Raw genomic sequence first — 60,948 nt, 5'->3', positions numbered from 1 at the left:
TGGACCAACTCCTCTCTCCCGTAGAAACGTGTACAAGTCTTAACACATCATGCATGAGATTGTGTGACGTTTCCTTATGTCACTAGTTCAACACATGTATGTCGTTTATTCGACATAATTATGTCGTTTATTCGACATAGTAATGCAGGGCTCACACTGGACCAAAATTTTGTGTCGCAACCTAACGCGCGTGCATCGACTCATACACGTTTACTGTAGATCTATATTTCATGTATATTATTCAAGAGGCATATACAACATATCATATCTCTGATTATTCTTACACAATGTATACAACATAGCTTTGTTTAGCTTTTATCACAAATCACTATAATTATTAGGATATTGTGAAAATCGATTGTATTTCAGCAGATTGCTTTTTAGTCAGTCTGATGACATTGCAGCACTATCATGGTTTTATTTCTAAATATTGTTTTTGGCTAAGTTGACTCAATTCTATTTCATACCAGAAAAAAATAGGAGTATTTCATAGCATATAAACTGGCTATATTAAATAAAGACAAGAAATGAGTTTCTAAATGTTTATTAATCATTTTAGTAGTGTAAATGACATATATTACTCATTAAATTTGCAGTCTAGAAAAAGTCACTGATGACAAAGTTACTGAAAATTAATTACTGTAATATATAACACATGATCATAGTTTCACATCACATTTTCACTGAAGAATCTTGTTTTCATCTTGAAATCCAGAATGACAAAGTGGTCCTTTGGTGAATCTCATCATGTAGAGGAGAAGGGACTTTATGAAGTCTGAAACAAATTTTAAATGGCTTAAGATGATGTGAAGTCAAAAGATGACAGGATAGCAATTTCAGAAGAACCTACTGTTTTGCGTTCCCTCATGGCCATTTTCTAAATAGATCAAACTAAAGACCTAAAGAATAATGCAATTTCCCAACATTCCTCTATTTATACACTGTACTAACGTCAAATGGATTAGAAAATATAGCTGAACATTCTAGTTTACCTTTCTAGATGAAATCGCTTTTGTACTGTGATGAACCGACAAATTAAATTTTATATATTTTTATTAACACGGAAGTATCTTCCATTGACTAGCTTATGTGCACAATCACACGCTTTTTATTCCATCTAGTACAAAACAGGTAGCTCCCCAGTAATGACTCGGGTATCTCTATATTTACGATATGTACTGTAGGCAACTGGCACGCGCAAAGTTCATTTCATTCACACCTACCTGCACATAGAGGATCAACCCTTTGTTTTGTGTAAACTGCTAAATAAACAAGACGCCCCTAAGTCTTATTGTTCCCATGCGACAGGGTATCCACATTTTGCACAGGTAAAACAGCCCTGAGGCTGTTTGGATGCCAACAGCTGAAATTCAAAATTGCGCGCGAATACTAAAATACGAAATGTCCGTGTCGGATTTCCGGAATTTCTGTCGCATTTTTTTCTGAAAAATCGCAAAATGCGACAAATGCGATGGACGAGTCGTTTATTCGACATATTATTTTTTATTAACTTGACCCTTATAGGCTTCCGTAGAAAGAGTACCGTGCAACTAATCAGGAATGAAAAATCAATAGTAATGAACAAGTTTATTTCAAGTTTAGATATAAGATAGAATAAAAATCAACAAAAATAAGCAGCTATTAAAAATTTAACGGTGAGCAGAGTCCGTGATTGGCTGACTCTGTTATTGTACGACTTCTCTAGTACCCGTTAAAACGGAAGTCAGAATTTAATCTCGACGAAACCGCGTGAAAATGAAATAGGTTTGAAAAGAATGTTTGATTTTAGAGTGATTTTAACAGTACCATTCCTTTTTATTGCAGTGATAATCGATCTTATAAGCTTCAAGACATTTATTGTTATATCGTTGTTAATTTTATGTGCGCTTGAATTGTTCAGAAGATGGTCTTCTAGTGGTCGTGTTCGCGCTAACGAGAGACAACACAAGGGAAGAAAGAACAGTGAAAAGGAGCGTGTGTCAGCCACAAATGGTTTTTTTATAAACATGTTTTTAAACAAATCATTCCAAGAGAAATCAAAAACTAACAAAAGGAGTGTTTTATCGCCATGGATGTTTGGATCATCCTCACCTCCGGTGACAACGGTCGGTCGAGTTCGAAATCGTAACGTTTCATTAAGGAACAATTCTTTTGCTGGTAGAAGATCCGATTTCAATGTTTCTAGAACTACAGACAGTAACCTGCGGTCTATTCCTTTTCTCCCGACTGTTAGACGAGCACTTGGTCTGGAAAATGCATTAAGAAGGTACATAGTTCAGGGCTTGAAACTAACTTTTTATGTCACCAGTCCAGCCGGACTGATGGTGTATAATTTCAACCAGTCCGCAGGAAAATTTACCAGTCCAACAGAGTTTTCCAGAAATAATTAAAAATATTTCGTTAGTGTTATTAAAATGAAATTAAATTCAATATGCCTCAGATAATATTGTAACACTTAAATGTGGGATTTATATTTACGAATCAGATTCATCTGATATCTACAGATCGAAGCATGCCAAATGTGTGTATAAAATTTCATAAGTATATTTTCCAAAATGATGCTGAATTTAGAAAATTAACCAGTCCCATTGGACTGACTAAAACAAATGTCAGTCAGTCCGCCAGACTTTTAACCAGTCACAGACTTACGGACATATGTTAATTTCGAGCCCTGTAGTTGATATAATCCAGGATTCCTCTGGACTCTCGTCCCCGCTTTTATATCGTGCCACCCGGGGGAGGGGTGCATATTGAAAAGTGGAACTCAGTGACACCATCTAGTTTTCTACTAGCCAACCTTTTGCATTTTTATTTTGCAGTTCTAGCTTCTAAGACATGAGGATTCTGTAATCGAATGGTCATTCTACAAGTAGCAATGGGCGCCGTCGGTAGGTGGCGCTGGCAGCAACATTTCCCGCAATCACAAAATGTTGACCTCACTGCGCTAGGCACTTTTCACCGTTTTATATGATCAAGCCCGAGGTTTAAATACGAAAGTATTAACGTGAAACGAAAGTAAGGAGTTCAAAGTTTACATATATACAATGGTGATATAGAAAGCACGTGGTACGAAATGACATTTTGTCAGTATTTTGAAGTGAGAAGATAAGTAGCAAGACCAGAAATCAGCCTTATACGCAGATTTTACAGTGATATTTAAATAATTCGAACTTCCTTTTTCTTTAAACAACACTGAGGTAATTCGTATATGTCCGGGGAATGTGGTAAGATAATTTTTTCAACCTGTTGGGTAGAATTTACAAGAACAATAACTCAAATATTTGTAAACGAAAACAATGGGAAAATAAATCATGTGTACTTCATTGTCCGCAATAAATTGCCGATATATGTGATTCAATGAAGTTTCCTGTTATCAAATTGTCATGTTTATTTTAAAAAATATATAATTATCCTAGATTTTGTACTTCACCTTGCAAACTGATACTGTACCGTCAGTAGGTGGCGCTCGCGGCATACACAGAAGTTTTTAGGATGGCTGAGGCCACAAGCGGTGTCCAGGGCAGAGCCCTGGTGGGAGTGGAGGGTTTGGGGTAAATAACATAACAATTTAAAGCAATACAAGCTGTAACTGACGGTAAATAAATTGAAAAATAAAAGAACAAATATTTAACATATTTGTGATTACATACGTACAACTTTATGGAATCAGTGAATCTGAAGCAATAAACCCGTTCGATCAGCAGAAAATGTCGATTTTATGAATCATTGTCATCCTGTCAGTAATTCCTGCTCGTAATCTCCGATGTGCATTGACCTTGGAGGTCACCAGTTCAAAAAAAAAGCGAAAGGGGGGCACTGAGCACGTGTTAGATTTGTAAACAATTTAACATGCCAATTGTATAGAAAATCACAACCAAAATTTCATTTGAGTTGAACATTTGCGTAATTATTACTTTCTTACACTTATAGTACTTCTTGCCATTCATGAAACGATGGAATATTTTAAACAAACGAAACGTGTAGTTATTCGCGTCAGTTTCCATCTTTGTATATGACGTCAGTCTCAGCAACCCGATTATGTTCGGCAATCATCGTTCCCATGTCCGTGTATACGACGCAATGGCAGTTTAAACGAAATGCTCATTGTAAGTATGCTCTCAAACAATATTCCTTTCTTTATTTTGCTGAATTTTTCTTCAGATCTTGGTGATTATATCAGTTATGCCGGTAGGTGTTATTTGGTGAATAATTGGATAGTTGAAAAAATGCCGTCAATTACAGCTCTTATTGCTTTAAGACCGACCAGCCCATCTTTGTTCCAATTCTTAAGACGTCTCATTGCAGAAAATGATCTTTCGCAAGGCACAGAACCAAGTGGTGTGCTACTTTCCAGCATGTATAACTGCTTTGTTTTGCCCTCACTAGTGGTTTTGGTACAATATTATAATTTTTTCTATCAAGGATTTTGATAAAGAACAATTAAGATATACATATGTAATTGAAACAATGATATTTGTGTAGAATTTTATATAAAAATAGTATCATTTTCCTCGTCCGGTAGATAAAATGACTGAGGGTAGGTATGTTTATTAGCGTTTTGAAGCAATATTGATACTTATTTTCAATAAAATAACGTCATATTCACATTTTGCACACCCCAAAAAGGTAGATTAGGTATCAAGTTCATTTCTGTTTAATCTATTTTCATTAATATTACTTGAGGTCAAATATTTACACAAGTCAGAAAAATAACTTCATGCAAATATGTGAGGGTACTCGTGTTTGCCTGTCAATTGTGATGCAGGGAAAAGAGATATTTTAAAATACTTATTAATTTTAAAATTTGATCAAAATGTTGAAAATATATTGTTTTTAAAAATCTCCCCCTGTCGCTACTACAAGTTGATTATACTGCTTAATTTGTCTTTTGACCCCTATCAGAATTTTGTGTGCTGATGCAATGACAGATGCATAGGAGGCAACAACATCCAAAGTGATGCTTCATATGTCGGTGTTGGAGTCATTTATATGGTGATAGCATTGCATTTGTCATGATTAAGTAGTAAAATGATCATCCTTTTACTGAGTATTCTTGTCATGGAAGCTAGATCCACAAAACAAAAGGTAGGCAAAGTATCGACGCTAGCTGGTCACGAGTCACAATATAAAGGTGGGGATCTCAGATTGAAGGGTATAGTACTCTGTCGACTACTCTCAATTATCGGTATTGTGTGTTAGTTACAGACTCCAGTGATAAGTTGTAGATAAACAGTGTAGATGTTTTGATTATCATTATAGATATATTGATTACTTATAAATGTAAAAAATGTGGTTTGTACAATGTACATATTATCATCACTCTCTTATAGTTTTTATGATATGAATGATCGAATTGGAGATGTTTTTGTAGTATATATATTGGTGTTAAATCTAAAGCAAACTAGCACGGCGCCATGCCCTTTTTGGCTGGTGTCATGCCGTTTTTAATTGCGCCATGCCCTTTTTTCTCTATAAATTTTTAAAAATATTTGTTAATATAAACAATTGTTCTTTATTTCACAAGTTTGATTGAAAAGTTTAAAATCAAGGCAGCAGGTATTAACTTTTAAAGAGTCTAAATGATCATTCTATTACTATCATAGTATGATACAATGAAAGCATCTTGAAATTGTCTTGCTGTGACGAAAACTGCCCTTTTGAACATATGATATGTGTGCCCTCTCTAGATCCTTGATTTAACACTATATATATATATATATATATATATATATATATATGTCTCTTTTAGCCCACTTACAAAGACTTCAGAGGTTGCAGCAGCATATCCAGAGAGACCAATTGCTGGATTTCTACCTGCAGTCAGGCTGGGAAGAAGAGAAAGACCTTCATTTTCTCCAGTTTCCAGAGTCGTGGGAAGAAGTCCAAACACTGTGAAGATTGCTCCCCCTGATTCCAGGCAGATTCAAAACTCAAGGTGTGTTAATTTAATCTTTTAGTTGGGGGCGGTATCACAGGCCATGCTATGGAAGAGCGGAGAAATGCTATTATCAATGTGTTTGTTTTCCTGTACTCAACTTAAATCTTGCACACAACTTTTAAACTTAATGGAAAAGTTATTTTGAAGCTTTAGATGACACTTGTATACTTGCCATATTTTTATTGTGTTAATCTGGAATTTTGTTGAAAATTTTAAGGAACAACTATAATTTTATATGAGGGACAAGGATACTTCTCTTCATTCTTTACATTAACAAAAATTAATTTAAAAATAACAGAAAACAACTGGAGCTCAAAATGCTTTTGGATTTTATCAGAACCACACACCACATGGACCACATTTATCCATTCTTTAGAATAGTCCAGCAATTTTTACTCCATCTTGCAAGGATTTTGGAATTTTCTTTTCTTTGGATGTTTTTATTTATTTATTTTGTTTCTTTTATCATTTGTTTATGACATGTTTTCAACTTCCTATATAAACCACTACATGTTAATGTCGGGATTTTCCTTATCAACAGAATGCTTAAACATGATTGTTTAACTGCAATGATATAAATATTGAAAATGGCTGACTAAAATTTTTCAGAAAGGCCAACATTGCCTATGAAATTTCCATTTTTCTGTCAGTATGGCTGATCGTTTTTCAGTGTTTATCAGCCACAGGAAAATAACCGCTATCTGTCTTAGTTTGTCATAATACAAGTACTCAATCGATCGTTTGTAAAGAAGATTTTGATTGGTTTTCGAAAAACTCTCCGTCCAATCAAAATTAAATTGGTGCCCCAGTTGATGTCGCTTGTGTTTGTAACAATCATCGGAAAACCAGTTTTGAAAAAAAGTGGCTTCAAAGAAGAGAGTCTGATTTGATGATCATAATTGGCAACAAACCCTTTTAAACATCAGATTTTCCGGTTTGCGGTAGCTCAGTGCTTCGTAACTAGGAGGTCGTGACTTGGAGTCCCGCTCGTGACATAGCCGCATCAAACATAAGAAGTAAACATGGTTAGTGATTGCTCCTTCACCAAACGCTCGTCATTTGCTAGATTTAGAAGTGAGAATCACGGGTCTTTCGGATGCGACCTTAAAAACGGAGGTACTGTGTTGCGGCAGGTGTTGGTACGTTAAAGAACCCTCACTGCTATGGCCCTGAGCGCTTAGCATAGGTCTAAATTTGTGATACTTCCCCTACAACTGGTGACGTCTCAATTATCGACGGAATGAAAAACAATCAAACAATAACAGCAAACAACACATTGCAACACAGGAACGACCGCAAAGAATTCCGAAACAGTCGACTGCAGTCAAGATAATTAAACTGAAGAATTGAAAAATAAAAAGTCAGTTAAATTTTAAAGTTTTGAGTTTATTTTGCAGCATTCCTTCATATGTATTTAGGGCCTAAAGTTTTCATGAAGTTAGGCCAAAATGGTCTATAATTTTTGTATCATTTAGGCCCTCTGTCCTATCAAATTGCATTCCAATCTGAATCACTGAACTGTCTTTAATATCAATAAACCTGTATGTATCAGTGATTTCAATTGTAATCAGCTAGATTCTGAAATCTGAACCAAACTCTATATTTATTAGGTGGTACAGACTAGGAAGCTAAAATTTTAACAGTCCAAAATGTAGTCATTCTGTTCATTAGGTTATGAAAGAAGTAGGTACAGTTTCTAAAGTAATTTGGCCCAAAATATCGATGATTTCAGTTGGAGCTCAAACCCTGGCATTCAAATAAGGAATAGATTAGCAAACCCGAAATCCACTCAGTTTTATCTGCAAAATGATTTGTGTCATATGAGGAGAGCTAGAAGCAGTCTTCACGAAAACATTTAAAACTTGCTGGCCAGTCGGACCAGTGAACTGTCTGAATTTACTGGCCCCACAGTGAAATTTATTGGCCTCCCAAATTTTCGTAGTACATGTTTATCACATACATTATGGGATGCATTGTAAAACTGTACAATTAATTTCCTGAAACTATGCTTATTACTCATATTCATATCCACCCTAAGACATCCTTTCTGTTGATACCAGAGAAACAACACCATACACGGTATTCTCTCTCTCTCTCTCCCTCTCCGCCCGCAAACAACAATACTACAAATTCACTTATTTTTCACAAACATGAAAACAGCCCGAGTGCACCTTAGGAAGTAGCCTTCTCTACCAACATCAAATGTAAACGATTGATTAATTCTATAAACTATAGAAATTGCTTAAAATCAGAGATTGAAGTTCATTTTAATTTGACAATGCAATAAAGCAGCAGTTACCGGTGTGCAGTGCGATACAGAATGCAGCCATTTTTGTTGTCTCAATAAGTTGTTCGTTGAATATTCATGTAATCAACGTACAAGTTATCTGGACAATTACAAGTATAGACATAGTTATCGTTCTTCACTTTAAAGAAATAAACAAACCACGATGTCAAAACACTTACTTTATGTGCTATTTATTGATTTATTTTTATTTTGATGGTAATTTAAGTAAATAAGACGTTTAGAATATTTAAATCCAACATTATATTTAATGTGATTTACAAAAAGTCTACAAGCCCATCGGACTTCCTGATTTATTATTTTCACTGACCCAACCCTAAAATTCACTGGCCTCAGTCTTCGGACCACTGAGTTTTCATGAAGACTGTAGAAGTTGGCATAAAATTGCAAAAATGTCATAATTTATCCACAAATTCAGGTGGTTTTCCTTTCAGAAAACATACAGCACATGCATCGAGCAAATTCATATTAAATATGTTTTTTCATCTTAAAATAATACACAATATATATCATTTTTATTTTGCTCGACAAATGCGCACATCTTTTCCTGAGCAATAATCTGTATGACATTTGACAGTTTGCAGGCTTATTTTGAAAAAAAGGCAGGAAATGTCTTAATTCATGATGTCATAATGCTATCCAATTAAGAATATCATAATGATTTTGTTGACATAGTATACCTGGCATATATTTTACTTTCTTAAAACGCTGATTAAGGTCAATTCCAGACACATTTTATAGAGAGAAAATTTTTTGGCCTTTTTATGTATACAATCGTACCTTGTTCTTTAACTTTATGAATGTCAGATTTGTCCATTGCTATTTAAATGAAATGGAAATGTGTATTGTCTATTTGTAGAAATTTGATACCATATTTATTTTTCACATGGGACATGCTGCAATGACTGATATTTTACTACATACCTTAAGATAACAAGGCTACAATGTTACACAGTGTTCGAAATTAACCATAGACCGATAGATCAAGTCTTTGTCAAATGACACTGGTCTATGCCAATTGTAATTGAGATCTAGACCAAATTGTCTATGCTGATTTTCTATATTTAAAGCAATAAAGTTATTCCAAAGGACCCCTACATGGTCAGTTGATGTCTGATAAATGTTATGAGGAAGAAGGATATTATGGAAAGAAAATATGCCTTTTAAGTATATTATAAATAAATGAAAATGGTTTTTTTAGTGTGATATTTTTTGTCAATGTTGTAGTCTCTGCCAGTTCGATGAGGTCTTTGTCATCTTTTTTTGTCACAGACTCGTATCTAATTTTAAACCAATTTCTAACATTGGTGACATGTAACATTGTGTGAATTTCATGTTTAATTGCTATCAGTGGCACTTCATACATGGGTTTTCACTAGGATTTCTAAAAGTTGAGTCCCAGGACTCGTGGTTTTTGGAAAGGCCGAGTCCCAGAACAATTAGGCCAAGTCTTGATTTACTATTACAGTACACTCAGCTGGATTGGTGCACCATGACCTGCTTTAGGGGTAAAAGTGAACAGGGTTGTCACTAGAAATTATTGAAGACAAGTCCTGGACTTGTGGTTTATAAACAGCTTGAGTCCCACGAAAATTTGATGAGTCCCATGGATATCTAATGAGTCTTTTTTATATAAGATTATTAAAATGGCAGCAGTACAAAACATGTTGATTTTAAGATTTATTTTTAATCATTCGCGACTTGGCCTCGGACGACTAATTGTCAACGCCAACAGAATTATTTCTCCGACTCTCCTATCATAACAACACAATATTAAATAGCATTTTAATCAAATTATTATTGTGATAAAATAGATGCATACTAGTTTTGTTTGCCGACGATCTGAAAAACCTTCCAAAGATTACAAACTACTGTTACTACGCTACTTTCGATTCCAATAAAAATGGCTACCGAAAGACAAACATTTATATCTAAATATAGATCCCGATTTGTAAAACAAACAAATAAATAAAGTACTAAGAGTAAATAACTGCCAGTGGCAAAATGTTCTTGATTTTGCATGTTATCTAAATATCTTTTGAATATCATATTGTAATTTGCACTTGATTGACTGACGCTAAACAAACAAGTCGGATTGGGACACTGAACTCGGTGGTATTATTTCGGTTCACTAGAGTGTAACATTTTACCTAGATTTATTCCTACACAATATCAGGGCTTCTAAAAAAAATTATGATTTTTACTTGGAGTCTGTGACCGTCACTGACGCGTCCGCGGGACTCGCCATATCAGACAAACTTGCGTCCCAAATGAATTTTCTGCGTCAAGGACTTTACTTTGCTTCTGTAAACAAGGATCTGTAGCCGTTTTTTGTCCATTATTACTTGTAAACAAATACTACATGTTTTAGCTGTCGGTGCAGACATTAAAATATCGGAAATCTGTTATTTTGACTGTGATTGGTCAAAAAATTATGGTGTGATTTCATAAATATTCATGAAAATCGAGGGTTTCGCTGATGATGCAGTCACATTTTGAGGTAGGGTAGGTACTACCGGACTCAGTAACTGTGGTTAGTGATGATGGCCACAATAGGACTTAGCCATGATATGTTACTTTTGACATTCTCCACATGCATACCAGTTTGGATGTGAACATTGCTTTGTAACATAATGATGATTGACATTTCAGATTATTCCAAGTGAAAAACTCTCAGAAAGATGAAAAAACAAAAACTACACCAAACACCCAGGCTGTGTTGTGTGCTTTAAAAGAGAAAAGGTAGGACACTACAGCATTGTTCTAAATAGCTACATGTATGATAGGTGGTATGATTCAGCCCATAAAATATGTGAACTTTCAAAGATTTTTTTAACTTCAATTATTGTGTGACAAATATTTGATGATATTTACGACCAGCAAACTTTATCATGACCATGTTGTGAAAACCAGGAAAGTTCCTATACCGGATGAAATACATTTCAGGCATGCAGACAAACTGGAATTTCATACACAAACTACTGATACTATTTACACAATTAATTGAAAGCAGATACCAAGATGTACATATATAAACTTGTCAGCTGAGCAGATTTTTTTTATGCTTTCCAAAAATTTTCTGAGGAGCATATAGTCGCTGTCATGTCTGTCTTTCCTTCCTTCCATCCGAGCTCATATCTCCTAAACCTTTTATCAGAAATTGATGGAACTGATCACAAATGTTCCTTGAGACAAAGACTTTTGATATAGAATTTCCCATCATCTAAACCTTTCATCAGAAATTTATCATAATAAATCACAAATATTCCTTGAGAAAGGGACTTTTTGAACAGGTATTGATCTTATCACTCATTTTATGAAGGTCAACATCGCACAACATATATCTTATATTTGAAAAAAAAAAAACCCCACCTTCATTTCAACAATATTTTAACAGTTATTGATCATTGTGCAAGTGATTCTTTAAATACGAAGTAGTTTATTGGTGAGATGTATTTCGGAGAGCATCCATTAGTTTTATTCATCTTTTTTTGTAATATTGGTCATTATGCTACTATTTTACAAATTTTGAATTAGTTTTAGTAGAAAAAGAAGCATGACAGGAATGGATGTCACCATCTCAGATGTACAGGAGCAGATGGCTAAACGAAGGTAGGAAAGTGACCACATGTTGTCTAGCAATTTTGATTAATTGGCAGAATTTTAATTATGATGAGACTCATTATCATCTCTCTTCATCCTCCATGGGAGACATTTTGTTTTAGTCTGATTTCTTAAATATGTTTGAATAATAGGTGAATATCAGTATCTCAGGGCTCAACATTTACATTTGTCGATGTCCAGTTTATTTTGTGATCAGACAAGTCAATCTCCATTAACACTTGTCCAATTGGACAAGGTACTTTTTTTTTCAGCTCACACGAATTGAAAGCTCAGGTGAGCTTTTCTGATCACATTTTGACCATCTGTCTGTACATAAACTTAACATTTTTGACTTCGTCAGAACTGCTGGCCCAATTTCAATCAAACTTACCATATTGAAAGCACCTTGGGTGAAGGGGATTAAAATTTGTTCAAATGAAGAGCCATTTTCCCTTCAAGGGGAAGATAATGAAGAAAAAGCAATATATGGTGGGGTCATTTAAAAATCTTCTTCGCAAGAATCACTGGGCCAATTTGACAAATCCCATGAAAATTTCATGAGCATTTGTATCAGATCTTTGAGAAAAGGAAATTAAGGAGTAATTTTTCTGCACCCCTATTCAAAATGAACACAAGCTGATACTTTCTTCTGTTCACTTTATTCTCAAACAATTGCAAATATTGTTATTAACTCTCATTACATATGCATAATTGTCATATGATTAAATGTAATAATTCGCTATTTGGCTTAGGATAAGGCAAAAGACAAAAATAGTTGGGTTTCCACTAACGCTCTAAAAAAAAAAAAAAGAGTAGGCAGGTAAGAAATAATTTGTTTTATGCCCCTGAGATCGAAGAGGGGGGGGGGTGGCATATTGTTTTTGCCCTGTTTGTAATTCTGTCAACCATGTTGTTAGTTACAAACATCAATGTTGTTTAAATGCTCGACACATTACCATGCAATTTTGTACTTTGTTAAAGCATTTGAATGACTTCATATCAATGTTTAACTAAAGAGAAAACCAAGAACCGGGAATTTTTTTTTCTGGAGAAATTACGATTTATTTTTTTTCAAAAAATCGAGAGAGAAAATTCTAGGGTCGGTCCAAATCGATTTTCATCGGTTTTGTCCGACGGTCCAGTGCTTTTGGGATAGACTGTAGAATATCTAAATCCAACATTATATTTAATGTGACTTACAAAAAGTCTACAAGCCCATCGGACTTCCTGATTTTTTATTTTCACTGACCCAACCCTAAAATTCACTGGCCTCGGTCTTCGGACTGTTGAGTTTTCATGAAGACTGTATTAGACAAAATACGGTATATTTATGAATAGTCCATGTTTTATTATTGTTGAACCAATATAGTCTGTTTGACACTGTCGGCTTTACTTTGTTGTCAAGTTTGATCACAACGAACGAAGATAGCGTGAAAAATCTGTTTCAAAGTATTGTTGTTGTTTGCAATAAATTTGTACACATTCAGTTTCCAAAAATCTGGTGCTCAAGAAAAAAAAGAATTTGCCTACCTACTGACCCGTATCCAATAATCATGAGTTGGGTTTGGGCAAACCAAAATATTTTCAATGATTGCCACACTGACTGCAATCATGGAGGATGTGAACCTGTAGATTTTACACAAAACACCCACACCCCTGGCCCTCCCCAGAAGTATAATAAGGCATTTAAACAAGTACGGAGGATATATTTGTATTGTAGGCGTCAAGAAAGTCAGCAATCCAATGCCTCCACCTCTTCCCTGCCATCTTTACCGGAAAATCTTCCTGACCTGTCCAGTAAGGGGTATAGCATCCCCCGTCTGAAGACCCCCAACCTGAAGCGCTCCATTAACATGACCAACCTCACAGACATGGATGGTCAGGACTGGGAGGAAGCAGATAGGGAACACAGTCAGAAGCGACCCAGGCGAGAGGCCCCATACAACTCCATTGCCAGTTCACTCAGTTCCAGTCGGAGAATGAAGGAGAGACAGGTAAGATTGACTTCTATAAGTAAAGTGAAGGGGAGATGGGTAGGATTGACTTCTGTGTGTAAAGTGAAGGGGAGATGGGTAGGATTGACTTCTGTGTGTAAAGTGAAGGGGAGATGGGTAGGATTGACTTCTGTGAGTAAAATGAAAGAGACAGGTAGAATTAGCGTAGAATGAAGGAAAGACAACTAGACATAACTTACATTGTAGCTTAATTAATGCATAGAATTGCCAAGCTGTTGTTGGTCCTACCTGGAAGAAATTTGCATGTAAAACACTATGTCCCTAGATGTAACATGGATGCAGTGTTTTTCATTGCTACTGATTTCTGCGCAAGTGCAGTTTCCATTTCAGCAGTTTTCCCTGAACTTTTTTGGAAAATATCTGTGATGTACTAAACTACTCTAGCCTCAGATATTAAGTTTGGTCCATGGGATTCGGATGTTGACCAGGTAATAGTGTTTTGAGTGAAATATAGTTTTTGGACTTGGTCACATTCCCAAGTAACTGATGCCCTACCTGGATCAAAATTGCATGAAAGTTATATTTAGAGATGTTATCCACCATGTTTGCTTCCAATTCAGTTTTTTATCTACATTTTCAAGACAATCTACCAGGTTGATGTATTTACAACAGGTTCAAGTTTATTTAGGATTTAGTTGCTTTCACTAATAAAATATGAGACTTTTATGGTACATCTAGGGCTGCAGACAACCAGATTTAGGATTTAGTTGCTTTCACTAGTAAAATATGAGACTTTTATGGTACATCTAGGACTGCAGACTACCAGATTTAGGATTTAGTTGCTTTCACTAGTAAAATATGAGACTTTTATGGTACATCTAGGACTGCAGACAACCAGATTTAGGATTTAGTTGCTTTCACTAGTAAAATATGAGACTTTTATAGTACATCTAGGGCTGCAGACTACCAGATTTGCTTTGCGTGCCGAGTGTGACCTGCATCTTCTCAGCAAAGATGTTTACAGATGAATCCTTTTTAAAATCTTGTCAAAAACACAAGGATTTAAAGTAAAATAGAATTCTGAAATTTCTCCACAGGTACTTGAAATATGGATAGTGTGTACAGATCTACCCAATGAAGGAATAAAGATAGAACCAATAATCTACCCAAGATATATCACTGTGGAATCATTAGAATTCGGGGGTATTCCTCAGCCACGAATTTACATCCTCAACGAATAAAGACAAAACAATCATTTTAGGGTTATCTTTCTTACAAATATATAAATCCACGAAATTACGTCCCCATGAACCCGTAAAAATTGAGCAAACCACGAAAATTGGCCCCTACGAATTTAAATGATTCTACAGTATTTCCCCACCAATCACTTTCGTAATTCATTCTGAATGGTCAGTTTCTACTTTCTGTAACCTTATGAAATGACCACTTGTGAGATACTAATATATGAAAAGAAAACTATATTATATAAAATTTGCAAGCTTGAGTATGGTATGGGTTCCTTGAATTTTTTCTGTCAAGTGGCCACATGACACCTATGAGTTTTTAACAATCCTGCATACCATATTATACCATATATACACGCCTATAAGTTGGATTTTGGGGAGTTAAAATTTGGTCCGACTTATAGGAGTGTCCTGAGAAGATTGGTATTTTTCTGGATTGCATAATGTATAGCCTAGTAGTTTCTAAACAACAAAAACATGGACGAAATAAACAAAATAGTAACTGTTTAATTTGCTGAGAATAAAAAATGAAATATCGATGTCGTATCCTAAAACATTGGAACAGGGATAAATACATAAGAGTATTGATATGAAATTGATTTGTTGGGGGAAAATACAAAATATTTGAAACGCAGGTAAAAAATTAGATCATTAATTTGAAATTGTCAACAGATTCTTGAAAAAAAGTTAGACTGACTTATAAATGGATCAGTGGCAATTCCCTTCAAAATAACCTAAAACAATACAACCGACTTATAGGCGAACCGACTTGCAGGCGAGTATATACGTTAATATATTGCATGATTGATATGCTGGTATCATAACATTGAATTATCAAATCTTCTTTTACATTGAAAAACGAAAATATTATCATGGTATGCATCATGTACTTTATTAAATATTTATTTGGTGAGTTTAAGTCCCATTTACTGATGGCCTTTGTTGAGGTAAGCTATCTGGGCTTTGTTCACCTTAGGTTTTTTTATACAATGTACTACAGTTTCTGGGGGAAAAAAAATTGATTGATCAAATGGTACTCGGCTTCAAAAGATAGAAATTTTCTTAGTCGGGGTCCACAATGTCTTGCATGGAAACTTAAAAAGTTGTTGAAATGAAGGTGAAAGAATTGTAAACAGTAATTCTAAATTTTCTACAGGCTGTCAGCAAAAGGAAGATGGAGTCCAAAGAGAACAGTTTTACGGAGGATGGGTCTGGTCGAAGTTCCCCTGTGACTAAGAAACCCTCATTACATAGGTAGGTAGATGGTGTATAGTCAAATAAAAGATCTAAATAAGGTTTTTATGGTGTCAAGCTAATGGATGAGATTCAAAATTCCTCCACAGTACAGTTTATTCCATACCTACAATGTACAGTGTCACCTCCGTATATCGCCAGCTTTTGTCCCAGCCTGTTTTGGCATTAAATATTGAGGATGGCATTTTAAAGAGTTCGACCATTTTAGTTCATTATTAAAGTTATTTGACATTTTTGTATGTGATAATGGTTGGCGGAAACGAATAAGTATAGTCAAGGACACAGATTTGGAAGTCATATCAGGGCAAAGAAGTCTGTTTCCCTTGCTTTAAATGACATTGAACTGTGTGTCTTGGATATATTACTAAGGTCAAGGTTACTTGGTGTTGTTATTATATGCACTGGTAGATTATATTGGAGTTTCTTTACAATATTGACAGCAATCACATAATATAGACTATTGTATTTAATTTGGTATTCACATAGAGGAAGGAGGGAGAAGTATATTTATGGTTTAGAATATTCACTTAAACCTTCCAGTTATATCTAATAAACGTGACCTGGAGGTTATTAAAAAAGTTTGAGCGCGTTTTCATACTCAAGACTGCTCTGAATTGTACTCATACTCAAAAGTGAAGGTTATAAAACTTTTTAAAAAATCATTCTCATACTCAAATGGAGTACATGGATTTGCTCAAGATTTTTCAAGTATGTTTCGAAGCTTGCTCAGAGTTGTACTCAAAACAATCATGGTTGAGTTTGAATATGAGTATGGTAAAAGTTTTATAACCTCTAGGCCAGGGGTGCGTTTTACAAAAGAACTTACAACTTATGACAAACTTTACATACTGGAATTTTCTTGTTTTTTGTTAGATCATTCACTCCAATGTAAAACAATAAAACATAATGCTCAAAATTAAGTCTTAGACACGTTTTAATTTATTCATTTTAGAAACTTATAACTGTGTAATACAATTTAAGACTTGCGACTTTGTCGTAAGTTGTTTTGTAAAACGGGGCCCTGTTCTCTGAATAGATACACTTTTCAGAATACAATGCTTTTTATAAACTGTAATATGTGTATTTGCTTGTTGAGCTGAAGCCTTTAATGAGTATCTCTTGACAATGCATAGTTTCATTGTAGCGAGTGAGAAGGTGATTTATGGTCCCAGGGTCTATTCTACAAGTAAACAGATGGTAGATAAGTCACCTGAAAGTTACTTATGTTATTACATAATTACCTTGTTTACAGTATGGACACCGTTCTGTTGATGGAGGACAAAGACACCCCAACCTCTGCAGATCAGAAAACAGACAATGCTTCAAAAAGTCAGCAGACTGATTTGGAAACATCAGTTGCAGAGTTTCTAAATAAGTCTGGGGTAAGGACTCTTAAGACTTTTGAATTATGATAATAATGCTATGTTTGTGATGCTTCAATATTTTGAGGCCCAAAAATTGTAGGTGCGTTTTCTGTTACTGATCAATCTCTATTAGGGTCCAGAAATTGGCAGGTGTCCTGTAGTGATTAGGCCATCATTAAAAAATTTTTTGTTTGATGTACTCAGACCCACATTTTTCAAGTCGGGTAGGTTTTTAAGAAAACATATATAACACAAATATTAAAGTAGGAAAAGGAATTAAGACTTGCATTACCAAACTCTTCATAAAATGAGAGAGAGAGAGAGAACTATTTAACATTACTGACTGCAAAAACGGTCACAGGTATGTGTATATCTGTTACATAACTGCTTCAACGCCCCAGACATCGATCAGCGCGCACGTTACCCGTGAAACAGTAAAAGTAACTTCACGAAAATTGATTATCCCTATCTTGTTTCTATTGTGTAATTCTGATGTTAGTACCGCCCATTTGATAACAAGGTGGGAGGAGCTCGTATTATCACATATGCAATAACAAGTCATGGCCCAGTGGGGCTAGGGGTGGGACCAAAGTATAGAGTCAAAGATTTTTGTGGGAATAAAGATCATAAAAAGTCTTATAGATATCTTCTGATGAAGAATACCAGGGCCAGTGTGACTCAGGTGACCATTGTGTTTGAATATTGTCATTATTGATTTGTACATTGTAGACACACAAGACAGTTCGAACACCTAAACGAGTTGCTCTGACAGAGAAAGTGTCGGCCAGAAGGCGAGATATGTCCCTGTATGCAGGGCTGAATAAATCGTACAAAAACGTAAGTCAAAATCAGATTCCTTATATTCCTATTTCACGGGTTCACAGCTGCTGTGTTTCATACTGTTGATAGGGTAATTACTGTATATCACAGGTTCACAGCTGCTGTGTTTCATACTGTTGATAGAGTAATTACTGTATATCACAGGTTCACAGCTGCTGTGTTTCATACTGTTGATAGGGTAATTACCGTATAAGATTTATTATGTTTTAAAGACATCCATCATTGCACAGTAATATTTGCATGAAATTCTGATTTATTTTTTCTGGGAGTTATAACCCTTTTGAACTAAGAAAGTTGGGCCTCCAACGTTCCTGTTCTTGTCAGCTCAACTCCTCGGAAACCACTTTAATAACAGAATTTCAAAAAACTTTGTCGTTAATAAGGACATATTGTGTAGGTATACATATTTGCAGGAAATCCTGATATGATTTTTTCCCCCTGTGAATTCTGCCCTTTTTGAACGTTTGGCCAAAATGAAATATCCAGTTTGCCAGCGTAACTTTTCTGAAACTTTTGAACAGAATATCATCTAACTTTGTGCTTAATATGGATATACTGTATAGATGTACATATTCACAGGAAATTTAGATTTGATTTTTTTTCAGGGAGTTATGCCCCTTTTGATCATAAAAGTCTGGCTCCTGTGTTAACCACATATATATTCAAAAAGAAAATATATTAATGTTTATTAGAGTAATGCGAGTTCCATATTCCCAGCAATTGAAATAAATATTTAAGATGGTAATTTGGTGTATTTTATGCATAGCATTGTTATTCATTAATATATATAGCATTGTCATTCATTGTAAGGTATGTGAGTTTGTTCACTTTTTTCTTTCATTCTTGTATATGTTGTATACCATGCAGATTCTTTAACAAATCTTGTTACATCTGTGTTGGTAGTAGTTTATATACATACATGTAGTAGATGATGATTTTAGTTATTTTTTACCAAATTGAACAGGTTCCACAAGCCAATGTTGTTGCAAAGATAGAAGATTATGATAAAGACAGGGAAGAAGAGGAAAAGCGAGTCCAGGATATGATGTCAGAGATTGGGGAACCAGAGAAAGAGGCAGCCACACCAGGTACAAGACTATGCTCATACATTGAATTTGTCAAAAGCGCAAACTGAAAATGTTGTCATGTAGATGAGTTAGAGTTCTTTTACATGTATAAGAAAGTGAGTTAGGGCCCTGCTGATGGGCAAGTGATGCCACAAAGTGAGACCCTTTTGTGACATCACAAGATAACTTGTCCTAGCTATTCAACTGAAATTTCAGACGTACAAGAAGTGAAAAGTCAGTGCTTTGTGATAGGTTAGGGTCAAGGTCAAAGATCAAGCATCATGCCATTAGACTTTGTCATTGATGGAGAGCACAGGGATTTGTAAACATGACCATTTTATCTTCCAGAAACGACCAGCGCTTCCACTGTTTCATCAACAGCTTCAGCATCAATAGCAGCTGTATCTCCACTGGCTACCAATGCCACATCTGTAACTCTTGGATCCACCACTCCTCTCTCTGTGACCAGTTCCAGTGCTTTACTCAACTCCACTCCTGCATCTACATCCACCCCGGGAATATTATCGATCAGCACTACCACATCTACAAATTCTACTTCCCCAACCACCAAACCTTTAGCTTCAGCTGGATTTTCTTTTGGTGGCTCCCCAAGTGGTATCAATGGGTCTAGTTCCATGGCCAGTCTATCCAGTAGTACAACCACAGTGACAAGCGCCCAAGGGACAATAGCCAGTGCTGCACCCTTCAGTTTGGGAACTACCTCAACATCAACGACAAACGCTAGCACAGTGAAAGGTAGGATGAATAAAGAGAATAATTATAAAGTACAGTGAAACTTCTCCAAACTGGCTCCTCAGAAAACCTGTCCTCCCTCAATATCAGCCAAATATTAAAGTCCCGGCAGAAATCTTAACATTTCCTTACAAAGAAGTTCTCACAAAATCGGCCACCCCTAAAAACCGGACATTGGCCACTTTTTATAGAACATTTGTTAACAAACATGTGTAAGTTTCCCCTCATGATACCAGCCACTTTTTTAAGACCAGAAAATTTGGTCAGAGGGGTGATCGAGAATAACCAGGTGTGAAAAATGACCAACCAGCCAGGTGGGAAATTATCTACCAGCGGTGTGAAAAATAGTAGTGGCCTCTATAATTTGTATGATTTACCTGTTATGTCAAGGGTGTTAGTGACACCTGGCAAGTCCTAGTGACCCTTCCAAATTATGTACAAAATGTAAGAGGTATTGAACACAGTATTAAATGCCAGACTGTTGCAACATACTATCATATGGATATAAGCGGAAGTGAATTAAGAACAAATTCATGACTGTTAACGAGGAAAATTATCAAAAGATAAATTAATTTTCTTGGTTTCCGTAGACTTTAAATTCCTAAGAAATATTCAAATTACAATTTTATATTTACTACTGTACTTTTAAAACACAAATGTCAAAACAAATTTGTTAAAGACATAAGCGATGGACATAAACAGAGTTTTTGTAGGTGAGAGGAATCCCGATATTTGAATTTAGATGATTTCAGCGAGAATATTTCTCGTAATAACTACCTGTAGGTACAAGCGGATTAATTTGATCTCCACTGATAGTTAACAAGATCATCAGATCAAAAGTGAACAGTACCTACTTTGTGTATTAATAATTGCAGCAATCTTATGTCTTGAGTTGGAAATAAACATGTTAGTCATTTATTTTGTTTATTTCCAAGAGTGATATAATAGTCCTTAAAGGACACATCTCGTTGTGTCGCCTGCGTTACACGCAGTGGCGACATATAGGGATCACTATCCGTCGTCCTGCGTCGTCGTCACAAAAAATTTCTGTCACACTTTTATCAAGAACCACATGGGGCAACTCCCTGATATTTGGCACAGAGCATCAGTGTGGCCAACTGTATTGTGTAAGACATTTTCGAATCTGTCGCTTATCAACTTCCTGTTTGCCGGGACTTAGAATTTTTTACAGCAAGTTCTTGGTAAACCGGCCATCCCTTTAAACCGGCTGTTTTTTGCGGTCTGAGAGCTGGCGTTTTAGAGAAGTTTCACTGTGTTTCCATAAGCATATCAAATTAGATAACTTTTTGTCCTGGTTTTTATGCCCCCCTCTGACACATCAAATAACTTTTTGTCCTGGTTTTTATGCCCCCCTCTGACACATCAAATAACTTGTTTTGTCCTGGTTTTTATGCCCCCCTCTGACACATCAAAGATTGCATACTGTTTTGGTCTTACTGTCTGTTGGCAGCTTTGACTTTGGTCATAACTTTTTGAACTCAACTGACAGAATAAATATTTTGTACTTGGTAAACATTCATATAGTGAACTATAAGTTTAAAGTCAGAATTATATGTATGTAAAGAATAAAGGAAAAGATCAAGATTGCTACTTTTGAATGTAGCCACTCTGAGGGTGTAGCAGTAAACTGATCTGCTAATAATGATAACTGTCCATAGAGATTTGATACAGCATGCATCTGCTATCGAGTTGAGTTGGTAGTAAGCTATTAAGTTAGGATGGACGATTGGACATACAATAAATGTAATTGCCAATGTAAAGATGTATGGTCACGTCTGCTAGGGAACACAAATTGTGTGGAACAATTTGACTGACGGTGAAAATATCAAAAATGTAAGCTCTGCTCAGAATTAACAATTTATTTGTCCATTTAAACCGTCACCTCAAAGTACTAAACTTGTCAGAGGAAAACAAACTGCAATGACATCTTATTTGTTGGTAATCTATAGTTTATGGTTAACAATTGAAACCATGTGAACCATGTGGGCTCCTGAACTTTTCAACTTTACAGGCCCAAATTGTGATCCGTGGGCCCACATGACTTTTTTAAAAAGTGAGAGTTTATTGCTTTTTACACCATGAACAAATTATTCCAGTTGAAGATTCTAATAGCTATGGCTGATTGTAATGCCATATCTGTGAAAGACCTCAATCTCTTGCTCTCATAATCACTGAAGTAAGCACACCTTTTCTAGGCCTAGGACTTTTAGACACCTTTAAAAAGTATGCTACATACTGCTCAAAGGCTTGCTCACACTAAATGACATGCAGGTTTGACACTATGTAAACAGTGTAAGTTTTGGTCAGTATAGCATTTAATTGATACCAGATTCAAAATCATAAAATACTAAGAAAAACTTGTTCCAGAAAAATATTGTTTGCCATGTGGATAACCAGGATAATATCTACTCGCAAACAGCAAATATTACTCCTCGCATTGGCGGGTGGTTATCCACAGCTCAGATTGAATTTTTATAGAACTCCTTTTTTTGCAGCAGCAGTAGCCATCTTTTAATGATGCATTTGTATTATTGAAGGTTTTCAGTTTGGACAGTCACCAGCCAACAAAGCAGAGACTTCCCCACTATCTGGAACTCTGTCATCACCATCTTCTACTCCAGCATCATCCACTGTATTAGGAATGGCCTCCAATGCAAGCATAACCACACCCACATCTACATCAGCTGCACCTGCTTTATTTGGTGGAAAAACAACTTCAGTTGTATCCTTATCCAGTGGACCAGGAGGTTTCAGTTTTGGTGTACAGACTACACCTTCCTCAAGTTCTGTAACATCAGTATTGTCTGGTATAGGTGCGCCTGGAGGATTCAACTTTGGAACCCAGAGTTCAAGTACTCCTTCAACGATAAGTAATGTTACCACTACCACGTCATCAAATGTTGGAGGATTCAACTTTGGAACCCAGAGTTCAAGTGCTTCACCAGCACTTACTAAAAACACTACTACATCATTATCAAATGTTGGAGGATTTAACTTTGGAACCAGTGTTTCACTAGCACTAACTAAAGATACAACTACCATGTCATCAAATGTTGGAGGATTCAACTTTGGAGCCCAAAGTTCAAGTGCTTCATCAGCACTTACTAAAGACACAACTACATCATTATCAAATAATGGAGGATTCAACTTTGGAGCACAGAATCCAAATCCTTTATCATCAGTAAACAATGTTACAACAGCTACATCAACAGTAGGTGGGTTCAACTTTAGTGGAAGCACAAGCACAGCTCCACTTGGTGGATTTAATTTTGGAAATCAGCCTACAGCTACACCTGCAGCAGCATCTTCAGGAGGGATTCCTTTCACCAACCAGACAGCCAGCACAACAGTTTCATCATCAGCTCCAGGTGGATTTAATTTTGGAGCTACAACTGCTGTTCCATCAAGTTCCGTAGATGTCTTTAATGTTGGTGCTGGAAAGGCTCCTAATGCTGCTAATACAACTCCTAACACCTTTAACTTTGGAAGTAAGCCATCTACCACAGCTGCACCACCACTTAGTGTGAACCCTGGAGCTGCACCACCACTTAGTGTGAACCCTGGAGCTGCATCTGCACTAGGAGTCTTTGCCTTTGGTTCACAACCTACCACTTCAGCAGATGCAGTGGGTGCAGTAGGAAGCTTTAATTTTGGAACCCAGAATCAAGCTGCTGCACCAACAACTACTACAACTGCAGGGGGTTTTAATTTTGGTGCACAGAAAGTCTCATCTACAACTTCATCAACAATTGATGGATTTAATTTTGGAACTTCAAACTCATCAGCAGGAGTTTTTAATTTTGGTACAACTAAGTCAGCTACTATTGCAGCCCCAGGGATGTTTGGCTCCACCTCCACATCAAAACAAGAACCACCAAAGTCAGTCTTTGCTTTTGGAGCAGGCACTCAGAACTCCTCCGCCTCCTCTTCATCCACTTCATTTGTCCAACAGTCTACTGGGTCTCAACCAAGTTCAACTAGTTTTAATTTTGGCCAATCCACCACAACTGCCAGCAGTGTGTTTGGTCAACCAAATGCTACTCAGTCTGGCTCCCCCTTTGTACAATCTCAGCCATTTGGACAAACTTCCCGATCCCAATCTTCAGCATTTGTAAGTAACACATCTGGCAGTTCTTTTGGACAAACCAGCAACACACAGTCAGTGTTTGGACAACCTACAGGATCTCAAAAAACTACAGGATTTGGACAACCTTCACAAACTACATCTAGTTTTGGACAACAACCATCAGGTCAGCCATCCTTTAACTTTGGACAGCAGAGTCAGATAACCCAATCCGGTGCAGTATTTGGCCAGCCACCAAATCCTCAGCAATCCTTTGCATTTGGACAACAACAAAATATGGGCTTTGGACAGCAACCTGTAGCTGGTTTTGGACAAACCTCAAATCCTCCAGCTTTTGGCCAGTCAACAAATGCCCCTGCTTTCACTAAATCTGCCAGTTCGCCATGCTTTGGATCTACCAATGTAAATGGTGGTGGCCAAGGGTTTAACTTCGGCTTGTCAACACCCATGAAGAACCCTCAAAATCCTACAGGGTCTTCTGGGTTTAATTTTGGGACACCTCAGAACAACAGCGCTACACCAAATCAATCCACCCCAGCCAATGCTAACCAAGGATTTGATTTCTCTCAATCCTTAACTCCATCCTTTAACTTTGGAGGTAAGAATCTCATGATATGAAAAGAGTGAAAATGATCCACTTACATTTATATATGTGCTATTTTTATGTCTGGATAAGTACATGTAGTATGTTTTAAGTACACCTTTAAAAGTACGAAATCTTGTATTGAATTTTTGTCAGTAAATTGGAAAAATGGTTAAAGTAGGTATTAATCAAAACAAATGTATTTTTCAACAGGAGGTAATACTTCTTTTGGAACCCCAGGTGGAAGTGTTGTGCCGCAACCTAATTTTGTGGGGCCTCCTGCCTTCAATGTCGGTGCTACAAGTAATCAAGTCAAGGGTCGTCCTGTCAGGAAACCTGTACGGAGAACAAGAAGATAGAGGAAAACTGACCAAAAGCATCCTACTCGTCTTTCACTCTGGAATTTTGAACACAAAAAGAAATGAAATGTTATCATTTTGTTAATTTTCAATCTAAAGTGGCTGAACAGTTTGTTGTACTTTGAATTCAAGTTGGCATTCAACAAAGTAATATATATAATTTTTTTGGCCGAATTTGTCATCAGTATGAGATTTTTTTAAATTTTTTTATTTTGGCAGACTCGCTTTAGTGAAGGGACATGTACTTCTGATATATTAAGGGTTTTTGCTTTTTTTTTGATAGTTGAATAGAAGAAGATAATTTAATTGTCTGTCTTTAGAGTAATTTTATATTGATGTACAAAAACTTTTGATCACAATTTATTAATATTAATAATGTACATGTCATACTGTAGGTCTGGTTCATTGGCAAAGCTTTTAGTTTCACAAAAAGTGAGATAATAAATTCATGGGAATTTAATTCTCGTGATATTTTAGTTCTTTATTATTATTATTTTTTGTAAAAATCAGTTGCTGGGAAATATTTCTTCCTATACCTGTACATTTATTAACAAACTTGTCAAATCTTTTGAAATTAAAAGCTCACAAAATAAAAATCCAGATCTACAATATATAGGAGTTTCAAATAAGATTTTCCAGTGGTGGATATACTGAAAATTTACTTCATATAAGTCCCATTGAGGGATGAGAAGTATGCTCAACTTATTTGAAGCTCTGAAAGTGTGATATATATTATATATTGTGCTATTGAGGACTGTTTTAGAGTCTACAACATGTGAATTGTTGGTCAATTCAAAATGAGTTTCCATGTTTATGAATTAATTGGGTTTTTTTTTTTTTTTTTTTGGTTTTTTAAGTCTCCAAAAACAGATTTTGTTTAATATCAAAGTTTTTTTTCTTCTTTCAAAATAAGGTGCTTGAATTCTTCATTTGGTAACTTATTTTGATTTTGTACTAATTTGTTGAATTTGTATTGTTGTTATTCTGTACCAGTCCATCTGATACATTAATTTTTGTGATGGTGCCAAATTTACTCTAAACTCTGTTAAAGTAGTAAAGCTTTAACACGAGTGATTCTTCCACTGTGAAACGGTGATAATTTAATGTACATGTACCGTATGCAATATAGTATTTACCTCACAATTTCACAAAAGTTAGTGTTCAGAATCATCTCAATAATGGTGATTTTTCCCTGTTTTGTAAATAAATCTGTTGTATCCCTGACAAAATGTTTGAATGTGCGTGGCACGGAATGCTGAGGTTTTCTGACCGCAGTCAGTCTGAAGTTTCTGGACACTGGAATGCTGAGGTTTTCTGACCGCAGTCAGTCTGAAGTTTCTGGACACTGGAATGCTGAGGTTTTCTGACAGCAGTCAGTCTGAAGTTTCTGGACACTGGAATGCTGAGGTTTTCTGACCGCAGACAGTCTGAAGTTTCTGTACACTGGAATGCTGAGGTTTTCTGACCGCAGTCAGTCTGAAGTTTCTGGACACTGGTGTTTATTATCAGTATTTTGATAAAATATGTAAGTTACAAGGACATTGTGTTGTCAGTTACTTAGGGGGGATGGGAATGTACGATTCTCAATATTTACCATGAAACTAATCCCAAATGTTACCATGGGTAGGATTTTCTTGGTGCTAGAATAAAGAAGCACACTTGTGGGGACTTGACTTTGTGGTTGATATTAAGTTGCTTCTGTTTCATTGTAGTTTAGTTTTTCTTATGGAGAATTTTGATTCATATACCTCAAAACCACAAAAAATTAAGCTCCACAATTTTATAGTCCCCACTTTACATAGGATCCTTTTCATATGTTGAGATGCATTGATATCAGTACAGCTAAGAATAATGTTTTAGTCAATTTACTTAACAATGTTAATCTGAAGTAATGTATAAACTGATTTTATTGGCAACTACTTGTTTGTGTGAATTACTAATTAGCAACATTACTTGATGAGAAATGTTTGTTAGGCAGTCAATACATACATGCATGTACAACACCTTATTAATGAAGACTTGTTACTCTGAAAGGGTTCACAGATCTAAAATATTTCTCGTAAATGATAGGAACGGGTATATGTATGATTTGAAGACAGATTGTTGATTGGAATTTAGAATGCAAGTGATGTGGAGTGTGTTGCTGTTTAGAAAGCAAGGAAGTTGACAAAAGTTCAGGTGCTAGTTTTTTAAATACCCGGGAGACTGATAATTGCAGTTGTAGATCATGAGAAATTCTTACAGTATTTGCTAGTACAAGTTGTTATGCATCTCCAGTATGGTGACTGTCACTAGCTCAACTAACATAGAGCAGGCAAACACTGCTTAGGTGTGTTTTATCTACATTTACATGTATATAGTGTCACAGCTGTCGTGAGGCAATTTTTTTAATGACATTGTCACAAGTGTTGCATGAGTTGTTTTTTTCTTGGTGTCATTCCAGATGAGTTACCACCCAAAATGATATTCATCAGAAAATTTTCAGAAATTAGTTATTCAGGTTTGCAGACTCTGAAATTTTTAATTTTTTGGTGAATACATGCCACATATTGTGTTGTTTTTTGAAAATATAAATCCCCCCTCCCCCCCAAGGAGTTCTTGCTAAAGATATACGGTATCTGAATATTTGAAGTTAGAATGTAAACTGAAGAACACATTGTACATGTATTTCATACAAATTGTTCAGTGCCAGTAACATGTAATCAATTAAAATGCTGGAATCGCCTTCATGTGTTTTCTATGTATGTTAGTCTCGTTTGATGTATGGAAAAAAGGAGAACCAATACACACCCTGATGTTGGCAGGCAGAAGGTATGTTGACCTCTGGTTCTGCTGTCCGTCTGGGTCAGGCAGTCTGCTGGATCTGAAGTAGCAGTAGGAGGCGGACCTTTACCGACTAAAGTTTTCCAGCCAACATGGTGACAGATCCCAGTAGTTCATTGTCACAAATCGTCTGCCTTGGACTTTCTTAAAACGGATGGTTGGGGTCATTAAAAAAATTTCTCAAGAATCGCTGTTAAAATTTACATGAAAGCTTCCCGACATAGTGCAGATTCAAGTTTGTTAAAATCGTGGTCCTTGGGGATAGGATGGGGCCACAATAGGGGGTCAAAGTTTTACATGTGAATGTATTAAGAGAAAATTTTCTCTAGAACAACTTGTCAGAAAAGTTTACATTTAGGGGGTCAACGTTTTATATGCTGATATTTATCTATGGGAAATATCTTTAAAAATATCTCTTGAACTATTTAAGCTAGGGCTTTAATAGTTTGTATATACATTTCTTATGACAAGACCTTTCATGTGATCCAATGGTGTGTGATCTTTTGACCTTGACTTGGAAGTTTTGCCTAATCTTGAAATATCTCGGGTACATTGTTGTAGATCTTTCATATCTTGTGTATAAATTTCTTGTGGCAAGACCTTTCATATCCTGTCCTTTGACCTCGAACTCCGAGTTTGGCCTTCTTTCAAGAAAACATAACCTATTAAGTATATCAGAGACTATTTTAGGTAGGGCTTTCATATTTGGAGAACGCAGGTCGTTGGCACGATAAAAACCGTAGTCACGACTACGGCCATAAGCGCCACGGGTAGGCCAAAATCTGTGACACTTCACTAAAAGATTTTGGTTCCAATTAGTTTTCAAGGTTATAGGCGAGTGCTCACTGGAAGGGGGATTCTGATGTACCTTCTGGACAAGAGTAATACGAAAATGCTACATGTATCTAGCAGCATGCCATATTCTAAAAGTGGGATATACATCTTTAAAGGGGCATAGTCCACGGGCACTGGAAGTTAATGTATATATATAGTATGTACATGTATAAAAAAGGAAGGGTAGGACACTCTTTTTGAGGCAAATTCGGGTTTGGGTTATTGTGGGCGTTTCTCAAACGGCCTGGCGCGATGAATCGTTCACATATACCTTACTTTCAATATATGTACGGTTTCTTTCCGTTCCAATGCCGTTCATTCGAAGAAAAAGATGTTTTTACACCTCCAAGTGCCTAAGAATTTCGCTAGACTGTCTTACTTCCGGTTTAATCGCACAGGTGTTTTGATAACAATAACAGCCAGTCCTTAGATCTTGAGGAAGCCCAGTATACCTGAGTTTTGATAGCAATGACCTGTCCACAACTGCTATTTTCTTGTAATTCAATTGTTTTTAAAAAGGCCCCTGAGCAATATGCAATTTCAATATAATTGTAATTTTCCCCCTCTATATACCTGTACATGTATTACAAATTACACAATCATAAATCAAACAATGATTTGCACAATAATTTCTAAAACTTGTAACCTATTGAAATAATTTATGTCATCAATTTATGATACCTTTATATTTATAACAGAAATTATTCATTGAGTCAATGACAGAGAGAGAGAAAGAGGGGGTGGGTGTAGAATGTGTGTCAGCTACCCTTAGGAATACAACCATTATTCAAACACTATGACTACAGAAACTCTGCAGAGGTCACTGAGACAGGTCCTGTGTATATCAAAACTATATTTTAAAAAAAAAACAGGGACGGGTATATTTCTACCACCTTTTGTCTCTGTGTATTTCTTTGAGTGTCATGGGATATAGCAATTAACACCTTGGTAGACCCTGGCCACTCCAGGTAAATAACATCTGTTTAGATTAGGCTCCGCCTACATTTTCACAGACCTTACGGTCATGAGATGGGTCTTTAAACATTGTAAACATTAAAATTGGAAAAATAAAATCTGAAAATTTTCGACTCAAATCGTGTCCATGCCCCTAAGGAACCCGAGTTACCTGTATTGTAGAGTGAACTGCTGATATGAAGTTCATGCGTTCGAGTTTAGCAGGGGTTTTAATTTTTTTCTTCAGATTACTTTCTACTAAAACTGCATTTTTACCTAAAGGTAAATTTGAATTTTTTCAAAATTTTATATCAATTTTATTTAATGTTAGACAACCTATTCAGAGGTGTGGTTGAAGCAAAATCACATAATTGCCTTCACTACACAATTTTATTTCTATATAATGTTAAATATTCAATAGAACCGAAATCTTTATTTTGATAAAATTTTAAACTTAGTATTAATTTCATTAATGATTATGGTTAAAATTACATACAAAACTATCATAATAGCACATTTTGCAACAAAATAAAATATATAGATTTAGAGCTAACACTGCTTCAACTTCTATGCAAAACACTAAATATCTCCGAAGGTGATAATGCGATCTGTGTTCTACAATACATGCACTTTTTATTCTGTTTCATATTTAATAAGATTCAAAAGAATCGCTACAAATCAACGTAAAGATTATTAGCATAATTCCTGAACCGATAATACGAGATAACAGTAGTTATGGGTATTACTTTTCCTACTAAAATGATTTTTAAAAGAAATAAAGTTTGCGTATTCGTGGATGTTGCAGGATAGTCTCTGAGGTCGAGAAATGTTTTTTGAAATATAAAAGCCGATAGGGCTACTTTTATATTTCAAATAACATTCGGGACCGAATGGGTTATCCTGCATCATCCACGAAAACAAGAACTTTATTTCTATTCTACAACGACTCAGTTCTAATGAACAGCCGATCGTTTACCTATACAGCTACAAATTAGGTACCTTCGTGACGTCATTGCAGTTTTGCTAACTAATCCTACATGTTAAAGGTGAGATAGTAGAATGATGGCGAATCACGTGACTGACATGATCAAATACACGGAAATACAGCGACAATAGTCAACACAAGGAAAAATTCAAATGAGTAAGTAACACCTATCAATAACGAATGTCACATAACTTATATAATGTACTTTCAAAAGAAAATTTTATATCTCTTTTCCATCATTTCAGCGAATGTCTTTTCAACAGCATGTCTGTGTCAGATATATTTTTTATGGCTGATGAACTGTGAAGATGTTGATGTCTTAAGGAGGTACTCTATATCGTCATAATGGCTGACTTCCTTTTAAAACTTGAATGAAAATATAAATATCAGCAATATTTGTTTATTCATTTAAAGAATCTTCGCCCAGGCGAGTAACGCAGTAGGTTAACACGCCGACTACTGAACTGTAGACGCAGGTTCAAATCTAGCAGGGGTTTTATTATTTTTTTCTGATTGCTTTCTACTAAAACTGCATTTTTGACTATATAAGCAAATATGAAAGTTTTAATTTCAAAATATTGTTGTATATATATATCTTCCACTTTTCAACCATATCAAATTTCTTTAGTGTAGCATACCTCCTTAAGCAATCTTAGTAGATTTATACTTGCAGTCACTGCTTGATACCACAGGATGTCAATGTAGAAATGACTTATTTACAGAATGAGTGCTGTTGTATTGTGTACTGCATGGATAGAAGTGGATAATTCACATCCAATAGCGACATTTCTTGCTGCCCTTTGCATTGTACTATAATTTACACTTACAGTACCTATATGTTACATATATTTGATATAAGCTTACATTAGACCAAGCCCGATGGACATGGTTGGTTTCCACGTAAGTCTATGTTATACTAAGATGTATCACAAGTTAACAACTTTCTCAGATAACTAAGTAATGCATGCATAAACTTTCTGTTAAAGGTACAGTGTATGAAAGGTGAAGATAACGAACAGTGATCCATCTCACAACTCCAATAAGTAATACAAAAAAGAGAGGCAAACACGGACCCATGGACACACCAGAGGTGGGATCAGGTGCCTAGGAGGAGTAAGCATCCCCTGTTGACCAGTCACATCCGCCGTGAGCCCTATATCTTGATCAGGTAAACGGAGTTATTCGTAGTCAAAATCAGTGTGTCAAGAACGGCCTAACAATCGGTACGAAACACGCCAGACAACATTTCACTCAATAATAGGTTGAACTGGCAAACTAGATCGTTATAACGATCATAGAATTTGCAAAATGCTGATATTAAACGAGACTGTTGAAACCCCTGCACCAACAACTTGTTTGTCAGTAGCCTGCCTCGATTTAAAAACTGGCCATACGCAGAACAAGCTCTTGCGTATCGAATCGGTTGAGAGATATAAATACCATATGCATGTGATAATGGAATATTGCTACATAAATATGGGAAGTTCACGATGGAAAAGCTGAAGTCATCCCGTTTGTCATAAAATTGAATTGTTACATGTAGTTTGCCGTTAGTATCTACATTAAATAAAATATCTAAGTATGAAGCAGAGGTGAACGACTCTGTGGTGTCTTTTATTTCGAGTTTACAGTGATATATCGAATTGAAATATAAATAAAAATTATTATTGTTAATAGATATATCTAAATGTCGAATTGAAGGCCACAGCAAAATATGTTTTCTTCTCACGTAGAAGTTTTTGAATAAATTCTGCTTCATATGAATATAAAAACAGGTCAGCTAACAAAGGAGCATAATTCGTGCCCATTGGATTTGCAACAGACTGTTGGAAGACCTGATCATCAAAGACCACGAAGATATTGTCAATGGGGAACTCCAGCATATCTTTTATTTCAACTTCAGAGTACTTGTGCATGGAATCAGAGTTTAACAAAGTAATTTTGGGATAAATGATCACTACAATGTAGATATGAATATTTGCGTTTTCCATTTTTGTTTTTTGTTGAGGAAGCAACTGTCTATGACGTCAAAAAGTCTAGTCTTTAACTTATTGTGAGGAATGGTCGTGTAAAGTGTTGAAAAGTCATACGTTTTGATATTTGTTGATTTGAGAAAAGTTTGCTATTTCAAGTTGACTAAAAGTTCTTTAGAATTTTTTAGAATCCACATTTGATCTAACCACTTCTGGCATATGTAATTGTGTAGGCTGCTTTGGTAGAAGTGGATATTTTGCGTAAACAAATTTTCCTATAACACCGTCTCTTGCTAACAAGGAAAAATTAAAACGGTTGCATGTTTATATGCTTCGATTTTTTAACACGATTATCCTCCATACTTTAGCGCTCGCTGTGCTAACATCTGAATCGTGGGCAGAAAAAGTTGCGTTGTAAATTGAAAGTTTTTATAACGTGTGGATCTGTAGGGCCCTGGTCTAACCTAACACACAACACCCACCCCAACCCTATTCCCCGAAAGCTACAGTTCTGCAGCTTCTAGTAATCCACCCTAGCCTTGGTTTGCAAGAGGTATAAAAAGGGTAATGTCCTTCTCAAATTGAAGTAACTAAGAGTCGGTCAAAGCATATAAACGTGTGCACCAATAACATTCATATGCAATTTTAATTGATTGTCGTAATTTGGCAACACGTGTTGATCAACTATCTAAATTTCAATATGGTACATCTGTTGGTTGTTACATATAACAAAACAAACATTGCCCACGTTACATATAGGACCTGTGTGTTGACACTGGAGGATGGGAGGGTAAACTTTGTACACCAAATTATATTGAACATGAATTTCATTTCATACTCAAACATCCATTTTATAATTATTCATAATAATTTGACAATACAGTATAGAAAGAATATTTATTCTTTAAAAAAACCCACCCCAAAACGGTACAACTTTTTAATGCTGAAAAAGTTGATGAGCTCGGTATGTTAGGAAAATATATTAATGGCCATTATCAGGAGAACTAACCATAAATGATAAGGTAAATGATGAATATACATGTATTCTATGCTGAGAATCAGAAGAGAGAGAGAGAGAGAGAGTTTGGGGTCCTGATTTTGTGAGGTGTCTGAATAATAGGATGCTTTAAATAATTACATCACTCGAGCATGCTAATCCAAATGTTACTGGTCTATCAAGAGAGAGAGAGAGAGAGAGAGAGAGAGAGAGAGATAATTTGCTATACGGCATAAAGAACTTGAACTTGTCGGCAAGCGAAATTCCAACCAGGGTTAGCAGATTGTGGTCCACAGTCCCGGGCTTTTGTATTTAAGCGGTATCAATTACAAACGGTATCATTGTGTTGTGTTATCTTTACAATTTACTAAAAGTTCAATTGCTAGAGACACGGTGCATTACATACAACATTTTCCATATTGAATACGGTATCATCAGTCAGTTTGACAGTTGTGGATCAGATTTCCTATCGAAATCATATTTTCCATTTTTTATTCAAATATTAATTGCACCCCTCCTCTATCATAAATCCCACAACAATGCATAAATTTAATGACTGCATGTGGGAATCTTATCAGATTTTCCAGCTTTGAAAGTGAACTGCGATTGAAAAAAAAATTAAAGCAATATAAACACTCCGAATTGAGCCTATTTTAGTGAAGTCAAATGGGTATAATTTTCTTTAGCAACAAAGGGTTCGATAAATCGTCAGTTTAATAGATCTACATGTTAGTATTTAATAAATATTTATATTATCCCTTTAATTCTGTTGATGGATTGCGTTTCAGGGTCTCGCATCAGATCAACTGTGACGAGAGATCAATAAACTTGTTAAAAGAGTGTACATGGCATATTTTCCAGCTTTTTTAGTAATCCTCTTGGAGAAGAAAACGTGGACTCAGTGTCTTTGTTAACACGTGTTGCAGTGTTTGACATAGAAATCGATTTCGGCGGAAAAATAATGACATGCGCATCTGTATTGTGAGAACAACACCCTCGACTATGGCGAGGCCCAGGTATTACCTGTCAGGTAAGCTTAATTAAGCATCTCTTCACATCCACACACATTGGATAACAGAAATGACCCGTTCCCAGGGCACTAGTGTCGAAATGCTTGGGTAACCTTTTGATTTTAATCGTACAAAAGCGAGTATTGTGGTAATAAACCTGAATGAACCATTGTAATCTATCCAACGTGCGGCGAACGGAAGATTAGAATACACCTGTTCTTCTGACAATGTGACTTCATGAACAAAGAAAATATGGGATTCTATAGTGGTTTAGTAAAATCGAGGAACCTGCCAGGTATTTCTCTCTCTCTCTCTCTCTCTCTCTCTCTCTCTCTTTACTGCCTCCTCTTCTCTCTCCTCCTCCTCTCTCTCTTCTCATCTCTCTCTCATTCTTCCCCACATTTTGATACACATTTCTCCTTTTAAACACAATAATGCCATAAATTAAAATGATTTAAGTTGCCCAATAAAACACTATTCTAAACCATAACTACTGTCTGTTGTAGAGCATGATTTCATCAAATCGCCACAGACACATGTCTCTGATCGTCATGGTAACACAATTTCTAAGGTAATAGAAATCAGGCAGGTCACCTGTTACTATATATGGACTCACTGCCCATGCTTTTACATCTGTATATGTAACTTTAGTTTGAAAACCGTCTCTATGAAAAATCAAGATATTCATCGTCATGTATTGATTAGGTTTAAATAATTTATGCTGGTTTGTCCGTTAAGGCCATCGAGTGGTCTCAGGTGTATATAGTACGCTTTACTTCTCACCTGTCTGTTGTATATTTCATGTTCTGTTCATTTCATCAAATTGCGCGCAGGGCGCATAATGACTTAAATTGAAATAGAACCGGTTTGTTATGTTCAGATTGCCCAGTTTAGGCAATCAACACTTGTGAAATAATACATTTACAGCGTTTTGATGTTTATTTGATTGTTCAGTTTGTTGTTGTAGTTTTGTTATGCGATGAATCATTTTTACATCTGTCAGTCAACTAATATCCTAGAGGCTCGTGTTGCCGATTTGATTTTTTCCCTTCAATTTTGTCCTGTCTACGCCCTCGGAGCTAATCAAACATATAGACCGATACGTTACCGTGTAAAATGCTTGTAAAACCGCAACAGAACGTTCATTTTATAGGATATTCATACAGGGAAAATGTTGTGGGGGATGTAATATTGCTTGTTAATATCTCGCAGGAGACACCAAGAAATAGATAAAAGGCCAGTGGGTGACGACGCTCACCCGAGTCACATGGCTATATTGCACATATATTTACACATCGCTGTATTTTCTCACATGAAAATAGATTGCAAGCCTTAAAATTTATCCCACAACAAAAATGAGATCATTCTAGTCACCGTCCCGGTTTAGTGTAAAATTTTAGAGTTAGGAGAGGTGGAGAGGATAGCACCACAATCACAACACAACTACCTCCTTTGCCATCCCACATATATACAAGGGTGGGGAATACATGTATGTTAATCTGTGTATGATTGCCACAGTGTTTCAGTCTGTAATTAGCTTAGCTGCAGAACTGTAGCTCTCTGAACAAATATTTTGACATAACAGAGAGCTACAGATCCACCTCTTATAAAACCTTCGATTTACGGCGCACAAAAATCTGCGCACGGTTGAGGCCTAATATCGTTGTATTCTTGAGTTGCTGTCTCATAAATTTAATATTAAAAAATCTTAACATCTGTAGCTCTCTGTTATGTCAAAATATTTTTCAGAGAGCTACAGTTCTGCAGCTATAATTAGCTGTACAGAGTATTTGACAGCAAACCCAGATATAAGGTGTATTCAAACTCTGTATTCTTATGTGTACAATATTTATATTGTGTATGTACGAGTATTTAGAGAGAGAGAGAGAGAGAGAGAGAGAGAGAGAGAGAGAGAGAGAGAGAGAGAGAGAGAGAGAGAGAGTTTGGGGTCCTGATTTTGTGAGATGTCTGAATGATAGGATGCTTTAAATAATTACATCACACGATCATGCTAAACCAAATGTTACTGGTCTGTCAATTTCTGTCAATTTGGGAGTTTAATCGGTAATTGAAATATTAGACTAAAGCATTTTAATGAAGAAATATGAAATGTAAGCAACGATAGACTGTTAACATGTACATGAGATAAATAGATATCATAGTTGGAAATATTTGTAAAGGGTATGAACTGCCACGTTGTATGCCTGCATACTTCAGGAAGTGCGTTAGACATCCATGAAAAGTATGCCGGTGTGAAATGCTGCGGTTCATACCCTCATGTATTTTCAACTACAACATTCATTATTACATTTACATTCTACTTTCATTTCTGTCGGAATTCCCAGCCCTTAAAATAGACATACTACGTGTATCAAGATTTATACGCACACTATTCACATCTGTATCGCATTCACGAGGAAATGGCTATCGTTACAATTGGTAGCTGCAGACCTGTAGCTCTCTGGAAAAAAATATTAATCAGAGATCCGTACCAATATTTTTTTCAGAGAGCTACAGTTCTTCAGCTATAAAATTGGTAAAAATATCAAATGCAAAAACATTGGAAATGTAGATATGTCTGTATAGATCTATATACTTTCACACTACTTTTCTTTTCTTCCCGCGTTTCGAAACGATAGTATAAGGCCCTCAAATCCTCAAAAGTCATGATTATATGTGCAGTTGGATGTACCAAGGAGTTTAATTTTCATCAAAACTATGTCTTTTTCGCACATATTTTTTGGAATGAAATAAATTTTGATATGCCCTATGACGTAAGGCGGATTGTACTCTAGCACATGGCTGTAGTATCATGCCTCAGTTAGGTGAGCCCCGCGACATGTCTCGCTAAGACAATCTCTCTGACCCTGGAATTAACTAATCTTTATGAAACAAAGCTGTACTATCGTTCTACGACGTGTCACTGCGCTTGATCGTGCACGCAAACCCCACCCCCAACCCCCGCCCCACCCCCAACCCCCGATTGACCGTAGAGTTTGAATAAATTAAAAAGCGAGTTTGTGTGATCACGCTCTCATTATCTCCATGTGAATGGTCACTGGGAACAAAAGCAAACTCCGATTCATTAAAATCTTCGAGAAGAATTTGCACGCTCGATCAAGAGAAGTGGAACTGCTATTGGAACGAGAGTATGATAAAAACGATAATGCTGTATGCAACGTAGATAGGTCATTCGATAAAAAGATAACACAAGGCTTCTACCGAGAGTGAACAATAACTTCACACGATAGTACAAATGATCAACAATAATGATATAATGAAATATAGGCAATAAGATATACTAATGTTTGTGTATCATAAAATATCAGAACTTGAAGCAGGGCGATATTCTTTTGGGAAATGGTAATTCATTCCAAAGTTGTACGCCCGAGTACAAGAGAGATTTATTGAACTTATATTGGTGAATATTGGCCGAGTTGGGTGTGAAAATTCCCGAACTTGTGTTCTGGGACATTAGTATACACAGATCATTTATTGGATTCAGATCATATACCGTATAAAATAACAGGGCATATGCAATAAACTTCACATAACACAATACAGGACATTTACAATAGATATGCAGAGAAAGTATCAAAGAGTTATTAAAAACCCTGAATACATGTAGATCATTATGCAATTATTCCAATATACATGTACATTAAACATGGTACACTTAAAGTGCTCAGCCCAATGTATGTAGAATTCAAATATGATCTCCATTAAAAAACACCACAAAAACTCAACAATAAGACGACCCAGAAGCGTGAAAGATGAGACCATTAGCATTTTATCGTTGATTGGTTGAAATATAGATTGATTTTGTCAACACTAAGTATAAGTAGTCCGAAACATGCATGCATGCAGAAGCATGCACAAAAAAACCCGGAATGATTCTGACTTAGTTTTAATTTAGCGACTATCTGAGTAAAGAAGTTCTAACATCTAGAGTCTATGATTTGAACAAATTTAAATCTGTTTTACGTAAGGATGAATTCAAATTATTTAAAGAAAATCTGATGCTACAATGAATTTGATTTCTACGAAAGCGTATTAGGATTACTTAATAAACAAAATAATATTTCTTAAGGCGTAATCATGCGAATCATAGGGGTTGTGACACAACATAAAGGCATATCAACGCGAAGCAAAGGCGTAGTAACGTGAAAGGATGTAAACGCGCAAAACGAAAGCGTAATAACGCGGACGTAATAACGTAAAAGAAATGAGGCGTACTATAACCCGTAAGCAATGTGAAAGAAAGGTATATAAACAACGTATGTTAGATATCTATATAACTATGTAGCATTTTATTTCTGTTCGTGCACTGTTTGTCAAAACCCAGACTACTATATTGGCGTGGTATACGAAAAATGTAACATTATTATAATTAATATCCTGTCTGTACATTATTATTATTTTTTAACAAAATATATCAATATTCACGTTTCAATGGAACAATGGATCCCCTATCTTTCCGAATGTACATCCAGTGTTGAATGATGCGGATATTTCATATCCGGTAGTGATTAGTTTGCTATTTTATTGGAGCATACAGTTAAAAATGGATGACAACTCATCTTTTTAGTATCAATCAAATATTTGAAATTTTTTTCTTTCTAACGGTTATATTTGTTAGTACCGGTAGTAAACTTTAGTCAATATATAGAGAATAACAGCGGTGGCGTAAGGAATGGCGCGTTCGTATACCAAGCGCGTTGTCCTGTTCGAACCCGCGAATGTGCACTTTGCTTTTTGATAAACGGAATTATACCATATTATGAAAAGGTGAAGATAACAAATAATGATCAATCTCATAACTCCAAATACAAAATTTAGAGTTGGGCAAACACGGACCCCTGGACATACCAGAGGTGGGATCAGGTGTCTATGATGTATAAAAGTTAAAATAAAAAGTGAAGTTAAACAAAAGAAATGGTGATGGTGTACATTTATCCGTGCGAAAATAGTAGTGTATAAAATATATAGAAAGAAACAAACAGGACGCATAATAATTGGGAATACCAGTCATTTCAAGTAAACAAAATCGAAAACAGTTTGACATTTTAGCTTATACTAGAGGCTAAATCTTACTAGTAAACACGGTATTATTGAATTCAGTACTGTTGATATATTGTTTATTGTGAATACAAGTCATTGCATTCAATATCTTGATTGTCAGTTCTCGTGCAAATGCCAACTTCTTATCACATAATGGTCTTCAAGAAACTTGATGTGTACTCAGTTATAATATAGATAGTGCATGTAGTTGAGGGTAACATTGACAAGTTCATCCCGTCAACCGAGACACAGCCGAGGTCACAGACACTTGTCTTAGTAAATATTTTAATGAATATTAACAAAGGTACTTAATTTGAAATTACACACCATCAATTTGGTCATTTGCTCTCCCAGGGAATATGCAACTCGATGCTTTTATTCCCGTTCTGTTCTTCAATAATTTATCTAGAAAACCTAGTGTGGCCTGACTGTCTGGGCCTTCCACTTCAGCGAAGTTTGCCGCGTTTTGGGTACTTTTCAAAATATACACGCATTTTTCTTCCTTGGCTCTACCCTATGGAATCCTATTGCTACCAGCTAGGTGCTCCATCATAATATCGCCGCAATCTTACGATGTCGCGATGGCGATGGCACAATGACGATGGTACGATGCTACATGTACCATTGTACCACTGCCATAGTTAAATTGTTATTTGTATTTACAATGTATGTACGCATGCGCGAACAGGCTGAAGAATGAAAGGAACAACAGTTAACATAAATAGCATAGCATACTTGTGTTGTTGAAATTTATCTTTATAACGAGAATAATTTTCCAAAAATATATCAATTTCTGATAAAATGCAGGCCATATTTCAGCAAATATACTTTACATATAATTATTTACACCGTGTTGAATTTGACAAAAAGTACAGGTGTAACATAAAAAGTTTTTCTGAGAATGTTGATATTCTTCTAAAAGTATTTCTAAAAATGAAATTAGACTCGTATGGGGTTGACAACAGTGATGACCGGATCTTCCGTTAATGTCGTAACGTGATTCAAACAATTACACGTATCCATGTATATATGTAATATACCAAAACTTAGATACATATAATATATATATATATATATATATATATATATATATATATATATACATGTATATATAAATGTAAAAAAAAAAAAAAAAAAAAAAAGAAAGAAAAAAAAGTCTGTGCTATTGTTTTACAGTTGAAGTGACATTGAAGTTTGAAGTGACCTTTATATACATATATCACGGATCAGTTACTCACGTTATCTGTGTATTATGCACTAAATACCGAATGATAAATAGATACATGTAGATACAGGTCTGGGATTCAGAGTCCTGTATTTCTTTTTCATAAGGGCCAAACATGTTATATGACATTTCTAAAGCTTGGGGACAGCTGACACTATAATCCTATTTGGTATGCCAATTCACAAACGAAATAAACGCATAATATCAATATTTAGATGATTACTACTTCATAAACTAAAATGGAGGTTTACTTGTGATCATTTCGTCAAATTACTACATTCTTGCATTAAGGAGGTATGCTACACCGGAGAAATTTGATGTAGATGAAAAGTGGAGGATATGTAAAACAATATTTTGAAGTTGAAAATTTTCAAATTTACTTTATTTTGTCAAAAAATACAGTTTTAGTAGAAGGTAATCTGAAAAAAAAAAATTAAAACCCCTGCTGGATTCGATCCTGCGACCTACAGTTCAGCAGTCAACGTGTTTTTTCTCTCTCTTTTATTAGCAGTCAACGTGTTAACCTACTGAGCTACTCGGCTACGTATTTAAAAGGAAAAGTCAAATATTGCTGACATCGATTTTGTCATCCATGTTTTTAAAGGAAGTCAGCCATTATGACGATGTAGAGTACTACCTTAATGTTTATATGTGTCAAGCGGGGAGGGGTATGGTCGTAGTGGGAGTTTCAGATTATAGTAGCAGTTTTTAATATATTCTCATGTTAGGGGGCACAAGGCTAGTAAATTTATTTTCTTGTAGCAAATAGTAAGGAGATTTTCTCGGTCAGACAAAATGCCAGCCCTCCTATCCTCTGATACTACGTGCCCGCTTTCAAAGTAAAAATATAACATGTGTAAAAATGCATATTGAAAAAATATATTGAAACATTTGAGCCATTTCCTCAGTCACACTTTCTCTCTTGAACGCACGTGCATTTTGTCGTTGGCGCATGCAGAAACTTATACATGTATTAAGGATGGCGATGGTAAGATAGTAACCATCGTAGCATCGCCACCGAACAGTTGTATCATCGTACAATCGCAGCGATGGTACCATGTATCACATAGCAAGAATAGCTGGTTGTCATAAATTTCCAACCGTGTCTCAAAAGTGTAATGTATATATCATCCCTAGACAGGTTTACACGAAAGCAATAAACAAGATGGCAGTAAGCGGTCTCGGTACTGTTGTGGTTCGGATGTTCGCTTCACAATGAGACCTCGGGTTCGATTTTCGGTCCTGGTTGTCATGTCAAACCTAACTCTTAACATACGGTAGTAGCATGTATCATAGCCAAACGTTCCGTATCAGAAGCAAGTCACGGGCATTCCATAAAAAACAAAGATTTAATGTCATGGTAGCGTCAGCAATCCCGACAGCTACGCCACTGAGCGCTAAGAACACGTCCAATTTTGTGGCACTTCACATCCACAACTAGTGATATTTCTATATGAGTGACCAATTCTCGAATAGGTCGTTAAAGCTATAATAAAACCCAACGAAAAGAATTGAGAGTGATGTAAAGAACTAATTATAAATGTGCGACTACGTAAAGAAGTTTGTCTCAAAATGTCTGCAAGCTCACTGACGTTAGATTTTCCTGAATTAAATGGTAATAAAAGTGAAACACTCTCTGAGATGAAAATTGTCATTTATTATAAATAACGTGAACATGCAGCTCACACGCAAAGTGACACACACACACAAAGTGACACACACACACACACACACAAAGTGACACACACACACAAAGTGACACACACACAAAGTGACACACACACACAAAGTGACACACACACATACACAGTGACACACATACACACACAAAGTGACACACACACAAAGTGACACACACACACAAAGTGACACACACACACACGCGCGCGCAAAGTGACACACACACAAAGTGACACACACACACACACACACACACACACACACACACACAAAGTGACACACACAACTACAAACTGCAGAGAGAGATGTAAAGAAATCTCTCTCTCCCTTACTGGTGTATATCTGCCAACCACGTGACCACGTGCCAGATAAAGATGTTACCTTGTCAGATCATAATGTCGACTTGGCAGAAAATAATCTTGAAAACAGGATCTCAGTACCTTGCCAAAAAGCCATGTTTACTCCATTAGCTGCCACTCCCTTGTCAGCATATTTTTCTAACAAGTCGACATAATGATCTAACGAGTCGATATGATTATCTGACAAGTCAATATAATTTTCTGAAGTAGGGATGACATTTCCAGTGACAGTTGCACCACGATTTTTCTACTGTTTTATATCAACCACGGTCGTACGTAATACGATTGCAAAATCATTGTTCTTGTTTCACTATCAATAATACAGAATTATAACAAGTTATTGCATGTAAAAAAAAAAAAATGATATGATATCTACACCATCAATAGCGTTCTTCAGAAGCCCTATTTTATAGATTTCATTTGGACAGCAGAACATAAACAGACAATATTTAAAGGACGTGAGTTATTGGAGTAATTTCACTGTCAAACTGTTTTCGGGGAACTAGCGCTAGCGTAAAAAAGGAAACGTATGAAAAATCGACATTGAGGTTGTAAACATGTTAACCGATCGATATATTTCATGTACCAAGGCTTTTTAATCTTTTCCTGAAGATTTTTTTTTTCCATTCAGCTCAGTTTGAACAATATTTATTTATGATAATCAACATTTTACAATAAACATATATATGAAATGGAGACTGGAGAAACAATCCAATAGGCTTTATAATATTAATCCTGCTCTCACGGCATTTAACATGCGAGGAGTTAGTACTATAAAATATTGTAAACTTGATCAATTATTCAATCAAATTATTGAAGAATTTATCGATATTTTCCTTAGTTCATTATGATATTCGTCATACAATATGCTTTTCGTCATACAATATGCTTTCCTGTACTTTTAATGACAAGAGAGGACTTCTTTTGATTTGAAATATAATTATAACTGATATGTCATACAGCATGTTTGCAGATATGAAGTTATCGCAAATCAGAATTTATGAAGATGACATCTACTTATAACTGACACGGAGAGAGAGAGAGAGAGAGAGAGAGAGAGAGAGAGAGAGAGAGTCAGCCCTGATAATTGATTTTCCCTCTATACAAGGATTCTAATCGTTTCATCTTTATGTCTGAAAATTTCATTGCATCCTGACAGTGAAGTGAAGAAAATGGATACATACACAACAAAACATTCAGTGAAGATTTTATTTTCAAATACCCATGTTATAAATCCGATTCACCTAGTATGTTATATTTCTGATAAATGTTTTCACAGATACCTGGAGAATATACGTATATCTTATAGCATACAAAAAGTTGAAACGTGGAAATGTCCAATCTAAAAGTTGTGATCCTTCTCCGGTCTTTCGTCAGACATGTGATACCAGTAAATTCTCTACCAAGTGAGCTACGGGTCTGCAGTTACCTGGCCATTTGTAAAGCGTTTGGTATTTACACCTCTTTTGGCCTCTTGCTGTTTTAAGAAGCTATAATTTCCACGAACATGAATCGCACAACGAGGTATATATCTGTTATGGTGTCTTCTTATTGCAAAAAAAAAAGTACATACCATCTTTTAAAAAATAATTATGCATGAAAACACATGGCGCAAATACTTTTAAAAAGGTCTATAATGAAATGGGATTCAATGATGTACAGCATACAATATGATATACTTTCGACTGAACACAATGTGAGAATGGACAAAACATTCAGCTGATCTGGTGAAATCCATGGTGGCTTTTATATGCATCTACAATTGACTGTAGTCTTTTAAGTATTATTTCAAGATCGTATGCTCTACGTGTAACACCCAAAGTTTGCTACAGAAAATGAGAGAGAAAATCCTATTGTGTATATGTATTATACCGGACTTCAGTTTCCCTTTAATGCATTAAAAGGGTAAGGTCGGCATCGAAGTGGACAGGCAATAGTCTTCCTCTCGAGCGAATCAGATTTATCATTGTAACACGGAATGTGTCAATAGGTATAGCACCGCTGGAGAGAACCCTGATTGAGAAGCCATCAGATGATAATTGAAAGGGTAGGGGAATGAATGACCCATCTTAAACAACCAAATAAATCAAAATGCTAATGAAATTATCAATTCCGGTTTGTTAGGGAGCCATGATGAAATGAAAACCCTCTTGGAATACTAAATTGTAAATGGAGAGATTTATAAGCTTACTGCGTCAAAAGTTTCTCACATCTACAAAGACTGTTTAAGACCTCGGAAGGAACTGGTTTGGTAAGAGTGTATTTCTTTATTTTAGATTGTTTTGATTTGTGGTGGTTTACCAATTGCAATTTCAATTTGTATTTCTGCCAGTGGTAGTTGTTATACCAAACACAACAGCATACCATATAAGTACATCATTTACCAGGCCGTATATGGTCGGATGTGAATTATCTGGCAGAGTAATTGGATATTGACAGGGAACAATCGTGAAGCTAAAACAATGTGATAATCATTATCCGCGATACCGATCCTCTTGTCTATCAGTATTTAGTTTGAAGACATGCAGATCGATATGTTGGACAAAAACTCATTCGACACACCCTCGTATTGGTAATGAACAGTTGTGAAGATTTCAATGTCATTTTCTTCTATACTGACTTTGAAATATTATCCATAATTAGGAACATATTGTAAGAAACATTATAGACGAATGGAAAGACAGAGTGAATAAATACACATCGTCGGTTGGAAATAGAAGACGTTTATTTCTTACTTTAGAGACACCCCCCAAATAGTTTTAGATACCTGGAGTAAATAAACCGATTCTCCTCTTCTTTCCTACATACTTTACATGCCATAAAACCTTTTTGTGTGGTTTTAGAGTTTGAAACTGCCTACCATGCTGCCATTAACTTGTTAAGTGCTTAGCCTTAAGGACGTCAGGCGTGCACTTGCTAATTTCATTTTAGTGTACATTAACGCCTCAAACTTTGACGACCTCTTTTTTCCCTTTAGTTATTTTTTCTAACTGCAAATCAAAGTTTGATTCCTTTCAGCATGCTTTTATAAAATTCATAGGATCGTATACTTGTATACATAGAAAACCTTTTTTAGATCTACACAAATAAGCAACACACATGTAAAATAAAAATCAACATTTTCGCTAAGATAACATCTTACAACAATCTTACAGTGCGATAAAATCTGATTTTCAAATCTCCTGGAGCTATGGACATGTAAAAAAAAATGTTGTTGTATAAGACGTCGACGTAAATGAAATAAAAGACCAAGCTCGTAGGTTTTCCGTTGCAATAGAGGGGATAAGAAAAGGGAAAAGAAGCTTCTTTATAGTGTCTGCAAGTAATTCACTTTACCCCTAACAAGTTTTGGAGAGGATATTCTCTCCCATGATCAATCAATACTGCCGATATTGAATAGTATTCATTCCTGTAATTAAGACCTTATAATTATTTACTTTCAGAAAAGCCCAAATCTAAAGCACCTTGGCGTGGCTCGGAGGATGAAACGGCTTAGAGTGACAACGTCCGATTCCTGCGAACAATTGCCAGCATGCTCAATTTTTTAGTACAAGCTTCTATCACTGCGGACTCTCTACGGAAACTTATTCAGCGATTAGCGGTCTCTTTAAATCCGACAGAGGCTCGTGGCTCCGGCATCGATCTAGAAGCCCGTTATTGCGTGAGGATTGAGATTCTTTGGCCTGGAATATGACTGCAGGTCCCCTGCTATGGCTCGTACTCACACCTTTGGCCGTACTCAAGGACTTGCTCTCAATCATTATTTTGTGTCACTATCGTTGCCATTTTCACGGGACAGATGTTGTTTTAATCTCAATGCTTGTCTGTATGGTGCTGAATGGCTTGGTGATACCTCTCAGTCCAGCGCTGTTGGAGCTTACAGAGTCTGACTGGAATGATCACCTTTGCAACTTTTTTGTGTGGACTGCACTGACCACGCGTATGGTCCAGGTGTCAAATCTGGCACTGTTGTCATTTCATTGGTCAAAAATACTCAGAACTTCAACAACACGGTCCAAAGTCAGCACTACTACTGTTGTGAAGATTGTTCTTCCCGTGTTCTGGTCTGTTGCAATTGTTGTCGGACTGTTACCCATCATCGGAGCTGTCCCAGATAACTTTAAAACCGAAAACCACTGCCTATTTTTGCTTTCAGATCTTGGACTGGGTTTCGTGATATTTATGATTGTGTTCATTTTAACAATGACTTGCATTTCCTTTGTGTGTTCATTCGATTCTCTTGCTCTCGTTCACTATGCAAAGAAAATTGCATTTATTAAATACGGAGCAGGAAGATTTTACTTACCTAGGAAAAATGATGGTCTTTCTCCAAATTACACCGTGCACGAGCGCTACGGACAGATGAACTTTGCTGCCGATCTCTGTCGCCTGGTAACCATGGTGACGTGTTTTGGTCTCATCTTTAATCATATACCATATGTTGTAAGTACTCGGACCATTACGTAATATCAGTGTTAATGTACCAATAACGGCTTTTACTAAACGTTAGTCCTTAGCGGATGTAAAGAACAGTATAAACGCTCCTTTATTTCTAGATTACAAGGAATTTGCTCTAGTGAAGAGTGGTAATTAATAAGGATTGATAAAGTAATATTGAATTTGATAATGATAGTATTTGTCTCTAGCAGTGCTTTTCACCAAGACTCGCTTTTAAATTCCACATCACCCAGACACTGGAAATTCCGTAATATCAGAGTTAGTAATGACTGCATTTACTAAGCGTTAGTATTTGGTACTAATCGTTAGTGTTTTGTACAAATCGTTAGTCTTTGGTGAATGCAAGAAAATAAGCACTCTTTAAGTTTTAGATTATAAGAAATTTGCCGTAGTGGAAAGTGGTGATTAATAAGGATGGATAAATTATTTTTGTACTTGATATCGAATTTGATAATGAATGTATTTATCGTTAGCACTATTTTCCATCCCTTACTGACATCTAACTTCTACATCACCCAGATACTGGGCATGACTCTCCCGTTGGCCATCAGAGCGAGCCATTAAAGTTTAATCCTATCAACTTGATATAATTATTACCAAAATAGGAGGGGGGAAATCTGGGACAATTATCGCGATGATGCAGAATCCATAGACATTGATGCTAATCTTGTTGGGGATAATGACATTGTCCAGCCATTAGTATTGTGTTCTGATAATACCATGAGGGGGAAATTGGAACCTCCTCTGAGATTCATATAGCTTAGAGGGGAAAATTACCCCCTCACATTAAGCTTATATTTTGTATGATAGTCTCTGAAAATTACATTATTTCTTGAAAATAGCAGGGATGTTAAACTATGACGAAAAGATTCTGGTCAAATCAGCGCGTGTTATAGGAAGTAACGAGAATTATTAGAGGGGTTCACTATTCACATGCAGTCATCTAATTTCACAGGGGACATAAAACGGTTGATCAGAAGCTCGGTTCCGGAAGAGGAATTGCTGTAGTTAAGGAGAAGTTAAAAATTTGGTCCAGATATTATTGGGTTTTTTCTTCGTGTTGGGTATAGCTTTTTCCTATAGGTTTGGTTGTACCACGATGCAGAAAAAACAACGTGTGGCTTTTTAACAATTTATTGACAGCCGAGCATTATCGACTCTACTTGTATCATCATGTTGACTTCACACGTAGCAATTCTTATTATTTGTGGGCGTTAATGTTTTACAGATAACATTATGAGAGGTCTCTCTTATTCTTATTAGACTTTGTCAGTAAATGATCCGAAGTATCGATTTGTAGAATCTGTGTGTAAGAAAAGTTTTAGAATTGATCTCAAAGTTCAATTGTCCTCTGTACTATCTCGTGTATTAGTTCCATGATTTTGTATGTTATTCTAATTGTCCTCTGTACTGTCTCGTGTATTAGTTCCATGATTTTGTATGTTATTCTAATTGTCCTCTGTACTATCTCGTGTATTAGTTCCATGATATTGTATGTTATTCTAATTGTCCTCTGTACTATCTCGTGTATTAGTTCCATGATTTTGTATGTTATTCTAATTGTCCTCTGTACTGTCTTGTGTATTAGTTCCATGATTTTGTATGTTATTCTAATTGTCCTCTGTACTATCTCGTGTATTAGTTCCATGATATTGTATGTTATTCTAATTGTCCTCTGTACTGTCTCGTGTATTAGTTCCATGATTTTGTATGTTATTCTAATTGTCCTCTGTACTGTCTCGTGTATTAGTTCCATGATTTTGTATGTTATTCTAATTGTCCTCTGTACTGTCCCGTGTATTAGTTCCATGATTTTGTATGTTATTCTAATTGTCCTCTGTACTGTCTCGTGTATTAGTTCCATGATTTTGTATGTTATTCTAATTGTCCTCTATACTATCTCGTGTATTAGTTCCATGATTTTTTATGTTATTTCTATTTCAGGTGATAGAATTTTTATATATGAGCATTGGAACAGACAGGGGATTGTCAGAAGAACTGGTCACGTGGTTATCTCTGATGGAGGCTTTAGTTTTACCCTACTTCTTGTGGTTTGGGAGCAGACGGTATAAGCACGCGATCTGTTACTTTTTCAAAGTGCACATCTTGCGCCGTAAACACGATAGCGAAGAAAGTGAGTTGTATTCAGTTTCTCATCAAATATTCATTGATTGGTGCAATCCAAATTGCAATGTATCTCCCTATTCCTTTATATTGTTCAAGAAATCTCTTGGCAAGACAATTACTCCTTGGACCAGAGCACTGGGAATAATTTTCAATCTTCTAAACACATATTAGTTCACCACCAGTCAGTTTCTATATATCGTTTTCATTATTCCATCAAAGCAATGTCAATTGGATGATGCGTCTAAGACTATTTAGCTAATGTATTGATTATGAGGGAAATGGACAGAATTTGATCCCCAATTATTTTGTAATGCATTTGCGTTGAGCTTCTTTATGATTAATCTGCATAACCAATCTGTCCAGCTGTTGAAATATTTGCTCACATCATTGATTGTGTTATGCCCTGTATCTGCTGTGAAGTTAGGAATAATGAATAAAGATTTGTTCAGTCTCACTGATCTTGTATTCTTGATCATAACCTTAATTTTCTTAACTTGATAATATTTCCCCTTGAGTATTGTCTGATAGTTTAGGTAGAATAATAATCTTTTTTATATTCAGATCCAGATTCCTGTACACTGCAGTCTTTTACAAGGAAAATCAAAGATGTTCAAATGTTGCCACGTACATTTCATGTTCCAAACAATCTGTCTCCCTCAGACAGAACAAGTAGAAGCTCATCCACTAGGGGGTGCCATGGAGGGTCCCCCTTGGATTTTAACATTCAAAACAAAATCAAAGCAAAGAATGATTACTGTAGTAAAGTAAACGTTGATGTTCACAGTAATGGCGGGTCTTTGGATTCAAGAGATATGAGGCAGTTTCAAAGATCAGGTTCTTCAGGCTCACGCAACGAGCAAATGAGGAAGAAAAATCTTCCATCCATATTCATTAGCGACACGGTAGACCATAGTTCACTAAAGCGATTGAATGTAGAACCCCGGAACGCAATGTTGACGGTTCGAGCCATGTCAGAAACTGAAACTGCTAGCATACACTCCATGTATTATATGTCTAGTGACTACCACCCAGACTGCTTGAATACAGACAGTTTACCCAGAAGTGTCGGAAAAGGACACAAGAAATCAGCCAGCAATCCAACCACAATCACCGATGGCCGGATATATGTAGAAAGGTGTGGTTTCAATTCTCTTCCTCGACTGCATGGGGAACCCGGAGGGATTAATTCTGGGTCAATAGGCAGTATTCCTAGAAAGAAACCACCAAAGATGGGGCTACGAAGTAATTCTGGAAGCTCTCCGAGTCTCCATCAATCACACTCGAGGTCGTCAAGTGGAAATGTTTATATTCTTGGTCATTCAAGGTCTGCTAGTGGAACGATTTTTAAATCTTCTAATATCGCAATACCTTATATTTGTGAAATCCAAGCTGGTAGGGACCGTATGGTCCCGCGACAGTTAAGTGAAAATAACGACAGCGAAGGAATAGTTGGTCAGTATAGTGAAAGCGATATTGATAATGTTCTCGAAAACAGTTCAATGCATTCAGAGGAAATTCAGAATAAACCTGTTGAAATTCATTCTGTGACATTCATTGAAAGACCACATACATTTCCCGATCCTGAACAAACAAGCAGACAATCGATGCGACAAAGCAGAACATTATTTCCACATCAAAAAGATAACGAACAGCTATCAGATGAGAATGACTCTGGGTGCATGGCAAACTGTGCAGATGAACAGTACGAATGTAACTTGAATATTCATGGACAATCGCAATCAACAGCAACAATGGTATCAGTAGTCGCTGATGTAGATGCAGACCTCGATGGATTTACTACTAGCGAATTATTATCATCAAAACCTTACACATATTTATCAAATAACTTAAATACGGTTCAAAATCGTGACTTTAGGTCACCTTGGATAAATACCGAATTTTCTGAAAGTGGTCCGAAGTTTTTTGACAGGGAAAAATCTGTGGAATATGCTTTCTTTAATCATCAAGTAATATCTTCAGACAATACGGGTATATCAGCTTCACCGAGATTTGACGAAAATACCGATCGCGGTTTCGAAGAAGCTCTAAATGCAAGTTACAACAGCAGAGAAAGTCTGTGTAGCTGTAATGGTGCTTATGTAGAGTCGGTTTCGGAATGCACTGATATGGGCGAATTCTTTGACACTCACCATTGTGACGACGATAGTAAGTTCAAAACCCAGGCCGTCATATCTAGAATATCACCAGCAAGTCTTACAGATCCATTCTGCGAATCCGATGACCCAACATTCGTAAAATCAAAAGCAACTGAAAACGACAAGAAAGAGGTCAATTCGACTGATTCATCGCCATGGCCTGTCTCAACTAAAAATTCCAAATCTGTTGATTTTTCTTTCGAATCTGATTTCTCTAACGAGCGACAGGAAGCTGATGGCGGCGGTCTATACCAGGACATTGAGGCTGTGTACTTCTGATCAGGGTATTATTAGGATGGCTTTTTTGTATGAATTTGTCCAGTACGATCATATACTTTTATTAGACAATTTGTTGATGAATTCGTCCAATACGATCATAGACTTTTACCCTACTATTTTTTGATGAATTTGTCCAATACGATCGTAGGTCCTTCTTGAGGTGGAATGAAACCATGGTCTCACCACCCGTATCTACAAACGAAAACTTAGGAAAAGAATCTTTCTTCATGAATCTGCAATCGACAATCATCGACACTTGCATCACCATGTTTGTTATATTGTTGTTTTATTTGTTACTCAGTAAAAGTCTCTACTTTGACATTAGTTTTTAAATCACACTGAAAGCGTATGACCTAAACTGGAGAGAAGTGTAAACTTCTATTGTACTCTACGTACTCAATAGCCTAGCATTGTGAACTGAAACAAACATGATGACGTATGTAGGTGGCCTTAGTTTGGTTAATAGGCAATATTATGAAATTCGAAAATGGTACGGCTATTGCACATTTAAAAAGCCGCCGCGCAATGTTAATCGCAGCAATCGAATTAGAAAGCTGTTTAATATCGTTATTAGGTAAACTAAAGGTCTCATGTGGCCCCTATTTTATACTTGTTGTAAAGCATATCCAAGAGAACATTTGTTTCAACATGATCCCCAAGTAGAAATATCAAGCCACTTTGAGCAAATTTAGGGTTCTGGAGAAAAATGGCTATTTTCTTGAAATTTTACAATACATGCATAGATTTTGCTTTGTAAAACATAGAGCACATTTGCGTATGTACCATTCTTTAATACCAAAGTTGCTGCTGACACAGAATATGTAAGTTCGAAAATTATGCAAATGAGTGCTCAATATTTTCTAAAGCAATACATACTTCAAATTTGTGAATTTTTCGCCAAATATGATGAAATTAGGAATTTTCATTTACTCTGTGAGATTGGAATGATAGCATGTTGTATATTAATAATGACACCAACTTTTAGGTAGACTTTATCCGGTTTAAATGAAATAGTTTTTTTTTCATGCTGATATATAAAAAAAAAATTATATCAAATTGGAGGCATGTACATGTGTAGATAAAATGAACAGAGTTAAAACGTGCACAGCGAGTGACCTGAAGAGCGGTTGTCAAAGCATTATACCTCTAAAGGTATTACGTATGAAAGGAAATTGATCAAGGTGATCCGATTATCAAAATCAAGTAGTCGTAATTTGTTGATGGTATCAATCTAAGTCAGAGCGAGCAAAGTAAAGGCAAGGTGGCGAATTTTTTTAGTTACAAATCAAGACAGTCCGTTTGTCTTAAAATGACAGAACTGCAATATTATATATATATATATATATATATATATATATATATATATATATATCTTTATCGTGCTGCACCTGCTAGGACACGGGACCTCGGTTTTTGCGGTCTCATCCAAAGGACCGCCCCATTTAGTCGCCTCTTACGACAAGCAAGAGGGTACTGAGGACCTATTCATGATCCTCATATTTTTGTGAAAATATCCACAATGCCCATTGATCTCTTTTCTTTTCTAATACCAACGTGGGTTTGTGGTAGAAGTAGAAAAATGCGTCTTCGGAAAACAATGAACCATTGCCAAAAAACTCTCTCTCGGAATCTTATAGCTGTATACATGTATATGTACATATGAATGTACAAATTGGTGTATAATCAAGAATCTAAATTGCGATTAATGTCGCAATGGATCCTAAAATTTTAAACTGGCGCTTTTATCGCCGTTAGTCGCTTGATTAGCAAACATTTAAAACTGACTTAACTAAACAAGAGGCCCACAGGCCTTTCAAGATTGACAGGTCATCATCATTAGCTATGAGTATCACTACCCCCAATGGCTGCAAAATATATACGATTATATCTATCAATCTATCTATCTATCTATATATATATATATATATATCTGTGTGTGTGTGTAATTTTTCTGTTCTGCACATCTAAGTTAAATTCTAATATTCAACACAAGTATGAAATAAGATGTGTTTTAAAACACACATACACCGAAAGTGTCCATAATGATGAAATACTTTACATGCAAGGCGGAGATAACGAACAGTGATCAATCTCATAACTCCTATAAGCAATACAAAATAGATAGTTGGGCAAACACGGACCCCTGGAAACACTAGAGGTGGGATCAGGTGCATAGGAGGAGTAAGGATCCCCTGTTGACCGGTCACACCCGCCATGAACCCTATATTATAATACATAATACTATAACTGTCACATCAACACTATATGAATAGATTTTGAACCCACCCCAGAGTCAAATATTTGGGGTTGCGAAATTCACAATTGTGGTGAATCCCTTTCTGCTTTCCCTAAATATGCACTTTTTATACAGTATCAGCAAAATTAATGAAGCCTTTTTAATGACAAAGATAACAAGAGGTACTGTGAGCAATGCTCACTAAGAATACCCCCCGTTTACCCCAATCTCCCAAAGGGTGTTGGTAATAGGTATAAACTTCTTATTTTCGCAAACTTCAGAATAAACTTCAGTATTATGATCCAAAAGGTATCTAGGAACACAGCATCTCCATGCACTGAAAAAAGCCGTTAAAGAATTTAAATGGAAACAACATTGCTACTTCGATGTCCAGTGCGCGTGACTTTTGACCCCAAAATCGATAGGGAACATCTTCATCCCATGGGTAGTCCATATGTATGATATGGTGACTGTAGGTGGAAAGGATAGCCTGGAAACCATATTGCTACTTCAATGTCCAGTGCGCTTGACCTTTGACCTTTTGACACCAAAATCGATAGGGAACATCTTCATCCCATGGGTAGTCCATATGTATGATATGGTGACTGTAGGTGGAAAGGATAACGCTTTAGAGCCCGGAAACCATATTGCTACTTCGATGTCCAGTGCGCTTGACCTTTGACCTTTTGACCCCAAAATCGATAGGGAACATCTTCATCCCATGGGTAGTCTATATATATGATATGGTGACGGTAGGTGGAAAGGATAATGCTTTAGAGCCCGGACGGACGGACGGACAGACGGACAACCCGATTCCAGTATACCCCCTCACAACTTGTTGCGGGGGGTATAATAATCACTATGACAATTTTAGCCCCTTCCTCGTACCAAATCCTGAGTATAAAATCCTTCTTGCTTTACATGACGATGTACATGTATCTAATTTTTGCACACATCTGAAATTGTAGAGAAGACTTTTGGAAAATTGGTCAATTTTTGGCAGTCCCCCTCCCCCCCTAAAGCCCCGGGGGTACAGAAGTCCTGAAATTTGCAATTTATGTCCACCTTGTTCAAAAGACCATTCACGCCAAATTTGAAAAATAATTGTAAGGGTAGTTTTCTAGACATTTGCAGAATATTTGAGATATCCTCTTCTCTCCAACCAAGAAAATACACTTAAAACTATTTCAAAAGAAATGTAAGTTTAATTTTGTACATCGATTAGATGTTTCAAACTAAGATGAGAGTGTAACAAATACTCAAGTGACCTGCTGATATTTCCCGAGTTTCATTTTTATTGCTATTGGTCTTAAAGGGGGGAGACAACCCAAAACAATTTACACGATAAATGATAGGAGTAATCATATGATAAAAAATTGTCATACTATTCTGTTGATATACGGCCTTCAGTACTAATTCGAAAGCGTTAAAATAGAAACTTCCGCCATGTATAGAGGCTGCCATAATGTGGAAATATTTTGTATTCAAGACCACAAAAATCAAAAATTTCGACGTCACACCGTCTGTTTCGGTTTTCATGAGATTCTAAGATGTGGATGTGATATGGTAGATTTTAGGAATAAATGGGTTGATGCCTTCCTGTCAAGCTGTTAATTGCACTAATACGAAGGGGAGATGTGGATTTTTTTCTCCAATTCCTGACCCAACCAATTCATTTGAAAAGAAAAGACTATGTAAACTGTCGATCCATTATTTGCAAAATGACAAGTTGAGGTTCGGGACACTTGTATGAAGAAACGTGTGCCGTCTACCTGGTCTGCGACGCGAATGAACGTATTCTTTTTCTCAATTCCCTTTTGCGAAAGAATGGACTTGTATCTATACGGCTCCAAACTTAACTGTTCTAGTCTTGTCATGTTTACAGTGCTACTGATGAAATAAACAGGAGCCGACGGTGTCACGTCATATATTAAACTTCAATGACCGTTCTCTTAGCGACGGGTAATTTAAAATATATGGTAGATTAATTCTCTTAGCGACGGGTAATTTAAAATATATGGTAGATTAATATTAATTTAACCGTTAATCAAGGCTTTTTGTTGTTAAAGACTGTCATTTACAATGTCAGTAAGTAATACGTTGTTCACAAAAGCAACAATGTTGTTAGGGTTGCCTTTCGCTTTAATCAAAACTCATATAAAGAATACAAAATTAAGATTCGAACAGACAGTGATCCTTGGACACACGAGAGGCGGGATCGGGTACTCAGGTGGAGTAAGCACCCCCTGTTGACCGATCACACCCATAGTGGGCCGTATATCTTGGTCAGGTAAACGGAGTAACGGTAGTCAGAATCAGTGTGTCAAGAACGGCCTAACAATTGGTATGAACGATATCAGACAGCATTCGACCTAATATTGTACTTACAAATTAGATCGTTAAAACGACCAGAAAGTTTGCGAAATGCTGACTTAAATCGAGACTGTTGAAACCCCGTAACACCAATTTGTTCGTCAGCAGCCAACCTCGATTTAGAGAACTCATCATTCATGGAACAAGCTCTTGCGCACCGAATCAGTTGAGAAATATAAACACCAAATGCAGGTGATGACGGAATATTGCTACAGGAATATGAAAAGTTGAAGATCTTTTTCAGTGATTATGACATATTGTTTGTTCATGTTTGTTTAAAGATAAATCAAGATCATTTGGCCAGTTTATTGGGGAATTCCGATATTCTGCATCGATATCGGTTTTACGTTACTTGTATACATCTCGGTGGTAATGCATCAGGGTCCTGTCATCTTGTGTCGGTTATTTCGGTGACATCCACTACAGTCTTCAGAAGTGCACCGACTGGGATGATCATGTCCCAGCCTGGTACTACTCAGCTCTCCAACCTATTTTAAATATATCTTTGCTCGTTGTTATTATGCTAGTGTCCATACACCAAATGTCACTAGTGTTGATCTTTCCATTGTTTTTCACACTTCTTCCATACCCATATGGATGCACGTTTCCGCTTCCTTGCCCAGACATATGATGAGTTGCCATCTTTCCAAACCAGTTACATCGACGACTTGCAAAGCCCTTCACATGGATTTCCAGACACACTATTGGCATTCCACCTTCACTAGAAGGCACCACAATCTCCAGCCTCAATGCTGTCAGTCTGCAACCAAATTCTGCTACTTGATCAGTTTCCACTCTTAAGCTCCTTCTGTTCTACATGCACCTCCCCATCAGTTTCAGCAAAATAACATGTCTAGAAGATCAAAAAACAATATCCGACCTCTGGTTGGTGACTGCTATTTCCTGTGGAAACTCCTTATGACCGTAATATCTGCTTGGAACATCCAATCATTGGCGGTACCCAATAGTCCACGTTCATCTACTCTACCGCTAGAAGTATGCTCTCTAACCCTGATAAAGTTAATAAACTTCAGGCCTCCTTTTTTTCTTTGGTTTCTTCCTTTCCCTTTCCAATACATTTGAAAGAACAGATATAACCTGGTCATGTCTCCACGTGTATCGTCTATCTTTGAAAGCTACTGAACTTGAAGGCATGGTGCTTTCTAAGTCGGTTGATCTACCACAAACTTTGAAGTTTAGATCGTCTGCCATGCTCCTTGTTGCAAGGTTAGTTGGAGTTAGAGTCATAAACAGATTTAAGTTGGAATTGAAATATTAAGGGCTGTGTGGTCATTCCATTATAATTTCATCTGTTGAGCTCCTTCCAAATTAAGCCAAATTTCCCACTTCTTTGTTCTGATTGCCTTTATCCATGTTAGCTCTTCCATTGTACGAACATCCTTCTGTACCAACTTTATCTTCCACATCTGATGCTATAGCCCATCTTACTGTTGATGTTACGCCTATTCCTTGTCTGCATATCGCTAACTGCCTACAATTTCACCATGCCTCAGACGTTGCTCTGCTCTTGCACTATCTTCCTGGCGGCCCACTTTCTGCCAGCGTTGATCTTCACTCTTGCATCTCGTACCTTGTCATCTTTGCTGTCTCTCAGTTGTCTGTCTTTGGTGATCTTAAACTCCGCCACAGTTGATATCAAGGATGATTGTAGCTTGGCTTCCGTGTTGTACAGACCAATGTCACTAAGCTCATGGGAAATGTACACTTTCCTAAGGTATATACTCTACAGCTGTTCTTAACGGTATGTCATAAACAAGTAGTGAACATAAAACACAGAACTCTTGGAAGAACACCATGCTGGTAAATCCATGCCTTGTACCGGCATTTCTTTGGAAAAGCACTCTTGTCGATAGCATTTTCCTGTTCCTCAACTGCTTGCTGGTATTTTTCACTAACGGAGTCATCAACGTACATTTCCAAGCACTTTACCGGTTTTTCTTTGACTGATGGGATAATATGTTCTTCGGTTTTGAACTTCTCTCTGTTCAATCTTCCCTTCTTTAACAGAAGGCTCTTAGATTTTGTTGGCTTGGTCTTCGTGCGAACCCAAGTAACAATTTCCTCAACCTCCTTCAATGTTCATCTTAAATAACAGTCTTCATGCTGACTGTATTGTTGTCCATAATTGCTCTGACAGGGTTGCCTCACGCTTACCATCATCTATGGACCTATCCTCGTCTTTTCCAATGACTTCACCATCATATTGATGACCGACGAGAATAAGATTAGTGAAGCTGTGCATCCTATGACAATTCCAATCTCCATACGTTGTCATCATGTTGTAAAGTCCTGAACGGTCGAAGTAACTCTTAAGCAGCGTTTGGACGTTTCCTGGTTCATGATATCGTCTTCCTGATAATTTGTGTTAAAACATGTGTATAATCAACGCATCATGAAACTCCTCCTTTCTATACAGTAATGTTGATATACCTATTAGATAGCATATATGTGCTAATCCTCTTTGCCAAGGCTTTGATGGTCAATAGTGATATGGTACAGAACTGTTTGAGTGTCTCCGGATGTTACTCTTGCAATAAAGCATGCATTAGCTTGATGTTGATTATTAGATACCGCAGGTGCATCAGATTCTCAAGAATGTATTTATATACTATTGGTGTGTATAATAAAATTCATATACCGGTACTCTTTTCAATACAACTTTAAGAATGGGATTTTTATTAATTTGGGCAAAGTCCTGAGAGAAGTTTGGGTCCAGCAAAGAAACATAAAAAGGACCGGGGTCAACTGTTCTTCTGGAATGAGAGTCACCATACCAAAGCCCCGGATGTTTAAACCGAAACATGTTTATCCTATATAGAACAGAGTATAAATGCCTAGGTGTTACGAGATTGATCGAAGTCAAGAATGAAATAATTTCGAATTGAAAGAAATATTGAGAGAACAGTTTAGATTAATTTTCGGGATGAGAAATTATTACACAAAAATGAAAAGTGACTGAAGACAAAAAGCGGTAGGAATATATTTCAAATGAAGTGTGTAATTCAATTCACTGAGAGAGTCTGAAGGAAGATGTTTAAGAAGGATTCTTGGAGTGGAGTAACAAGGGGTGTCGGAGAAAACTGGAATTGGAGACATAAACATGGAGATAAAGCGCAGAAGGTTGCGATATCTGGAACACATACTTAGAATGAAGGAAGACAGTATTGGAAGAAGAGCTATGAAGTGGACACCACCTGGAAAGAGAAGACCTGGGAGACCGAAAGGTACTTAAAGAAGAAATGTGGAGACAGAAATGAAAGAGACTGAATACACCTGGAACACCATAGGGCGAGCAGCGCAGGGCAGGAGCCAATGAAGAGACCATGTAGACGCCTTATATGTAGACATACACGAAGAGGATTAACGTTACGTACATGTAATTCAATTCACTGCAGATCGCTACATGTTGTAAAGAAGTACAAATATGACCTATAAAAGATAAAGCAATGGCATCCTATAAAAATGTATGGATGTTTAACTGGAATGAACTTTCGAACATTGGTTGGTATTGTCTACAAGTATATGCTGTTTTTCTTACATGTGTGCGGTTCTTGAAAAGAAGGGTTTTGAAAATTGGTCTATTTTGGAAAGTTTCTGTCCCGTCCCTAAGGCCCCAGGGGTGCTGGAATCCTGAAATTTACAATCGATGTTCCCCTTGTTCCAAATATGTTTCATACCAAATTTGAAAAGAATTGAAATGATAGTTATGAAGAAGTTAAATTGTCTATTGTTCACACATTAATAACTTACCATTTTGGTCCCAGCCTTATACCAAAACCCCTACCCCTGGGATCATCAAATTTACAAGTTTGGTAAAGGACTACCTATTCATTCAAAATCTCTATTTACCTTCAATTCAGTGTCAATAGCACTAAATAAGATGTTATTTAAGTATTTTACATGTAAACACTATATACCAAGTTTGGCCTCGCCCTGGGGTCAGAACCCCTACCCTGGGGATCAAGAAATTTACAATTTGTGGTAGAAGCCTTCCTGCTCTACATCACTATGCATTTAGTTTTTTTTT

The 60,948-nt window shown here is 36.3% G+C and overlaps 2 protein-coding genes and 1 long non-coding RNA gene across 8 annotated transcripts; 2 read left to right on the top strand and 1 right to left on the bottom strand.

The window, feature by feature from the left end:
* Positions 1 to 528: 528 nt before the first annotated feature.
* LOC125664804 (uncharacterized) lies at positions 529 to 1,467 on the bottom strand. Its single transcript, XR_007366073.2, has 2 exons — positions 1,224 to 1,467; positions 529 to 775 (listed from the first exon to the last, which is right to left on the bottom strand). It is a non-coding gene; the product is annotated as an uncharacterized LOC125664804 (long non-coding RNA).
* Positions 1,468 to 1,564: 97 nt separating this feature from the next.
* Positions 1,565 to 28,095, top strand: LOC125674916 (uncharacterized). The gene is made up of 12 exons (XM_048912297.2): positions 1,565 to 2,266; positions 5,750 to 5,935; positions 10,896 to 10,985; positions 11,781 to 11,855; positions 13,567 to 13,840; positions 16,202 to 16,299; positions 17,552 to 17,681; positions 18,393 to 18,500; positions 19,468 to 19,591; positions 19,919 to 20,326; positions 22,882 to 25,026; positions 25,225 to 28,095. The coding sequence occupies exons 1-12, from the start codon at positions 1,776 to 1,778 to the stop codon at positions 25,368 to 25,370; spliced, it is 4,275 nt and encodes a 1,424-aa protein (XP_048768254.2). The 5' UTR covers positions 1,565 to 1,775; the 3' UTR covers positions 25,371 to 28,095.
* Positions 28,096 to 31,102: 3,007 nt separating this feature from the next.
* On the top strand, positions 31,103 to 52,610 carry LOC125674930 (uncharacterized). Of its 6 annotated transcripts, XM_056165622.1 has the most exons (7): positions 31,103 to 31,122; positions 31,689 to 31,866; positions 31,953 to 32,134; positions 34,798 to 35,517; positions 46,715 to 47,714; positions 49,674 to 49,863; positions 50,418 to 52,610. In XM_056165622.1, exons 5-7 carry the CDS (start codon positions 46,962 to 46,964, stop codon positions 52,289 to 52,291), a joined length of 2,817 nt encoding a protein of 938 aa, XP_056021597.1. In that variant the 5' UTR covers positions 31,103 to 31,122; positions 31,689 to 31,866; positions 31,953 to 32,134; positions 34,798 to 35,517; positions 46,715 to 46,961; the 3' UTR covers positions 52,292 to 52,610. The 6 variants fall into 6 exon arrangements, with proteins under 6 accessions (XP_056021597.1, XP_048768277.2, XP_056021577.1 ...); XM_048912330.2 differs by lacking the exons at positions 31,103 to 31,122; positions 31,689 to 31,866; positions 31,953 to 32,134 and adding an exon at positions 45,396 to 45,522 and having other exon boundaries at positions 34,978 to 35,241; positions 35,453 to 35,517; XM_048912310.2 differs by lacking the exons at positions 31,103 to 31,122; positions 31,689 to 31,866; positions 31,953 to 32,134 and having other exon boundaries at positions 34,744 to 35,241; positions 35,453 to 35,517.
* Positions 52,611 to 60,948: the final 8,338 nt, after the last annotated feature.

The sequence above is a fragment of the Ostrea edulis genome, chromosome 1, assembly GCF_947568905.1.
Source record: "Ostrea edulis chromosome 1, xbOstEdul1.1, whole genome shotgun sequence".
NCBI classification, from domain to species: Eukaryota; Metazoa; Mollusca; class Bivalvia; order Ostreida; family Ostreidae; genus Ostrea; species Ostrea edulis.
The sequence above is the reverse complement of the archived record's forward strand: the minus strand, read 5'-3'. Positions and strand labels throughout refer to the sequence as shown.

What these genes read in the sequence shown, in the direction of transcription:
- LOC125674916 (XM_048912297.2), top strand. Translation starts at nt 1,776, where the DNA reads ATGTTTGATTTTAGAGTGATTTTAACAGTACCATTCCTTTTTATTGCA. An exon ending in AGGCAGATTCAAAACTCAAG is followed by an intron (nt 5,936 to 10,895) that starts GTGTGTTAATTT and finishes TTGACATTTCAG; the next exon opens with ATTATTCCAAGTGAAAAACT. An exon ending in GAGCAGATGGCTAAACGAAG is followed by an intron (nt 11,856 to 13,566) that starts GTAGGAAAGTGA and finishes TTTGTATTGTAG; the next exon opens with GCGTCAAGAAAGTCAGCAAT.
- LOC125674930 (XM_056165622.1), top strand. Translation starts at nt 46,962, where the DNA reads ATGACTGCAGGTCCCCTGCTATGGCTCGTACTCACACCTTTGGCCGTA. An exon ending in TTAATCATATACCATATGTT is followed by an intron (nt 47,715 to 49,673) that starts GTAAGTACTCGG and finishes TTTCTATTTCAG; the next exon opens with GTGATAGAATTTTTATATAT. An exon ending in TAAACACGATAGCGAAGAAA is followed by an intron (nt 49,864 to 50,417) that starts GTGAGTTGTATT and finishes TTTTATATTCAG; the next exon opens with ATCCAGATTCCTGTACACTG.